Here is a 63,372-nt window from a genome sequence, read left to right on the forward strand (position 1 = left end):
GCTTAAGGCACAGTTCATACCTCAAGGATACTAAGGATACGAGCTCTATTCATCCCCCTCTCCCCCCGGCCCCCGTACTGGGAATTGAACCCTGGGTCAATTAACACTGACCTACTTCCCCAGCCCTTTTTATTTTGAGACAAGATCTCATTAAGTTTTCCATACTGACCCCACACCTGGGATCTTCCTACCTCTGCTTCTTGAATTGCTGGAATTTACAGGAATGAGCCACCATTCCCAGCTACTTTTTCTACTTTCAAGAAAACAAGTCAATAGCATTTTATAGTACATGCTTCTAACAAGGTATTTTCTTTCTTAATGAGATGACTTATCATAATTATTCTGCTTGTGGTATGCCTTTATTTACCCCTATGAATCCATTCTTCACTCTCCACCCTTCTCCCCTACTCTGTATGGGAGGCTATATGAACAACATTAATGGATTCTTATGACCTCTGACTTCCAGTGTGGTTTGTCCAATGAGAAGGCACAACAGTATATCAAAGGAGTCATAAGATCAGGGCATTTATCTTAGGGCTACCCTCCTATAAAGTCACTTCCTGTATCCATCAACTGAGGGTCATAGCGTATCTCAAGTCAGATGACTGTATGTGAGACTCCCTTTTTTTTTTGGTAACTTCTGTCATAGGGGCAAGAGCTCAGGTGTTATAAAACCCTGGGTTCTTAAATTATAATTTGAAATAAATAACCCTCATTGAAATTTCCTATTCAGTTGTACCATCTTCTTATGACCCTGATTGATAGAGAAGTGAAACATATCATTTAACCCAGACTGTGGTACTTGAAAACTTCATATTAGAGTCTGACTCAGTTGCATTAAAGGAGATTGCACATCCTACAGAAATCTTGGAGAAGACCAACTGACCTCTTGACATTGTCTATGAAGGTTAATAGATATGCTTTTGTGTAATTTCCTGTTGGGTAGGAAGAGGGTGCTTATGGTTGCATGTAGATTATGATTGGTGGGCACATTTTTAGAATGTATGCATTTCACCGGATATATGTTAAGCAACTGAGGAGTAAATTGCACTGAATACCCACTGTGGTTCTATTTTATGCTAATAATTTTTCTTTTAATTTTCTATTCATAAAACAATTTGTATTAGGACCCTTACCAATTGGGCATCATTGTCTCATCATGACAAAGGAATATATAATGGAATATAAGTTCACCTGCTTTTGCATGAAATTTCAAACAATACGTGTATTTAAGATGTTGACAAAATATTCACCATAAGAACAGACAATAATTGGAAAAGTCATATAGTCACAGTCAAATTTTGTAGAACACTCATACTTGAAATATTTATGGAGCAATCATGTTCTTTTTATCATGACATGATATTTTATATGGTATTTACTGAGGTGACTTAACACATACAAACTATTGACCTTTTTCACATTTACTATAACCATATTGGAAGTTCTCAATAACAGGTAGAAATGCTATAGCTGAAAGAGAAATTAATGTCTATTCTCCTTAGACAAATCTAATCTTAATCTGGTCATACAATATTCTTTTTGATAAGATGGCAAAAAATCAAAGAATAATTAGTTAACAATTATCTTAAAAATCTGTAAGTGGATCTTTCTCAAAACCTGCCTTTTCCTACAACATCAATAGTTTCTTTTGGAATCATTAGTTTGTGACCATTCTGAGTGATACATGAATATGCCAGGAAAATAATCACAGAACAATCTCTTGCTACTGAGCTTGACCTTTGCTTGGAGCTTGGTGAAGAGGAAGTTTACATAGCATCCTACACGAGGTGGCAAAATTGTTATAGTTTTAGTTTATAATTAGGATTGAACAAGAAGAAAATACTATGTAAGACTTTCAATGGATTTGTAAGAATAAAGTGCTGTCTTGGTGTCAGATCCAGAACAAAGATAAAATAATTTTGAGCATGTAGTTTTTATCTTATAGTGATTATTCATTGAAGTGGCAGTTCTGCCTTCAGAAAGAGCATTCTTATGCAATGTGTGATGATTCAATCAATGATTGACCGCATATATGACAATGGTCACTACGACTATAATGGACTTGAAGGAGTTCTTGCATAGTGACTTGTACTATCATGATATCATAGCGATAGTAACATTATAGTGCAATGCCTTACTCATGTGTTTGTGGTGATGTTGGTATAATCAAATATATTGCACTGTTGAATAAAAGCAAGCTACATAAAAATTATGTACAAGATTGCACAGCAATAAACATAAGAGATGTTGGAAAATAGAGGTACACAACTAAATACTACATAAACAATGAAAATTAGGCTGTAAAATTTAACTTATGGACATGGAAAGATGTTCATGGTGTACTTTTTTTTTCTTTTTTTGTACTACTGGAGATCATACCTAGGGCCTCTCACATACTTGGTAAGTGCTGTACCACAGTGCTACATACTCAGTCCTTTGACACATCATTAAATAAAAGGAGTCAACTGTAATGTAAACTATAATGGTGTCAGGATAGTTTGGGCAATAATCAAAAGAGCATCCAGCTCAAAATAAATTAAAGAAAGAGACATTTACTTTTGTACTTATAATTATCAAGTTTCTAATCTAATTAATCTTACGTAGAGGTAAGGCAGGCATAGGATTGATTATTTCAATGACCCAAGAATGTTATCAAAAAATCAGGTTCTTTATCTCTTTGCTGTTATACCAAATATCTGCTTTATCCTTAAAGCTGGTTCCCAAAATAATTATAAGATTGATTCCCAGGGCAAATTGGTATAACTATTTGCTTTCTTATTTATGTGGAAAATGGAGATAATTCTAACTTGATAGTTGACAAAGGGACTGTTCTTATATTTAGATCCTTCAGGCTCCCCATTAAGCTAAGATCAATTTCCAAAATCAGGGTATTACCATTCCATGAAGAACAGGATGGGATGCATTTGGGGAATCAAATATAATTTAAAAAAATATCTCTGCCTAATCTTTATCACCAGATACTCTAGAAAATTGAATGTATCAAATTACATTTCTTATAGTTTTGAAAAAATCTCTATTTACCCATCCATTCATTCTCTATCCATCTCTTTACCTTTTTTATAGTCTAGAAAATTAATATAATATGGTAGCATCTAGACAATGAATTAAATTTCTTTTTACTTTTCTTTTGCTTACCTGTATTGAATATTATTCTGTACATAAGCATGAATTGTTTTTGACCTTTGGTATAGACATTTTAAAATAAATACAAAAATAAAGATAATAATATAACGAACTCTAACCCAGAATCAATAATTATCAACTTGTCGCAAACCTTATTTTATGAGTTGTTTTGTAATAGGGAAAAAAAACTTTATTTTAGCTCAAAGAAGTTAAGATCTAGTCTTATTCTTAAAGAAGTAGTTAACATTTTATCTTGTCTATAAAATATACCGTAAGCAAATCAGTAAAATTTAGTTAAAGAAAGCTAATATTCTTTCTCTCAGTTTCCAAGACCCTTCTTGAATTTTACCTGATATATATATTTCTTCAAGAGTTTGGTTTTGCTCAGTTTATTTCTCTTCCTACACTTCTCAAATATTTGTATTTGAGTACTCCTTACATGGGGGGGGGGTAGATGAAGGTGAAGCAGATCACCTTAGGAGCTTGTATATAAGAAATGAAGTGGCTTGCTGAAAACATAGACTTATTTTTTTTTTAATCTGTGAATTAAATTTTACTACATCCCCTTGCATTTAACAGAAATAGAATGTTTTGAATTACTCACCATTGAATAACTCTGACACAGTAGGAAGATGGTCCATGTTGGTCTTATGGCTTCCTGTCCTCTGAGGCACCCTGACAAATACCCCTGTGAACACAAGGTCCCCAGTTTAAGAGGCACAACCTAGACTTTTCTCCCCATGTAAACCCCTACTCATGCCCTTTGGCTTTGTTTTCTTGACTTTGAAACTCCATTCCCTTTGAGAACTGTGGCTAGAATTCAGTCCTCCTGTTTTTTCCACTCGACTTCCTCAGGTAGTATTCCCTACTGTAGAAATATTCATCATTTTTCACCCATATAGAAATTTGTCCTGGCTACTAAGCTTAGTGGCCAGCAAGAAGATCTTGGATCCCTACACTTTGAGTGTTAAGGTACTCATTCATTTAATATATTATTATTGGCTGTCAACAATGCTTCTGACACTCACCTAGATCTTAAGGACATTATGCTTAGAAAGAACACAATCCCCGGATTGTGTTTATAGTCTTTAAGGAGACTATATACTGTCATGATTGGCACAAATAAAATGTTAATGGAATTTCAAAATGGAGTAATAAATGCTACATTGGTTGAAAGTACTGTGTTCTTACTGAGGATTGAACCTAAAGACATTTTACCACTGAGTCCCATCCCCAACCACTTTTTAAAAATTTTGACATAGAGTCTCACTAAATTGCTGGGGTCCTTGCTAAGTTGCTGAGGCTGACATTGAACTTGGCAATCATCCTGCCTCAGCCTCTCAAATTCCTGGGATTACAGTTTTGTACCACCACAACTGGCCGAAAGTACTATGTTCTATGAACCATAAAGCAGAGTCCCTTAAGAGGATCAAGTAAGTCTTCCAAGAATATGATGTGCATAATGAGAGGAGAGAGAGAAGGAAAGGATGGCAATTTTACACATTTGAATATAAAAACTTTCTCTTGCTTAACCATGAAGTTTGGTTTCTTAGAAGTGAAGGGATTGCCAAAATAGCACTTTGTATGGAAATTCTTTACTTTGTTATATCTAAAAGAGACCAGCATGAAGAGTTTGAATCTTAGAAATATGGATTAGAAATAACTGTTTTTCCCTCACAGAATGTAGTGTCTGACAGGCAGAATGAATTGCTCCATTGTCTCAATTTCCTCAGCCCTTTCTATGCCTTCCTGTTGGAAGAAAAAATTAATCATTCCACCTTCTAATCTCAGACTCTGTATAGAATGTAAACATAGTAGATACTTTTGTAAATATTTGGATTAAATTTATTTTAACAGTTTTATTTTCAAATTTAACTGATTCTTTTCATTATCATTAAAAGACTACGCTATCTCAGTATTCAGAAAGTTTGGGTTTATTTTTTCTGCCCTATTTCTCAATACAAGCAGGGATAGTGGTGGTGGTACCATTTGTTCTGAAAGATGAAATGTGATATGAGACTCATTTCTCATTGAGTAATTCAGAAACAGACACACCCAAACATTGGTGAACTCCTCTAAGGTGGAGATAGAAGGCACATGGTTAATGACTGCTGAGTAATGCAGAGGAACGGGACAACAGACCAGGAAAGGCTAGTGCCACCTTCACCATGCTCTCTCTGAATGGATAGTCCTGCACTTTAGATCAAATAAAAACAAAACAAAACAAACAAAAAACTGTTTTTTTGGTCTATATTTTTTCTTTTCCAACTTTCAAATATATATATATATATATTAGGTACAAAAATGGTAAGGTAGTCCCTCATTTGGAGCATTCTCCTTTAAATCTTTTCAGAGGATAAATAAATAGTATACCCATTCAATAACCTTTTTTTAATACTGCAAATTGAAATCACGGGTGTTTTACCACTTAGATTCCCCCCAAGTTGTTGTTGTTATTATTATTATTATTATTATTATTATTATTATTATTATATTTTGAGATAGGATCTCACTAAATTACTCAGGCTGGCCTGACTGTGTGATCCTTTTGCCTTAACCTGAGATTATACGTGTACACACCTGCCCCTGGATAGGGCTCTATTTTTGATAATTTATATCTTATACATTCTGTTCACAGGACAGGTCTCATTATCACTTTTTTATTTCATTACAGCCTTGTTTGGCCTAAACAAAACAAGAGGCACTAATAGGTACAGAATCGTTATTATAGTAAAGTGGGTTTGGAGTATTGACGGGAAGTTATGACTCTCAGAAGTCAAAATAGCCTTGTTTGTGATCTTAGAGGAAAACCCAAAAGGCATTCACTTAGGTCCTGTTTTAAACCAGCACAACAACATACTTTACAGAAATATTTCTGGTAACCCTATGAATACTTTTGAGTGCCTCTGTGATAGTAGACATTGTACTAGATGCTATGAGGAAAAAAAAAAGATAAATAAAAGCAAAGTTATTTTCTTAATCACTATTAATCTTCCACTTTATTGCAATCAAAATCTTTTTATAACATCCAAACAGAGAGTCATATGTGTCACATACAACTTGTTAGAACTTGTTTAAATAACCATTACTAGGTTCTACACTTCAAGTTCAGTGAATTTAATGCCATACAGATTTAATTTGGACATATCTACAGTTAGAAAATAGCTTTAATGCTATATCATCTATTAAATCATTAACATTTTAAAAAATCTACTATTGATTTTAAGGATGAGGTATTACAGAAAACTTTGGGTACAAAAATTTTCAAAAGAAAGCACGGGAGACATCTTTGAATTTTAGGTGACAATTTACATGTATTCTACTGCTGGTTAGTCTTATTCATTAGAAAAGGAGTGGTCTTTTAGGTCTTGAGTTGAGTGACTTACTAGAAATATCTCAAGACTGGAAGACTCCCAGCCTAAAACTAGAAATGCTATGCTAAGATATAATTGTTAACACCTAACCTATACTCTAGAGTTTGACTTGGCTCAAGTCCCAGCTTGTCTACCTACCAGTGTGTGACCTAGGTGAAGTTATATCAGTTCTTGTATCTCAGTTCCTTTATCTGAAAAATGGAGATAATAAAAGTGATTATGCCTACTCAATTCAATCAATCAATATATATGAAGTGCTTGGAAGAGGATGTGATAAAGGTAAATATTCCATAAGTGTTACTTATTTCCATTTTTACTTGAATGTGGGGACTTACTTTCCAGTTACACCATTAATCTTGTACTGCAACCCAAAGAGATTATGTACAAAGAAATGATAAATAAATAATTCACTTATTTGTGGTGATGGGGATTGAACCCAGGACGTTGCACATGCCAGGCAAATGTTCCTCCATTGAGCTATACCTCCAGCTCTCAACAAGTATTTTCAAGTGCCTTTGTGTCAGAGGCTATCAAGATCATGGGGATAAAATCAAGGAAGAGAAGATATAGTTTTATGTTTGAGAGCATTTAAGTACAATGAAATAAACTGACAGTAGAAAAAAAGAAAGAAGTACATAAATAAATAATTTTAAATATCAATAAATATCTCAAAGAGAAATAAAGCAGGCTAAATCATGGAGAGTAATGATGGATCCAGATCCTCCTTGACTTAGGACGGGGTTACATTTCTATAAAACCATTTTAAGTTGGAAGTATCATAGTTTGAAAATGCATCTAGTACAACCAACCCATTCAACATCACAGTTTAGTAATTCAATATGCCCCAGAGTATAGGTTGTTTATCCTTGTGATTGCCTGTTTGATTGGGAGTTGTGACTTGTCACAACTGCTCAGCATGTCAAGAGAATATTGTACCACAAATCATTAAGCCTAAGAAAAGATCAAAATTTAAAAGTCCAAGTATGGTTACTATTCAATGCATTTAACTTTCACACCATTCTAAAGTAGACAAACCAGTAAGTCAATCCATTGTAAATAGAGAATTGTCTGAAATATTAGAACCGGTGGTTTTAAGACTGTCTTGAGGAAATACTATTTGAGTGTAGGCATAAATGAAGTGAGATAATGAATACCAGGAAAGAGTTCTAGGAGGTGAATAAAAGCTATGAGACTGAACTAGGTTCAGGGGTTCAGGAACAAATAGAAGAGCCATGGGGTACAATGAAGTGAGATCTATTATTTAGAGATGAGGTAGAAGTAGTCAAATAATTTGGGGTTAATAATAGATATAGGAAAGGACCATAGTCTAGAGTTTGTTTCTGAGAAAGAATAAATTCCCCTTTTTATTGGATCCTGATGCTTTGTGACTCCTAGAGGGCTCAGAAAATTATCTCAGTGCTTGCAAATTTGGCTGCATCAAAGCATCTTGGAGGTAAAGAAAGGGGGCATGAGAGTTGTAAGTGAGGGGATGCTCCAGTGGGAGAGGGAATTAAGGACATGGACTGGTATCAGGGCTCAAAGTAGGTATGGTTGCTTTTTCCAGAATTGATCCTCTGTGAGTGAGGTGGCTAGTGTAATGATGAACACTGTCCATAGTACTCTCAGTGGCTTCAGAGGCTAAGGCAGGAGGATCACAAATTCGAGGCCAGCCTCAGTAACTTAGTGAGACCTTAAGCAACTTAGTGAGACCCTGTCTCAAAATAAACAATAAAAAGGACTGGGGATGTAGCTAAATGGTAAAGCACCTCTTTGTTCAATCTACAGTACCCACCCCTCCAAAAAAGGAAACCAAGCATATCATTAGCAAGAGGTCTCAATAGCAGAGTCTGTTAGTTGACAAAACTGGACAGGGCAAGAGAAAGACCCAGTTTACACACCCACATAGATATATATCTAATTATGTTAAGATCTCTGTCACCCTTGTCTCTCCTCTCTGAGCCCAAAGCTCAAGGAGTTAAGCAGTGGGGAAGGAGGAGGAATGTCTCAGAGACAGAACTCATATCAACTTCTCTACCCTACACAGCCAGCATCACAATCTATTAGAGGAAAACAAGTTGATTGTATTAATGTCCAGCTTTGTATTCAAAGTTTTAAATTGGACAAGTGAATTTTCAATAACCAAAAAAAGTAGAAAGTTATGACATGTTCCAAGTTCCATTAAATACAAGAATGAGCTTTAACATGTCATGGTTGGAAGCCTTATTTAAAATGAAAAATAAACTATTTCCTGCACATGCTCCTGTTGAGATGTTGTGAACAAGAAACCAAGCGATGAAATACGAATTACATGCCATACCACATATACTAAGGAGTCAGACAGCACTAACCTAAAAGCAAAACTTCATGGGCTTTTACTTTATTTAAATGTAAAATTTCACCTAGGTCCTCTGTTTAGAGAAACTGCATTCTTTCATCTTCCTCTTTGCTTTAACAAAGTAATGTTGTCTTCTCTCAGTTTGCAATCTACAATATGAACTTACCTAGCCCTTGGAAGAATATAAATTCAGGTTATCTCCTATTATGTTTCTGGAAAGTTCTTCTGAGAAAAGCAATATTTTAAAAAATTTCATCGAAGAAACATTATGCCCTGTGAATTCTATCTTTGAGCCAAGTTAGATGCTTGGAAATATACATATTTGATAATATAAATATGTCTTCTTTAAAAATCTGTATCAACTTCTTAGTTGTATTCTCAGGTCTCTTTGAATTTGTTATAAAAATTATTATATTAAATTTTTATACATTTATTGGTAAAAATATCACTGACATATTGGAATGTATTGATCACTGTGACCCTCATATAAGAAATGTCTTCTTCAACTTAGTGACAGGAAAAATTTTCCTGTGTTCCTTTCTTCTCAATAATGAGAATTGTATAACTATCTTTGTTTCTTTTGTAATCCTTGCTGCCTGCAAGCTCAAAGCCAAATTTGTAGCTGTATCAGTGTCTCAAGATGTAGAACATATTTGCATTTATACTATTTATTGAATTTCATTTCTACTTTATCAATTTATTGTATACTTTGGAGGAGTTTGTAAAGAGAGACGCAATGCCCAGAAAAATTATCCCCAGGGTTATGAAGACAGTTATAGCAGTTGCAGAAATATCTTTTGGAAGAACTTAGAAAACAAATCCCATTTTATTTTGTCTATCTATCTATTTATTTTTGTGTGCTGGTGATTGAACCCAGAGCCTTGTTCTTGAGAGGTAAGCACTCTACTAACTGAGCTATATTCCCAGCCCCTACAAATCCCATTTAAACTATGAATACCCAAAAAAAGGTGGGGGGAGTCAATGACAGAGTAGTGACAAGCTGGCTCTCCAGCAGCAGGTTTTTTGTTTTTTTTTTTGTTTTTTTTCCTATTAGTACTGAGGTTTGAATAGGACCTCACATATTCTAGATAACATTTTACCCCTGAGCTACATCCATGGCCCTTTTTATTTTTAATTTTTTGACAGGATCTTGCTAACTTTTCCAGGCAGGCCTCAAATTTGCTATCATCCTGCCTCAGCCTCCTGAGTAGCAGGGATATGGGCCTGTGCCACCACATATGATTGTCCAGCAAGTTTTACACGATCTCTTCCTGCTGAGATAGAGGTTAACTAATGGTATTTATACTCTTTGTTTTCTCAGCTTAAGGAAATGAAGGTGGATGGGTACCATCAGAACTATACACAGTAGGAAAGGATGGATCCAAAAATGACAACAGCTGTATTTACCCAGGCATCTGGTTCATTTTCTAGTTTAAAAATGTTGGCCAATCTACATTGTACCTTAGTATTATGAAGACATAACCTAGGTATAACTTTAAGGGCTTCCATTAAATTAATCAGATTATTGTAGACATCTACGTATTACCAAGCATAAGAGAACTTGGTACAGGCTAGGGGATATTTAAACAATGATAAATATCATCCATGAGTAGCCACATTGGCACTATACTTCTGTAGCTTATAGCCATCAGATGTTCATTGCTATAAATTGCTAAGTGTAGGCAGAACTATGTAATAATTTGTTGGCAGATAAAAATGCTTGTGGTCAGTGGTTATTTTAATTGTTATGAAATATAACATATCTATTGTGGGTTTCCAAGAGACATATCTACAAATATATTCTCAACTCTTTTTTCATTGTTGACGGAATGGCACAATCACAACTGAGTCATGCTCAGAGAGAAGGACAACTTTTGGAAACATTTCCTTCATTCCATGGTTTAAGACAAAAGGATTGTGGAATGATTTCATAAAAATGAAAAAAAAATTAATGAAAGACAAAATTTTACTCTAAGGTCTTTTTTCCCCTTTTAGACACCAATTATTTTGAAATGACTCACTTTGCTTTTGTATCTTATAACTCCAAGAATAACTATCAAGGACTACCTAAATATGTAAAATGTTCCACACAGTGAATAATTCAGAATCTAATGTTATATTCCTTCTTCTTTCCCTGACATTTTTCAATTTTCTACTAAAATGTAAGCTACCATGAAATCTGATGATGTACACTGTAATGTCTACTTGAGTGGCCTGAACAGAGGCCATTAGACTAGGAAGGACAGATATACTATCGATTATCTTTTTGTATCTTTAAATGGATATCCACTTACCCTCTGTTTACATACTTTTTATCTCTGGTTTTCTGAATTTCTTGAAGTTGTGACTTATACTCACAGGATATTAAAAAAATACAAACAAAAACCCTCTCATTTTCTGTATTTACATTACTAGGTATACATAAACTTATACATAAAATAAAAGACCTTGGGAACATACAGAGAATTTATTTGAATTGAGAATTTGCATTTTGTGAAATGAGAAAAAGTAATGGGCTAGGATTGAAAGGGATAGAAGATCTTGTCCTAGAAGAAGGATACCACAAGTCTATGTTCAAAGTTATACTGAAGAAGAATCTGTTTTCCTTTGAAAGCAAGAACTTAATCAATATTTTAATACCATATGAATATAAAATAAAAGATAGTATTATTAATCCATATTAACATTTTATTGGAAGAAATTTAATTTTTAAAGGCTGTGTAAGAACAACTTAATCTCAAAATCTAGAAGTTTTCACTGTTATTATATTTTTATTTTTGACTAAGTTGTATTGTCCAAGTGAATAAAACAAGAATCTGATACTACTTTATTGAATAACTTCAAGTAAATAAATATGCATGCTGTTTACCAGTGTTAAGGGATCTATTGTCCTGAACATAAAGGGTCTATCTCTCCATCCCAAATTCAGTATGTCTAACATAGAAGTTTCTTGGGTTATACTGGTAAAGAGTGATTCCAGTTCTTGGCAGCATGCTTCCACACTTTATCAGGAATCCCAACTTGCACCTGTCCAGGTGAGCCATTTGTTAAATGGATGTAGAGTGGAATTAAAACAGTATTTATTTGTTTCTTTATGTTGATTTTTAGACCTCACCAAACACACACATGCTTCCCTCTTTCCTTTCTACACAAATATTTGAGAGTCCATATATACTAGTAACAGGGTTCTTATCTGTTAACAATTCACTATCTTTTTGAATTGAGAAACAAATAAAAATTATAGTACAATGAGTAAATATTAGTATACCATGAGAACATAAAGCAGAAGAACCTAATATGGTTTTGGGGGATTAAAGAAGACAATTTAAAGATCATACTTAACATAAACACATAGACAGTTGTATACATGTATACACATGTATATAATATATATAAAATTTATATATATGCATACATACATATGTATAATTTCCAAAAATAAGATAGTAGTGAGTTAGCTGATATGCCTGTCTGCAGTATGATGAAAGAAAAACACTAACTTAGGGGTTAATATTTGTGAATAACTGAGGCTGTGTTGGTCTAGGGAAGTTGAGAATAAATTATTTTTTCATGTCTAAAAAAAAAAAAAAAAAAAAAGAAGAAGGATACCACATAATTTAAAGCTGTTAATGTGTTTCTAACCTCTAATGTGCTTTCAACAGCTGACTTATAGTTAATACCAAAGGAAAACTTTCATTACCTGCATGACAGAGTGGAGAACATGTCAGATTAGTTTAAAAGTTATTGGCATTAGTTCTAGTTTGGCAGTTCATTAACTATGTGGTTTTGACTAAGACATTTGATATAATTAAGCCTCAGTTTCTTTCCTGGAAACATGAGGATGCTGAGTAAAATTGTTTAAAAATTTTTTATCATCTGACTTTTCTAAATATTTAGGTCTATGCTAAAATTTAAACTATCTTAAGACAATAGTCTTTAAATTCTTGCTCCTAGAAAGTGTTTATAAATTATTCTTGTTCTTACTTCCTACAAAAATTTTTTGTGTTACTCATCACACAAACCATCTCTGCCACACTGGCCAAGACTTGTCAGACTGGTTCTGTTTGGATCATCAGTGACTTCTTTCTTCACCTCAATCTAGCTTACAAAGTCACTGATAGAAGCTGGATGCACACATTTGTTTGTAGACTAGTCTCCGTGGGAGTCTCCTTGCTGGTCAGCAATGTATAGGTAAGTTCCCTTTTCTTCTTGTCTTAAGGTAGGAAAAATGGTATAAACCATATCAAGGAAGGTATAGATCTCTAATTTATTATCTGTAACGTATATAAAATGTAAAATATTTTTGAGATTTTACATAAGTCAAGAAATAGATGTCAATTCTCTCTTGATTAGTGTACCTGATCCTCTCATATCCTATCACAGTGTTTTCTGTTTACTCTCAGAAGGACTCTACAAAATGTAAAGGTATATGGTATTTGACAGTTGTCTTTCACTTTGTTCTAAGAAGAGTAGCATGTGCTTTAATTTGAACTTTATTTATCATACTGAGAAAATACTCTTATTTCAGAAGGAATGCATTAGAAAAATATAAATGTAAAGACATGAAAACCAAAATTATGCTAATTTCTCTAAGTAGTTCAAAATATAAAAATTATAAATTTTTGAAATTTATAAGATGATTGCATGACTAAATTATTATAGTCAGATTTTATAAATAAATCCAACAATGTGTTTGACTATAATTAACTTCTCTATTGTTTTCTCTCAGAGTTAGCAACAAGGTTTGCGTATACCAATTTGGGCTAAAAATATCTCATATTCAGATTCAATTAAATTTTTTCTGACATACAACTTTTGATTTACTTTGAGAAGAAAACCATTTGAAAAATATAAAACCTCCATTTGGAATCTGTTATCTTCATTAAATGGGGAAAATAGGGCCTGACATTGGGAGAGAGAATTTCAACATACTTTGTATGAGATGTTTAATTCTCTTTCATACCTGTCAATGAAGCAACTAAGAGCTATAGATATTACAAAAGTACTCAGATTTCTCAAGGCTTCCTGCTTTTTGCAATTATTTCTCCATATTCTATAATACTTTTGTATCCTACCTTCTTTCCTTCATTATCTTTAAAATTTTTATCATAGAAAACAGGAAAGCCTCTACCAAGCTCAACATACTAAACAGATCTAGGTCTTGTCTAAGTCAGCTTTGAGTAAGTCTGGATTTGATTCTAAATATTTAGAGAAGCCATAAGAAAGGGGTATGGGAGTGAATTTTTCTAAGAGTAGTCTCTAATTTGAAATAAAGCATATGCTTACTTTTTAAAGTCCCTCTTCACAGTAGATAGAAGTTATCTCTCAAGGAAAAAAGACCAAAAACAGCTAACAAAACAAAAACCAAAAATGTCTTCCTGATCTGATGTTTTTGTAAGAAAAATAAAGCATGTCTGTTTGAGTGTGCCTACAAGAGATGAAGCATCTAGGGAATGAGCTAGAGTGAAAAGGGATCAAGTTTATTATACACATTTGTTGGACTAAATGTGCCAACAGGAATTCTCTGAAGAAAGAGGTATAATTGAAATGCAATTAGACATTTTCTATTTAAGGACTTTGGTTCATATCTGGAAAGCACATCAGAAAAAGGCAGGGAATTGTATTAAATAGCACAATCTTTCCTCTTAAGTAAAATTTTGATAGCCTCTTCCCCTATTTCACCTAAATGAGAATCATATTTTTAAGAATTTAAGGGTAAGAAAAAAAAACATTAGAGCAGGTAAGCATTCATCTTATGTTGCTACTTTCCCCAAACACTTATTTTATGCTATTGTTTGGGCATGAAGCAATCAACACATGAACTTTATAAACATATATGCATATGTGTATGTGCACACACACACACACACACACACACACAATCACACACACACACCAGAAGGCTAAAGAAAACTTTACTGGGAATAAGCTTATAGTGAAGAGGTTTATGAGAAAAAGAACATATTTACTGAAATATATTTCTTAAATATATTTACTTATAATGGATGTGTATGCTAAGTATGTTCACCTATAACCCCAAAACAAGATGAAGATAAGCAGATCAAATGTACAGGGATAACATCTATTTAAGTAGATGAAGGTGAAATGAGGACTATTCAAATGAAACAAAATAGACTTTCATTTTTCTTAAGAATTAGCAAAGGCTGGCTTAAGTACCCCCCACGTTCAACACAACGAGTGCTTATTAAAAATAGTGATGCCCAGCTCCCATTCCAAAAATTCTAATTACTCTCTAGTTGTGGCATGGGAATCATATTTTAATAATTTGCACTAGGTAATTCCTAGTTGACCTAAAGTTTGAGAAGAACAGGGATGGTGTAGATATCAAAAGGAAGAAACTTGTAAGGTTGAAAGAAATTTAAAAAGAAATGAAATAGCTCAGTGGTTAAATGAGGCATCCCTTTGTTTTATTTCAATTGCCATAATTATATCTTAATGGGAGAAGCTCTCTCCCAGCTTTCCCTCTGAGGGAGAAGAGCATTCATTTATGCAACATAGTGATGATTAAGGAGGTGAGGGTTATTGCAGAAGGCACAGAAACTGAAGGGAGGACACGGATATTATTTGAGTAGTTGAGTCAAAAAGGGAGGCTGATCTTATTTGTATTTTAAAATCTATATGTTTACAGGAAAAACTTCAGTGTAAAACGAATGTGTCAGTATTACCCCCTGAACTAATCAGGGTGGTGCTGAAGGGACTCTCTGTTAACAGACGGACCCAGAGTTGCTTCCTGGTTTAGTTTCAAATATTGAACCCAAACTCATTTATCTTTCAACTAAGATCAGTGCTGATTCAGATAACAACTTTTAGTGAGTTCTCATGCGTGGACTTCCATTGTGGATTTCGTGAAGTACTATTTCAGGCATGGTTATTGTTATCACTCTTTATTAAAAGATGAAGCGACTGTGGCTCCAATTGTACAGGCTGAGTAAGTGTTGGATTCAGAATGTGACCCGATCTTTGTGGTTTTAAAGTCTAGGCTCTTGTCCCTGTAGCACATTGTCTACCATGTGCGGGAAACCAAAAGTAGGGCCTTTTGAAAATTTATACCAGAAGAGAGAAATGGACCATGTAAACACACACACATGTGCATGGAGAAAATGTGACTGCACAAGCAAAGAAGTAGACATAAAGACTAATATGTGATTGTTCACATATATGCTGGGGGGCAGGAGGGTGGGATATAAATTTGCTTCCTTTTATAGGTTTTTAAGAATGCTTTGACTGCCTTAGTTAATTTTCTTAAAATTGTCTTTGTTTTATTTATTAAATAAGATGGGACCTAATTCTTCCATTCTGTCTAAAAGATGACTGAGAGTAAGCACTTTGATTAGTGTTTTCTAAAAAAGGATTGCAACATTGGCTATATTGTGAAAATTGAGTTCATCTTAGTGTAGCATTTCTTAGAATGAATTCATTGGTAAGTAGTGACTGTGATAACAGACCTTTGTTATTCTTTCATTGTTATTTTCCTATAAAAATGTATTATTGCTTCAATGTACAGAGGAGATAAATAGACATTCTCAAGAAAAATAGCACAGTATATGCCTAAAAATCAGCTCTGAGATTTTTTTCCTCAGTAATTTTTGAAATTTTATTTGTTGGAGAGATGGAGGAGGTGAGTGATAAATAGGCAGTTATAAATAATAGTTCTAGACATTAGTATGATTGGTTTAAAATGTAAAATAAGGTACTAGTATAACAAATAACAAAAAGGGATGATCAACATACAATATTAAAGAACCCACCCTTAGAAGGTAAAGTTTGAGCTCAGACTCAAACCTGAATGTCAAATGTTAAAAATAGATTATGTTAGGTCAAGAAATAAAAGCAGAAGTTTCCTGTCAGAGTAACGAAAGTCCTAAGGCAAGAATAAGCTAGACATATCCTAAGTACAGAACAAGGCTAGTGAAGCAGGAGCTCAGTAAGCACTCTTGATGACAACAGGTTCGAGAAGGAGGTGGGTTGAGAAGTTGTGGGGCTGGTCATCTGAGACAGTTTGTGGAAAACTGAGTCCCTGACTTCATGACTCTATCAGGGTTAGAGTCTGGAGGAATTGTGTTAAGAAGTTATTGAAGCACACTCCCTTGGACCTACTCTTATTGAAGATACTAGATGAGAACTGTAAAGAAAGTTCTCACAGATTCTGGCATGATTTAATAGATTTGAGATTTGTGGGTGAGAGAATGAGAGGGATTTAAGAGGTGAAGAAGGAGGAACAGGCTGCAGAGAGAGCCAGTACCTTATGTCAGAACCTGCAAGCCCAACCTTCTTACAGGTACATATGTGGATGGATGAGTGAGTGATTTCTGAGATTTTTTTTTTAGAGTGGTAATTCTAAAATTAAAGCTAGTCTTAGAAGAATTCAAAGTACCATACAGGCATCATTAAATTCTATCTTGCAACCTTTCATCTGAAACTGTCAGATGATATCTCTTTTTTGAAGCTTCAAATACTAACACAGAAGGATTTAGCACTTTAAGTTGAAATGTGAGTCAGTGCAGGACCATGTAATAATAATAATTGCTATCTTTTGTTTCAAACGTACTATGGGTCAACTACTGTCCTAGATCATCATGTGTGTTTAATCTTTATAACAACCTATGGGTATATTATTATACCTATTCAACAGATTAGGAAACTGAGGCTCAGCCAAATACCATTTTTGCTCGGGGATAATAAATGGCAGAACTAAGAATTAACCCAGGCCTATCTGACACATATATTCTTAATCACAATGCTGTACCAATCTCACAATCTCTCCTTTGTTTACATAGGTGGTTCTTATACTACTCTGGGTTAACTGTCTTATAGTGTTAAAAGATATCAAATTTATACTTTTTTTTTGGTACTCAGGATTGAACCAAGGTGTGCTTTACCACTGAACTACATACCCAGTCCCTTTTACTTTTTATTTTGAGACAAGGTCTCATTAATTTCCTTAGGCCTTGCCGAGTTGCTGAGGCTGACCTCAAACTTGTGATCCTCTTTCTTGAGCACTGCCACACCCAGCTCAAATTTATGTTTTCAAAGTACAATGTTATTTTTCAAAAAATAATCTTCGAAATTGACCTCTGAGGCTATTGGACAGGAAGAATTGCTATCTGTATTCTACAAGGAATGAAACACTCCAAGATCAGATAACTGACGTGTGACCACAGGAATGTGTTAGTCAATACTAGAGATAAAATATGTCCTCTTGGTGCACCTGTACACTGAGTTCTATATAGTCATGTAGAAGAATTAATCAGTAAAGATGACTATATGATACAAAAGGTTTACTACCTGATCCAAAAAGTATTGTTATTATTATTACTTATACCATTTGTATTTGTATAAAACATAGTCCTTTTTAATTGACAAAAATTAATTAATCATATAGAGTATGTTGCTTTGAAATAGTTACACATTGTAGAATGGCTAAATTGAGTTAATTAAAATACGTATGCCTCACCTCACATAGATTTTTATGATGAGAACACTTAAAATTCACCCTTACAGCATTTAAAAAACACCATATATTCTAATTAATTTCATCACCATGTTGCACAATAGATCTCTTGAATTTATTCCTTGGAGCTAACTGAAATTTTGCCTTTCAAAAATAGATTTGGCACCTTAAAAGCTTGTCAAGTCACATATGAAAAAATTAAGAGTACATATAGTAGGAATAAAAATATTCCTTGATATATATACAATTCTAACATGTATTTTCTCATTTGGTAGTTGTCAACAACCCCACCAGGCCAATAATTTTACTATTACTATGACAATAATATTACTATTTCCATACAAAGAAGGGAAGCAATTGTTTAGGAAGACTGAGTCTTCCCCAGGAGAGTGGTTGCTGGAGCTGGGGTTTGAGCACACATCTTCCAACTTCACCTCTTTGCTTTCTAGCTCTCTTTTCTGTCTCTATCATGTTATTAACCCTGGAATCACAGATACTCCCTTGATTAAGCCAAGCCAGTTGTCTTTGCCCTTCAATTCACTTAATCTTAACATTTCAATGTCTCTAGTCAAGAAAATATCAAAAACAATAATGAATATATGTAAGATACTTCAAACCAGTCTTTCAAATTATATAATACATTCAAGCCATTGTCAAGCACTTGAGCATGTTACTGGCTTGATAACAAAGCAAGGTTTGGGCTTCATAGAGTTCTAGATCCTTGACTTGAGTTGTCTACACCATGGCTGACAAGAGGCAGCTCCTGACTTAACACTCCATGTGTCCAAAGATTAGTGCTTTTCTATAGTTTCCTTTCCAGTCAAATTTGTCTTTGCACAGAGGACTAAAGAAGATTCCTGATGTCTGGAGCAGAATTGCTGTAGTGGAGCAGGACTGAGGCTGGGAGCCTGTTTTGCTCTGCCTTCTTATCTGCTCATATACATAAGATGCTTCTTGAGGATTTATTTTGTTGTTTTCCCCAGTACACTTTAAAGGCAAATTAATTTCTAATTAGGAAGAAGGAAATAATGAAAACAGCTAATACTTAAGTATTTGCTCTGTGCCTGGCAAGGTGCCAATAATTATGCATTTAAATCTTGGAAGAATCTTCTGAATTGGGTTCTCTTATAATTTCCTGATGTAGGGGGCGAAAATGTAGACTTGGGGAGGGTGAGTAACTTTCATAGAATCACCTAGCTAATGAGAGGCAGAGTCAGGACTAAGGCTAAGATGTTTGTCACTGAAGCCTAGGTCTTTATGTACTAAGTAAGAAAATGCAATTCATTTGCTTAAAGTCATAAAACTTGTTGCAGTGAAATTCTCAAATGGAACCTTGGTCTCCTCGTATGTTACTATAAGATTTATTATTTGTATTTTTAAGTCACACTGTTATCGGAAGAAATTAAATACAAATATTTTATTATCTTCTTATACAGAAAATTTGCAAGAAAATTAGTAATCATGTATCTTGATGTCCTCTTTTTCCAAAGATAATTACATGAAAATGGGAATTTACCCTGATTGCAACTAATCTGTTTTGCATATTGTAATAGTGTCAGATTTATTCTTGAGTGACAGGAAACCCAGAACAATAGTAGATTACACAAGATGGAATTTCATTCTGTTTAATGTATAACAAGCCTGGAGGTAATCAGGTATGAGCTAGCAGGCAAGTTCACAAAGAAATTAGGAATGTAGGCTCCCAGTGTCATGTTGTCCTACCAAAATTGCATGTGTCTTCCAAATTGTGACCTAATAAGGATGTCTGATCTCAACTAATGTATATGTGTTCTAGTTATAAAATATACTAGAAGATTCTAGCCATTTGAATAGAAACTCCATTGATCAGAACCTATTAATATGATGACCCCTATGAACAAGGAATACTGTTCTGTTTTCCACGTAGTCATGTCCTTAACCAAATATCAAAGGTTTAATTATTTAAAAAAATAAATATTTGAGATGAGCACATAAGACAGGTGAATGTATGGGTCTGAAGTTTAAACAAGTTAGCTGAGCTGTAGTTATAGATTTAGAAGTTGTGAGTTTATCAATTATGGACACTGGTAACAAAGTATTTGGTTCTTTTGAATAAAATAATACTTATCATTTTTATGGCATTATTTCCATAATTTTTTACCTTATTCTAACATGAATCCTAGCATATTTTACTATATATGTTATTGTTAAAATGCCAATATATTATAGTATGATTAATTTGGGGTGAGTATATAATGATCAACTTCACAAATTGGAGGGGAGAGAATGCTGGAACCTGTGTGATGTTGAACATTATCTAAGATTTCTCATCTGTTACAACTAAGGAAAGACACAGGTCACTGGACTTTCAGTTCAGAGCTACTCAACTCTCATAGGACATAGGATTTGGTAGGAAGACCCCTAATATTACAAAAGGGCTCTGAAAGCTGAAGCTCTCTGTGAGCAGCCAAGAGTGTCCCTAGCTCACTCAACCATTTTCTTCTGATATTCCTCCATGACACATCTGCACACTGCCTGTTAATTCTTGGGCTTCTTCCCCATCTTCAGTTCTCTGCAGCCAGCTGCAGGGTCATCCTTTGTTTAGTTTGCTGTGGGAAACTCTTTCTTTTAAAGTTGCTTACTTAGATCATGCCAACTTATAATTGGAAAGAGTTTGACGAAAAAAAAGCAAATATGCTAGTGGAATTAAAACTTTATATTTTTGCACCCATCTATCTATAATTATAAATTTCTGGGGGTCAGGCAAAGTGTCAACCTAAATACTAGTTTGGAGTAAACTATACTATACAATATCTGGCTGGGAACTTTAATAAAGACCCTGATGATAATAGCAAAGATCAAAGGCATTCCTTAGTGCTGAGTTACCACCACTCTTCATATAATACACCTATCTAAGAAAATCTATCATATGCAGTCTTCACAACCTTCTTTTAAAGTGGTTGGAGGAAGGATAACATTGCTTGAGTTTTTTGGTTGGTTAAATAGAGGAATGGCTAAATTATGAATTTTGCACAACTTAACACTTATTATGCAATATGATTTTCTCTTACAATATTTAATAATAATTTAACTGCTATACTAAACAATTCTATATTTATGTTTTTTTTGTGTGTGTGTGTTACTAGGGAGAGGGGGTTGAACTCAGGGAAACTCTACTACTGAGCTACATATCCAGTTCTTTTTATTTTATTTTGAGACAGGATCTTGCTAAGTAGCTCAGTTGGCCTCACACTTGCAAGCCTCCTGCCTTAGCCTCCCCAGTCACTGGGATTTCTGTGCTGGGCTAAAAATACTTTATTTTCAAACATCCAGCTTTATGCTCACCATTTTAATAACCTTTAGATATTTTATAATGTGTTAATATCTTCTAGAATCATTTCCATAATAATTATGGAAATGTTAGATATTTTTAAAAATTATCATAGTACTTGGTATCTGAGTGATTTCACACAGACACCTTTCTTCACCCTGACATCAAATTGCTTTTACTGAATACTAATTAATGCCATTTATTGGAATTGAGGGACATTATAAAGCTAATTTTTATGTCTATATTAAGAATAGTAGAGACTATAGTTCACCACATCACAATTTTTTTTTTAATGAGGACCCAAGAATTGTATTGTTGCTGAACAATTGCTCTGTTTTGTCTTATGGGGTCCATAAAGAATGTCCTCCATCAGGATTTGCTTGCTTTTAGTTTATTTAGTTTTTGAACTGACTACTAGAAAGCTACAAATTTTTTGGCCTGATTTAAGAAATAACTACATGCAAATTATGTTACCTACATAGTCTTAGTACTATTTCTATTTTATGTTTCACATATCTTCTTATATTCCCAATTTAATTAAGGAACACCCCCACTAAACACATATGTACATATACCCATATGTATGTATATATAGATATAGATGTGTGGTATGCATATCTTTATAAGCCACCTTAAATCAGTCTGGTACAAGGATAGGTATAAAAAAGAGCATCTATGATAAAACAATGAATTTTCCTCCAATTGTATTAGCGTCGTAAAATAAAAATGGAAGTAATTGTTTGGAAATTAATCTACTACCTTATTATAACTTCCTTAAAAGAATTATTCATAGTTATCATTACAGGGACTGCACATATTATAATTTAATACAAGGACTTGATGGAGACTATTAGATACTTAATAGATGTGTTCTATTTAATAGTGGCAGAACAGAAATATGTTACTTCAATTTTATAAGGAGTAAATTTATTGTATTTCTTCTTTTAAGAAACAGAAATAAAAACATATGATCCATAAACACATTCACAAAATCTTATTTTTTATTTTATCTTTTTGTTTGTTTTTTTGCTATTCCCTAGTGCCAAGAGAACCCAAGATTTGTACACATGCTAGGCAAAGCTGTACCACTGAGCTACACCCTTGGCCCCTCTACCTTGAATATTTTTATAGCTTTGTTATAGAAACATAAGAAAGAGTAAAGATCTCTTCAAGACATGCTAGTAGGAGTTCTCCCTAATATAAAATGCAGCTGAAGCATTTCTACAGAGAGGCTAAGCCTGCACAATTGTATGAACTAAGCTAGTACATAATAAATACTGAATAAATACTTATTAATTGGCATTTTATATCTTAAGCACTTATTAGGGAATTCACAGTGTCATAAGGCACTATGCTGTTACTATTTGTGGTATCTTGCTTTTGCTTTTGTTTTGATGCTGTAACACAGACATTCAATGACCACAAATAATATGTCTCCTGAAATTAATGTCTCCTTATTTGCATTTGCCACTTTCTAGATTATGATAACTGTTTTACAGTAGATAGAATAAACAGTTGGGAAATCATGTATTTTAAATACAGGTTAAATGCAAATATTAACCACAAATCTTGATCAGGGCATGGAGTGTCTTATTGCAATTAGGCTTTACTTAAAGAACAATTATTCTTTATAATGTCTGTCTTATCTTCTCTTATGTGTAATCTTCCAAGTTCTTTTCTAGAACTAGGGCAGACTCCAAGTACTTTGAAAGAGATCAAATGCATGTTGTAGTATTGATTCTATTTGTGAGGCAACTTCAATTCAGTTCCTCTGTGAGCAATTTCTTGGGTATGTAGTGAGAGAACATACAAAGAAATAAGGCTCAGGCCCTGTCCCCAAGTAGCTTGAAATGCATATTTCAAAGTAATACTCAGGAGTGAATACATTGACCAGAGAAGAGGGGACTTTTCAGTTGGCCCTTAACTATGCATAAGACTTTTATGATGCAGGCAAAGAATAGACTCAGAGTGACTCCACATAGAAGACAGCAGGAGCAAAGACTAAGAGCTTACTGGAAAGGGGAAATGCTAGGCCAAGGGAGGCAACTTGGGTTTTAAATAGTCTATCTATTTAAAATAGTCTAACTATTTAGTTTTAAATAGTATCACTTCTAGAAAGACAGCTTACTATAATGGGGAATCAGTGACTGGGGAACCAGAAGAGAAGCTGGTCATCATCTAGCTATATGACAAGTTTTAGAACTGCCAGAGCAAGTTCAGCATCAAAAAGAGACTGCAGAAAGACTATATTATATTTAGGTATGAGTAAGACTAGAACATGAAAGATCATGATAGCTTCCCAACACAATTAGCATTGACTTGCAATCTATCACTTAAGCTAGCCTTCGAGAAACCGCAGCCTTGGTACTTCTAAAGAAGAACAGTAATTTATGACAGGTGAAAATGATAAGAAATTTCAGTTTCAGTCTACAGAAATGAAACTTTATTAGCACATATGAGGTTTATTTGCAATAGTACCCTTTCCTCCCTCTCTTGCCTTTTTGTTCTTGCTGCTTTTCTTTTTTAGCAGTATTTTTAAAATTTGACACAGTAAGAAATGTCAGTGTAGTGGTGGACGGATTGGCTTCTGGCAATATGAAGCTGACAAAATGTACCTCTCCTCTAATTGCTACATTCACCAGTCTTGCACTAACTACAACTTCTTTTTCTCCAAACTAAAAAATAAAATCATCATAAGAAAGCAACTTAATACCACCGAAAGTATTAGAATTCAACAATTTTATCTGAAGGTGAATTTAGGTGAGGAAGCGCAGTTGTTTCAGCAAGCACAAATAATGAAGGGACAAGTGTCTTGTTTATGTGCCGTGGGAGACTAATTACACAAGTGCTTGTTGATATGTTCAACAGCTATTTTTTTCATTTTTCTAATTTTTGAGCACACTTTGTAATCATATCTAATTTGGAGCAATTTAGTACTGAATTGCTTTCTGAGGGGAAAAAAAGTGATTAAGACACAGGATAAATTATGCCTCAATAATGGTAAATAGGAAAAAAAGAAGTAGGGTGAATCTGTTTGAAAAGCAATGCCATAAGATTCAGAAAGAAAATGATAATATTTCTAATGACAAACATCTTGGTAATATGTTAATTGTCATTATTACTAACAAAGTAATTATAATCATTCTTGATATTTGTACAATAATTTTTTAAAACTTGGAAGCTTGAAGTACTAAAATACTTTATCATTTTTTACCTTCACATAGCTTGTCAGGTTAAGAGGAGTTTGGAATTATAATCCTCAAATAATATAACAGAATTGAGTCTGTTATTACAAGACTACATGATAAATAAGTTGGTAGAAGGGCTCAGAAATACACTCTTTTAATTGTTTACTCAAAGTATTTTTTCTGGTTTCTCTGTTGTTTTTGTTCCATAATGTTCCTCTTGGCTCCTTCTAAACCTCTAAAGACAGCATGTCACTTAAATCATTATGGGAGGTGAGGGTCAGGAAAGGACATAACAGTGGTATCTTAGACTCAATAATGATGTGAACTTCATCAAAAAGCATGTATAATTGTCCTTGGTCATTTTTTTCTTTTAAAGATATCTCTGTCTCTCTGTCTCTGTCTCTCTCTCTCTCTCTCTCATTTAATTCAAAAGTCATAATGTTTATTGTTAAAAAAAACTACTAAAATGGGGGCTGGGGATGTGGCTCAAGCGGTAGCTCACTCTCCTGGCATGCGGCCCGGGTTCGATCCTCAGCACCACATACAGACAAAGATGTTGTGTCTGCCAAATACTAAAAAATAAATATTAAAATTCTCTCTCTCTCACTCTTTCTCATTCTCTCTCACTTTCTTAAAAAAAATCTACTAAAATGGAAAAATACATAAATTAAAATCAAATTTTTTATTCCATATCTTACTGTTAATAATTTTATGTTTTCTTCTACATATTTTGCTGTATACACCTATATAGTTTTATTATTTATAAAGACTGGATGTAGAATAACATAAGTTCCTCCATATTTTTCATTAAATGTACCATTGTCCTTTTGTGTTAACACATGCAGATTTACCCTCATCAATTGACCACACTGTTTACCTTTCTGTCTTGATTAAAAGTTATTATGGAACAAATTAAACTTGCTTATACTATACAATTCTACATAACAATCATGTATTTTTAGTAATTTTGTCATATTCCCTACAAGCATAAATTCACACTCCTCATCTGGCATGCACTGACATTAGTGGAGAAGCACTTCCCTCCCTCTAATCCCTCCAAAGTTTTGCTTACGTCTGTTATATGCATCTCCTTTCTTCTGCAACAGATGAACAGCAAGCATTCAGAGAAGAAGAGACAGGAATTAGTTTGGGAGCTTCTTAAGCACAATTGTGCAGAAAAGAATAAACTCCTTATGGAGAAGTATTTTTATATTACAGTAATTGCCATTCTAGGAACAGGTGTTTGGAGCCCCACTCAAGGGAGAACTGGAGCTGGTAGAAGTAGAAGAGGGGAAGATAAAGTTTCCCTGGCTACAGCCCCATGGGACAATCACAGGAACAAGGGAGGTGATCAAGTAGAGTCCCTGGAGCCTACTGCTACCCCCCAGTGCCTTCAGCAGGGACAGAGTCCTACAGAGATGATGACACCATTAGCTTATGTGACAACGTTCACTATTCAATGTTCAGACACAGCCAGGATGTAATGACACCAGTATTATAATATCATCATTCCTGGTTTTATATCAGCAGATAAAGAATTTGATGATAAACCAACTATTATAACCCAAGAATCTTCTTGATATCGGTAAGCAAAAATTATCTCTTGTGAAATGCTTTGTAGTTTGCAAGAAGTTTACACATTCATGAGCTCATTTGAGGTCCCACTGTGTGTGTGTATTTCTTTGTTTTTAAAATATTTTTAGTTATAGATGGACACAATACCTTTACTTTATTCATTTATTTTATGTGGTGCTGAGGAATGAACCCAATGCCTCACATATGTGAGGCAAGCGCTCCACCACTGAGCCACAATCCCCAGCCCCACCATGTTTTAAACAGAACAGGTATCCTGCACCTTATAGGTGGAGAAACCTAGCTCAGAACTTAAATGATCTATCCAAGTCACAGAGTTGGTAATGGAAGGGCTGGACTTAACAGCCTTCTTTGTTCTGGTTCAACACCCAATACTCCTCCAGGAGAACAATATATTTCCCTTTAGTCCCCAGGAACCAGACAGGTAACAAACTTAAAAAAAAAAAAAAAAAGAAAAAAAAAGCACATGCAAAACACCTCAGGAAATTTTAAAATAACACTATTATAGCCAAACTCCTTAGTCAGCTCTGATTTATTATTTTTTCTCTGCTGTTGAGTTTGCTTACCAACTATTATAATCCAAGGTAACAGCAACTTCATCATTCACAAAAACAAATAAACCAGGTTACTCAACATGTTTCAATAACATGTTTCAGAGGCAGAATAAATGGGAGAGGTGAAAGAAATATCATGCAGGAAGTATTTCCTGTAGTATCACTGAGGCTTGGAGATAAATATTAACTCAAAAACTCAGGAGGTTTTGAAAAGGGCAATCTCTTATGTGTATCCTCAGAGTTTGGATTTGGAATAAAACAGAAAATTATAAGGAGAATGCAATTAGAAACTCTATCTAGAACTCGTGTGATTTGAACTACAATGTATCTCACAGGCTATTTGACATTCTAGAGTGCTAGAAATAGGCTTAAAAGATGTAGTTCCTATAGAATTTAGCTCCATAGCTTGTCCATAGCTAGTCCATAGATAGCTTTACAAGTATTAGCTATCACATAACACTTTCTACAGGCCAGAAACTATCACAGACACCTCATATATACAGTACCTTCATCTAATTCTTATCATAATCCTATGAAGTAGGTACTGTTACTATGGTCTTCATTTTTTGGAAGAAGAAACTGAGGCACAGAGAAATCAAATTACTTGCATAGGGCCAGGCTGTCAGAGCCAAGACTGGCTTCAGCATCTGGGACCAGGGTTTGTTCTAAACCCTACACTGCCACCTGAATGTCCTTTATTCCTCAGACATATCTGTTCTGCCTAAGGAGTGTATGTGGGCTTCCTTGTACCGTCTGTAATCCATCATTTACTTTCTTCCTCAGGCCACCCGTGACGAGGGCCAGGAAAGGACGGCGTGTGGAGCCCTGGGTTGTTGGCCTCATCACCTTTTTATCCTTGATTGTCCTAGCAGTGTGCATTGGACTCACTGTTCATTATGTGAGATACAGTAAGTATGAGCTGCCCTAGAATCATGTGATTTACCCCAAGCATTTCCTCATGTACCTTCCTGTTTTGTTTTGCCTGGGGCTTGTTCATTCATTGCTGTGACTCATTTGCATAACCCGGACACATCTTTACCTGTTTCTTTGTCTTTCACTTCAATCCACAAGCCAAGGAGGGGTTTTCTTTCTCTCTTTGATAGAGCAATACTTCCTGATGGGACTAGCATGCTAGTTTTCATATTAATTAATAAGTGATAATCAAGTCTTAAAGAGAAAAACCACAGGTTAGCTCGATTCACTGTCTTGTTTGAGGAAAGTAACTTAATTTAACTGAAGTCTTGACATCCCTAATTACACAATAAAGATTATAGAGAAGTAGGCTCTATTCTGTACTAACAAATTGGAAAGATCCCCATAGTTGTGTGCTGTTGAATAAGTGCCTATTTCTTTTATTTAAAATCTTATCCTCAGCTATAGTGTGATTAAAGAAGACAGGATATGCTGAGGTTAATTTTAAGAGGTTCACTCTGCGGTTATCAGATATCTCACTGCCAGATGAACTGCTAGTTGCTATGTTATTAGAAAGGTCTCCAGGGTACTGTAGAACAATTCTTCCAGGGTCTAACAACCCTTCTGAAGTTTCCTTCTATCCTGTCTTGGGTTTTAATTAGTTGACTCAACTATGACCTCTTAGTTTAATATCTCCCTCTGTGATTAGATTATTCTTTGATATTCAAGGCCTTGAAACCATGAAAGTTAATCACTTGATTCTAATTTAACTGGGAATTTGTTAAAGGTGGTTTCCTATAAAGAAATAGACTGATACGTAATCTGGTTATCTTCCTCCATTACCCACACATGTCCAACCTCATCTTCCAAAGCGAAGTAGACCAATTCTGGGCAGTTTAAAAAAAAATATTTAAAACTCTGTGTGTGTGTGTGTGTGTGTGTGTGTGTGTGTGTGTGTTAGAATTTGCCCACATGCAAGTCTTTAAATTAAGGGTATTTTCATTTGAGAACAGAGATTTCTCTGGTAAATGCTTTAAATAAAAATGTATTACTGATTACAATTCTTTAGTTCTGTTATGAATTTATCAAGTCCCATTATGTCGTGAGGATTGTGACTTCTTCCCATGGATGCCTAAGACTATGACTTATTCACTTTTATATTTCCAGAACTTCACAGAATTCCAGCACCTATTAGTTACTTTATAACTAATTTGAATATTGAGTGGTGAAAATTAATGAATCATATCTATGATTTTTTTTTTTGATTCTCTGACTTCACATGAAGTTCCTAGTAATGCCAGGGGCCTGATCACTTTCATGAGAGAAAATGTTATTTGCTACTTCTCCTTTGCCTGTCCCCAAGCCAAGTTTTATAATATTGTATGTCTTATTCATATACATACTGTGAAGCACTCGCACTGTTCTTCTAGTTACCAATTCCTGAATCCCATTGTTGAGATGAGCAGTTTGGAAATATGGAACACAGAGCTTCCACAGCCCACACGGTACACCTGAATAAACAATGATTATTATGAGGTGTGTAACTGCCGTTTTTGTGCCCTGCCCTCTTGGCAGATATAAACTAACAACAAAGTAAATATAAGTGACCAAATAAAAAACATCTGTTGCAGAAATAGATATTGATAAAGGTAATCAGATTAGGAAAAGTATCATTTGAACCTTACTTCACAAAGTTCAGGATATCTTAGATTTGTGTGTGCGGTCTGTGTCTAGGGCCTTAGGGTTTCCATTTCTGCACCTTTTTGATTCTTTTTTTTTTTTTTTTTGGTGTGTGTGTCTGTGTGTGGTGCTGGGGATTGAACCCACGACTTTTTGCTTGTGAGAGCTATATCCCCAGCCCTACCTTTGTAATTTGAATGTCAGATGGTGAATCTGTTAATGAGTGATATCCCTGAAAATTATTGAATCACAAACCTGTTAGAAAATTATCAACAAACTCAACAGTTGTCCAGATTTTTCTTACTTGTCTGTTAATATTCCAGATCATAGTTTTTAATATCTAGATATACCATATAATTCTGAAAACTGTAAATATGTTTTAAAACTTACTGGCTGTTTACAGAGCAAAGTAAACTATTGTGGCTGTGACTGAAGCATACAAAATTACTGATATTTGCTATGCAAATGACAATTTCAAAGGATTCAACCAAACAATTCAAAGAATCCAGGTCTAAGGATATAGATTAGGTCTAAGGATAAGGTCTATTAGCTTCTGCTCTGGAACCTTACTATTTAATGTGTAATTAAGTCCTAGCTGCATTGGCATCACCTGGGAGCATGCTAAAAAATATAAAATCTGTGTCCAATGTTAGACCTAATGTGCCAGAATCTTCATTTTTATCAGGATCCCCAGGTGGTCCTTTTTTATATTATAGTTTGAGAAGCAACATTCTAGAACAATGAATGTAGTTACACAGAAAGTTATAGCTAACCATGAGACAGATGTAAAAATATGCAAATATAATAAAACATATTATTTTCATTAAATTATAAACTTTACTTGAAATGTATATGTATATTGCCAGGGATGTGCCTGCATTTCATGTCACACTGGCCGTTCAAAGTTATTCAGGGAGAGAGAAGAGAGGAAGGATAAGGAAGGGCAAAAACTACCTCCTTCCTCATGTAGGTTGCTGGTGCTCAGGAGACCTTGAACTTGGATATCTCTAACCTCCCACCCTCATCCTTACATCTCCAGCTATTCCCCAGGCCTTGACAGAGTCTGACGAACAACTTCCTTCTCAGACCCCCCAAAACCTTTGGATGGGCAAGATCTGGGATTCTTTTGAAATTTACCAATAGTTTTTTGAATGAAATTTACAATTAAAAACCCATAGTTTCCATGAAAGACAATGTTTTGTTTTGTCCCCCCCCCCACTTCAAGAAGCAGTATTGCAAAAGAAGTCTGTGCTTTAGGAGCTAAGTCTCAGCTTGAAATTCAATTGTCTTCTCTGGCTATGTCACATCGGGGTTGGGCAAATTATTTATATTTCTCAGACTGGAACCCTCTAAGTGTTGATAATTCTGCTTCCTCATGTTAGGTGTTATTGTAAATTAAATGTGATATATGAAGATGCCTGAGCCACTGGTATTCATTTGTTTGTGTGCTCTTCCTCTGGGGTTTAAATAAAGAGGAAAAGAATGGGAAAGAACCTAGAAGAAGAGAGAGACTGAAAGTGGATGAGGCACAGTCTCTTATAATGAGCATATACAACTGTCTTGCTCATTACTGTATTCCTGATGTTTAGCACAGTGTCTCTCACAGAAAAGCAGTTGGCATATACATTCATCAAACAAGTGGATGAGTTACTGAAGGCTCTGTGCTTGCATCACATTTAGGAGGGTAGAGAAAAAGCTATACCGCATTAACCCTTCAGTAGGTCAAAAGTGTGGGCTGCTAAAATTGGATACAAAAATGGAGACAGTAGCTAAGATGACAAGACACCTGCAGGTGGTGGAGAAAATAAATGGAGGGACAAGGGTCCCAGGTGAAACTAAATATTGTCTTCGGAATGTTATGAAAGTTGGCAGTTCTAGCTCCCTAAAGTGAATCCCTAGCACTTTAATTCCTATCCTCATTTTGCTTTTTAGCTAAAAATAAATTTTCTCACACAGCGTCTAGAATTGATGTGTAGTTTACTGAATTGTTGGGGGGGTGGGGGGATAGTCTACTTTTGGAATATAGAAAGGCATTCAATCTTGGGAAGCTTCTGAATCTATGCTTGTTTGTGTGCTCAGGTGGCCTATTCAGGAATGGAGAATACATGAGTAATCAGTCCATAAGGCCAATGTGGTATTGCTACAATGCTCCAGGAACACCAGGTGTTCCTTACAGCTTTTGCACTCTAACTCATATGATGACAAATGTTCTCATCTTCTGAGATAAGCCCGGGGCACGATGATGAAGAGGATGACCTGGGTTAGAGCATTCCTCCCTGTATTAGTCTTTCTAGCAACCACCAAATGGGATAATAATGGTGTTTAACACACATCTGATAAAAATTATGATGGATTTCTGTCTCTTTCTTTGTAGATCAAAGGAAGACCTACAATTACTATAGCATATTGCCATTCACCAGTGACAAACTGTATAATGAGTTTGGAAGAGAAGCTTCTAAAAATTTCACAGAAATGAGTCAAAGAATTGAATCAATGGTAAGCAATTTTTTTCCTCTACTTTTAGGACCTTTGCTGTCACTCTTTATTGTACATTTTAGTATCCTACTTTCTAACATATCCATTCAATTGATTCTTGCATACCTTTCAAAATGGTAAGAGGCATATCTAAGGCATACGACAGAAAACCTCAGAAGAGTATGTCTTCAAAGGCTGAACCAAGTGAACATCAGCCATTCATGTGTCCTTCCTACTCACCATTCCTTAATCAGTGTAATATTCTCCTTCAGCAGAATCCAGAAACTCTGGGACAGTGAAGGTGATTCAAATGCTTTGTTGCACCCTAGATTTCCTAAAGAATCTTTCCAAAAGATTGCCAAGATTGAAACTATTTGGTTGCATACATGAATAGCATTTTAGCTTTTAAAACTACCTAACTTTGAACTTGCTTTTGGTATACAAATTTACAGGAAATCCACAAATCAGCCAAATCTCTGTCTGTAAGGTATCAACGTTATTTTGAGGGCTTAATCAAATATTTAAGAAACTAGAAAATTTTTGCAGAATGGGCTAAAAGAACAAGGGCTTGAGTAATGAATTCTCATCACTATCAGATAACTTAAAGAATAATTTGGATTTTTCTTGATAGTCTGTGAGGTATGATGTGATGGAAAAAAATCCTGAATTAGGAATTGGGACATCTAATTCTAATACCATCTGTGAAGTGTCATTTGGCATATCACTTTAGCTTTCTGGATAAACTTCCTTATATGAAAATTACAGTGTTAAATTACATAATTTCCAAATTGTCTTCTATTTCCAATATCCCGAATAAGAACAGAATGGAAGTGATCTTTATTAGTCTGTTTTCTTTGCTATAATGAAATACCCAAGACAAATTACTTCATAAAGAAAAGAGACTTATTTTGGTTCATAATTCTGGAGGTGTAAAGTCCAGCTTTCTTGCTGATGGAGTCCTAAGGTAGTCCAGGGTATCACATAGCAAGAGACAGGGAACATGCATGTGTATGTGAGTTTTCAGTGCCCCCCCCTTGAAGTACTGGGGATTGAAGCTGGGGGGGGGGTACTCTGCCACTGGACTATATTCCCAGCCCTTTTTATTTTTTATTTCAAGACAGCATCTTACTAAATTGCCCAGGCTGCTCTTGAACTTTTGATCCTCCTGTATCAGCCTTTCTGTGTATCTGGGATTACAGGCATACCTCACCTTTTCTCTCTTCTTCTGTAGTCACCAGGATTCCATCATGGGGCTCCACTAAAATGACTTTATCTAATCCTAATTGCCTCCCAAATGTCCACTGCTAAATATCAGAGTGAGCTTGAATTTCCACTCCTGTAATGCTTCACAATGGGGATTAAATTTCAAATCAGGAAGACACTCAAGTCATATCCAGATCATAGCTGGACCACACACTCTTCCTATCCCCAGAAATATAGCAGACTGGAAACCAGAGCATTTGGATACCTTGCTGAGAAGGGGGTCAATCCTGGTTACATTTGCAAACAGTCAATTAGAGGAATGTATAAAGTTCTTCTCTAAGGCCAATTACGGATATAAAGTAAAGTCAAGAAGTCAAGAAATGATGTAACTATTTCCCTGTTCTCTGTGCCATTTGCCAAAATCCAGATCCAAATTGATATATAAATCTAAAGGAATATAGGCAGGACTCTAATATCTTCAAAACTAATAATAGCTTTGAAATTACTTGATAAATATAAGTAAAGTAAATAAATATTCACAGAACTTATTTGTACTGATTTGTCTCACAACTGTAGAAACTGTCCTACTTAGGATTCTATGAAATATAAGAAAGAATAAAAAGGCTCATTGCTCTATCAATTAATCACCAGCTTGGAACATCTGTATGTAGTAAATATTCACACAATGGAAACAAGAAACACTTGAAGTATTTACCTACATATAGTCCAAATTTAAAAAATTAAAGTTAAGTGTGGTGACATGAGCCTGTAATCCCCAGTGCCTTGGAAGGTTGAGATGGGAACATCACAAATTCAAGGACACCTCAGTAAGTAAGCAAGAACCTGCCTCAAAATAAATATTTTTTTGGAAATGTAAAAAGGGCTAGGTATTTAGCTCAGTGGTAGAGTACCTGCTTAGCATGTGCAAGGCTCTGGGTTCAACCTCCAGAACTGCGATTGAAAAAAAAAAAAATCTCTAGAAATCTTATTTGTTTGTAGTTAGTAAGAAACATCGCCACAATAAATTCTTTCATCTTATTAGAATAAGCTTCTCAGACCACAGATGTGTGTGTGTTATGCATTCTAGTTCACATGGGCCTTTTTAAGAGCACTTCAAATGCTTGAGCTGGTCACACATTATGCCAGGATACTTGGCAACTTTTTCACTAGGTTGAAAAAGTTGACAGAATTATTTCATTTCCTTTGTAGACCTACAGCAGTTCTTATATCAGAGTATAAATACTTTTACTTTTCATGAAAAAAAAAATGTCCATTTTCTCTGATGTCTTTCTGAGTACTACAGCAGATGTCACTTGTGACCTCACTGGTTCCCCACCTCCTATCATTCTCAAAGCAGAGTTCAGTTGAAATCTCTGGGATGAATACCAAGAAAGGTTCCTCAAGTTCAGCTCATTGCGAAATGTCAGTCACTGTCTTTCATTTTACATTTTTTTTAATGTTCCCTAGAGCTTTGAATTAAGTTGTGGAATTTTAAAAAAATTATACTTGCTAACACATTTTAAATATTTTTTTGAACAGGTGAAAAATGCATTTTATCAATCTCCATTAAGGGGAGAACTTATCAAGTCTCACATTATCAAGTTCAGGTATGCTGACTTCTGAATTTAATTTAAAGCTGAAACTGTTAGCCGGGTCTGCAATAAATATGTTTTAAAGTATTAGTAGTAGGATGTAATTGCATTTAGCAAACACTTTTTGGCACCTATTCTGTGTGAATCATGGTTTATAATGCCCCTTACTCATTCTCTGTATCTAAAAGCTAGCATTTGCAAAATGTTTACAAAGGGACAGAGTTGTCATCCATGCCTCTGCTCCAAACTTATTTTTTTGGAAACTATCACTAGCACAATTGGGAACCTAACACACATGCTTTGGTTTAACAGTAGTGCTCTATGTGAATGGTGCGGTAAATAAGATTTGTCTTCAGCTCTTGATTCTCTTCCTTATCAATTTTATTTATTTTTGTGTGTTTTACCTCTGTATGCTTCAAGTAGTTAGCTAATCTACTATCAATAAAGTTCAGAACATAACATTTTAAACAATGTATTGCTATATGAGGATTTTAAATAATATATTCTCTCAATACAAATTATTTTTAATTTTCAAAAAATAGAATAAGAACTATTTGCAGGGCTGGGGTTGTGGCTCAGTGGTAAAACACTTGCCTAGCACGTGCAAGGACCTGGGTTTGATCCTCAGCACTACATGAAAATAAATAAATAAAATAAAGGTATTGTGTCCAACTACAACTAAACAATTAATATTAAAAAAAGAGAACTATTTGCAGTATTATGCCAACAACAAAACTCTAAGAGTTACTTCCTAGCTCACATCTCTCAGGTACTACTTGGACAACTTCTTCCTGAAAATCCTCTACTTTCTGGTGTTCAGACAAAATCTGTTGTTGGACCTGCCTCTACTTCTCTGATCCTTAAATTTTTATGGACTCAAAGAAACCTCATTCACCCACATGGCTTCATATACTGTTGGAATCCAAGTTTCTATCTCCATTCTGAACCACTTTCTCACTATCTATAACTACATGCCTGTGCATGCACATTCAGTTTTAGAGATGTTGAGTTAAGATTCAAAAGCAACATATGAGCCTGAAAAATAGTCTGACCTGGGGGAGGAAAGGAATCTAAGCCAAAAATATACATTTGCTTATTATAAACTCAAAATATTTGAAATCATATGTGTAAATTTGTTAAAGAAAATAGGAATGATAAAGAAAACTTGAAAGATACGATATTTATGGGAATGGAAGAAAAATAGGAACTTTGGAAATAGAAAAGGACCAGGAAAAAAGAAAAATTCTGAAAGAGGCTCCACTGGTACTAAAGATAAAAAGCTTCAAGACGAGAATGGTGGACTTCAACAAATACTCCTGAGACAAATTATACATGCTGAAAAGAATCTGCTGGAGGTGTCTATTAGGAAGACGTTAGTGTTCCAATAGAAAAACAGTTCAGTGGAAATGAGGGCAAGAAGCAGACTTTTAAAAGTGTGCTGTGATAAAACAGGTGAGAGATAAACTGAATAATAGGCAGGAAAGATTTTGTTTGTTTGTTTTTCTTATCACCCAGCCAGAACAGTATTCCTTTCAGAAAAAGAAACAATAGGGTTGGTGAGGCAGAAAGGGCTTATGAACCTTACGTTCTTTCAGACTACAAAAGTAATATGAAATTATATAAAATCCCAAACAGCACAGTATTTTAATAGAAAATGACAGGCTCCTGTCCAACTAGTCCACTCCCAGAAATAACACATGTTCAACAATTTATTGCCAACATCATTCCAATGACTGTATATAAATCTTTTTATTCTTTAACTGACCATATAATATTTCACTACAAGTGTAGGACAATGTTAATTTAGCCAATGCCCTATTTATGGACATTTGTTACTTATTTTTGTTTTAAAAACAAGATTATAATGAACATATTTATACTCATAGTCTTGCACATGTAATAGTATATTTGAATATTTAACTTCCAAATGCTGTCATTTTAATATATTCAAAAATATATTAAACAAAAATGACTTCTAGAATAGGATTCTCATTTATACTTATATTCCCTTTTGCAGTTTATGAAAGTAAGAGTTGATGCAGTGTGTAGTGAGGAGTAAGATTCTTTGGAAACTGTGAAAAGGACAGGTCAGGTGGCTGGCAGAATGATCAAGAGGTGGTCACTTGTACAAGCAGCGTCAAGGTGAATTAGTTAATACACTCTTAAAAATGCGGTCACATGAAGCCATACAGCATGGTGAAGCTTTCCAGAAGACTTAGGATTTAGAGTTTGTGTAGGAGAGCCTGAGTTTGCTTATGAGAGGTGGACAGATTTAAGTCACAGGAATCAAATTTGAAAGCCAACAATACAGCTGATTTCATATTTACCACACATTCTATTTGGTAATTTTGAATGGTTGATGAGAAACATGTCTTTTTATGTTAATAGATATATATTTAACCAGACCCTTTGGTTGTAAGGGATACCATGAGCATACTACCTTACCATCAGGGTGGCTGAAATGGGTTCTATACAAAATAAACAACAAGAATATAGAAAGAAATATTTATGGACTGCATTTGTGTGTGTGTGTGTGTGTGTGTGTTTCAACTGAATGATGAGAAAAGCAGGTTGTGATAGTATCATAAATCAATCACTCTCTCTTTCCCTCCCTCCCTGCGTCCCTCCCTTCCTTCTGTTATTTTCTTCCTTTCTTTATATTTTTGGTCCACAGTCAAGAATCAGATGGAGTTTTGGCCCATATGCTGCTGATTTTTAGATTTCCCTCTACTGAGGATCCTGAAACCATAAATAATATTATTGGAAATGTTCTACATGAAAAGCTACAAAATGTTGCAGGACCCCCTAATGTTGACCCTGAATCAGTTGAAATTAAAAGTAAGTTGATTTCTATTATTTTGTTTATTTGTTACATAGAACAATTCCATGTTAGACTTGAGCACTCATTTTTAGTTTTTTTTTTTTTAAGATGTCCTAAAAAACATGGTAGGGTCTTGCTACCAACAGGATTTTGATTTGAAACTAAATTAGAACTTAACATATTTTAATATTTTAAAAGCATGTTAAATGTATGTTTCCATGAAAGCTGGTCCTTAAATCTTATGCAGTTTCTTCTATATTGGGCCTTATACGTGGTTATAGAGTCTGATTAAAAATAGTGACTTTGTATATCCCTTTTCTTTTTTCCTCTTTTATCCATTGTATGTTCTGGAGTAGTGTTTGGAAAGGTTCATGCCATCCATATATTTTCTTTCAAATGTTATTAATATACCATCTTATAGCTTCTTTCCTTAGACACTAACAATGGAAAATTATAACTCCATGCTTAATTTTGTTATATCTTACAATTAAGACTTTGAAATCTACTGTGCATTTTATGTTGATCAAACATTTTAATTTAGACTTCATATTTCAGGAACTCACTGGTCACATGTGATTTGTGGATATAGTAATGAACATGGTAGCACTTGAGACTAGAGAATAGGGAACAAGTAGAGAGAATGAATATAGAGTGCTAACATAAAAGCTGATAGATTTAAGTCACTGTAGTAGCTTAAGAAGGAGGCACAGCTGTAGTAGGATGAGCTACATAATTTGTGTGTTCCAGTGCAAAATAAAAATGCCAGGCCTTTTTTCAAAAAGCAAAAAAAGTGCTGTTAATATAATAAAATATAAGATTTTTCTTATAGCTATGGCCTCTTTCTTTACTTTTTATAGTATTTTTTACTTACTAATAATTAATATTATTCTAAATGAAAAAAAATAAAATTTTAAATTGCAAGTATGAATTTTACCCTTCATCTTTATATAATGTAATGTCAATTTTATTTTTTGGTAGAGGGGATTGAACCCAGGGGTAACTTTACCACTGACCTACATCCCAAGTCCTTTTAAATTTTTATTTTGAGACAAAGTCTTGCTAAGTTGCTGAGGTTCTCAGTAAGTTTCCATGGCTGGCTTTGAACTTGCTTCATCAGCCTCTAGAGAGGCTGGAGTTACAGGTGTGCACCACTGAGCCCTGTGCAATGTTGATTTTAAATGTAATTATAAGCACATTTAACATGTATGTAGATTCATCAGAATTATGCAGCTTTATTTCATATCTGTAGAGCCAAAAACCACAATGTATTTATAAACATAATATTTGGAAAAAACTTGTGTCTATACTGAACAATTACTGACTGTTTTGTTATTATTCCCTGAATAGCACAGTATAACAATTATTTATGTAGTTTTTATATTAGGTATTATAAATACCCTAGAGAAGATTTAAAGTATATAAGAGGGTGTGTGTGTATTTTATAGAAGAGACTTGAGCATCAGTGAATTTTGATACCTGCAGGGGTGTCTTGGAACTAATTCCTTATAGATATAGAAGGAACTACATTTCATGATTCATTCATGCAAGTATAATCAGCCTTCCATATCTACAGATTCATATCCATAGATTTAAAAAACATTAATATGTTTGGAAATGCTTGGAATATCCTTTTAGGCTCCTGTTACTTTTGTGTGTGAGTCAATGGCTTTTGTGAAATTAATGATGTGGATAGAAAGGAAAATAAAATAAAATCTGGAGTTCCTCTTCTCTTCAGTCCTTCCTCATCCATTAGCGAGCTGAAGGCAGGTTCCCAAGACTGTCAGTGTCCCAATTCTTAGTGATATTCATGACACACTTAACTTGTATATAACTGCTTTGAGTCTTGCTGAACTCCCACCCATCATGGCCCCACCAGAGTTCTGATTTCATAGGGCATTGTGAATAATATATGCAAATGGAGTGGCAAGAATCCATGGACACACAAATTGTGTGTATCTCCTCTGCTCACAATATGCTCCGTTATCCTGTTTGACTTCACTTTCAATACACAGTTGCAGGAAAAATTATTAAGAATTCCAGGTCAGCAACAGCAAAGCATTAAACCAAGAACCAAGCTGAGGGCGAGATACAGTGCAGCAGCACAAGTCACGCATCTGTGAGACCTGCCTCGTCAGCAGTAGCAATATACAAAGCCAGACAGAGATTTCCCTCAGAGGAGCTTGGGATGGAGAAGAACAGGTTATCTGAATGAGATCAGAGACGGTTCCCTTAATAATAACTGAGGCTAAATGGTCAATCCTTTCTTATATTCATAATTTTCTCCACATATAACTAAATGGAGAAAGTCAGAAGGATTTCTAGAATACAAATTTCCAAAAAACCAATAATAACCAAGACTAAAAGAAAAATGAATAGGTTAATATATTTGCATTTAGAATATCCTATCCTGACATGTTTACAGAGAATAGTTTTGGTTATTGGAAATCTATTAAGTCAGGAAATGTGAAATTTAGAGTATCATGTATTTGTTGTGATGTAGGACAGATGAGGCAGGACACCAAGGGATAGAAGGAATCAGGTTCATTGGCTGCAGTCAGGCTCAAAAAGGGAGCTTTCTGCCTTCATCAAATTATCCCTCTGAACCCCAAGTTCAGAAAGTGTTAGAACTTTATACCCAGTGTTTAAGGGGAGGGACTCAGAGGCTCACAATCTGTACAAGTATACATAAAGGCAGCCTTTTCACTGTTCTGGGCATCCAATTCAGGCCAAAGACACTCTCTGTGAAAATCAGTGTCTGGGAAAGGGAGAGTCCTCCTCCCCCCTCTTCCCACCAGCTGGCTCTGCAGGACCTGACCATAGTCCTTTGAGAGACAAAAGCCTCTGTAAAGGCTCCAGACCCAGGCTGCAGGCCTTGAGTCCCTTATCGAACTCTGGCTCTACAAACACACCCTCCAACTGAAAACTCTGTTGTAGAAATTCTTGCTGATAGTCTAAGAACAATTATGCTAAACAGAATTTTTTGAGGGTTTCTGGAGAAGCTTAGTTACGGCAGGGTTCTTCTGGGTGGGGGACTCTGGCCTGCTTCAGTTGGTTGGGTTAGCATTTGCATAGGGTTAGGTCCTGACAGCTGAGAGGTCAACAAGGTATGAAGTCATTGGCTTGAATTGAATGACAATTTGAGGGCAGACTATCTTTGTAAAACTTCTGAAGAAAGAGACTTAGAAAAGAATAACATTCTTAAATGTGATTGTGGGTAATTCATGGAGATGCCACTTGAATGTATTATATAAGCGGACTATGCTTTTGAGTTTAGTAAAATGATTTGAAATAATGGTTAGTAAAACTGTTATTTCATTCAGGGACTCAATACTATGGTTTAGATTTGTATTTTCCAAACAGGGGCTGTGAACTACCTGGATCTTATCTTCTGGCACAAAAATTCATGTTTTTGGACTTCACCACAAAAATACTAAAACAGAATTACTGGGAAGAAAAACAGGAATCTATGTTATAAATATGCTCCCTATGTGATTATTATCCAAAATAAAGTTTAAAACACACTGCTTGTCTCTCTTCTAATATCCAAAGCAAAAAAAAAAAATACTAACTGTGCTGCTTTCATTATCACCCAGAGACACTATCTATAATGAAATTTATCAGCCTTTTAGTATTTGAAATGCTCAGAGGAACAGTGCAGTTCTGATGTGTTAACCTTTTTTTATTCACCATTTTTGTGTATTTCAGAAATCAACAAGACAGAAACAGACCACTATCTGAACAATTGTAAGTTTAATATAAAAATAGTACATATAAATTTAAATTATTTAATATATAAATAATATAAATACACATAGCTATATAACTAGTTCGGAATGTTTGATCACATCACTGAATGTCAAAAATTAACATTTTTTATCCTTTACTCTCACTTTGTGTTGCTATTATAGGGACAGAATAAAGTTTGACTGATTTGAGCACAGCCCAGACTGCTTTACCTTACCTCTCAGGGGCACAAAAGAATAGCAAAATTGGGATCACTCTGGAAAGGATTTACAAGTGCCTGTGGCCATGTATAGTGGAAGTGAGTTCTGCAACTATTAAGGAAGAGGCAAAAAATGTTCGCTTATCAATATTCTATTTGCAGAGATCTATAATTTCCTCTCACAAAAATTTTCTAAAGATTATATAAAAGTGATCTGTATATTGGCATTTTTCAGCTAGAAGCAGAGACTGATCACTACTCTACCCTGAATAAAATTTCTTTGATATTATTAATTTTATAATATGGAAATTGCAGGCAATTTACAGGGTTGAGGTTTATTTTGATTAAATTACAGACAGCCCAGACAATATCTTTACCCATATTTTAAAAATGCTGACTCTAATTCTAATCCTTCCCTTCCCTATAGAAGAGAACCCCACCATAATTCAGAGAATATATTTACTAGTTACAAAATTAGCATGTATTATGTTTTTCTTCAAAAAATGAAAGGAAATGTGCTACTCACTAGCTCAGAATGTTGTTTAATTTCTAAAGTTAAATAAACATGGAGCCAAAATATAATTTTCCCATCTAGGTGGAATATATATTCTTGCAATCAATATATATTAGTAGCCTACTATGTTCTGATACTGTTAAACATAGGGATACAAAATGGATAAGATAAAACGTCTGCCTAAAGCAGCTCATACTGTAGTTAGATGCCTGAGCCTGATGCACGAGTACATAATTCTAAAATGACAGTATTCAACAATTTTGTTGCCCTAGATATCATGCCTCATTGTGACATTTTTACCCATATTTTGAAAATGCTGACTCATTCTATACAAGTTCATCTTTACATATGTTCCTTGGAGTCACTGCTGCCCCCCCCACCTCCAAATATGCAGAGTGCTGATGACATCTATGATGTATAGGCCAGGGATCCTACTAAACATTCTGTGATGCACAGGACAGACACCCACAACAAAGAATTATATGGTTCAAAATGTCAATGGTTGAGAAACCCTGTAATAAACAATGTTGAGGAATAAAATATATAAAAACATAAGTACATGCATACACACATATAAACACATGATAAGCACACACATAGTGTGTCATTGTTGTTTTTGTTATTTTTAATTAAGGAAGCATCAAAGAAGTTATAACTAATCCAGTTTGGAGACATGGAAATTAATAATTATCTTAGGAGAGATTATGGCTAATTTAAATCTTACAAGATGAATAGGAGTTTATTAGAGTTTACAGAAAGATAAGAACATCAGAAAATATTTGATACCATCAGAACACTAAGTACAAGAATTTGGGATGTAGTAATACAATTTGATGCTTAGAACAACTCTAATTAGTTCATTATCTCCTTTTGGCAGGCTGTGGGACACGAAGGAATAAATCTTCAACAGAAAGTCTCAGGATTGTTGGTGGGACAGAGGTAGAGGAGGGAGAATGGCCGTGGCAAGCCAGCCTTCAGTGGGATGGGACCCATCGCTGTGGAGCGACTTTAATCAATAGCACATGGCTTGTGAGTGCTGCTCACTGCTTTCGAATGTAAGTCCTGAACATTGAAAATGATTGGGGTGAACAAAGGACATTGGGTTTTGCACTTTTTATCTGCGAAATAGCTCATGAATTTTGAGAGAGGTGAGTTTAGTATAAATTAAAAGAAAACATGTTCATCACAAAATGCTGTAAGAATATCACAAAATTTAGTTAAAGGTTTTATGGTCTGTAAATTATTGTAGGTAAATTATCCATCAATAAATATATGATAGTTGGTCAAGAAAGTAATAACTTTAAAATTATCTATGTACTTTGAACTTGAAGTTAAAGTATAAAAGCTGAGTATTCACTGAGTAACTTGGTTAGAGATGGAGCTGAGAAGATTGTAGATTTAACCCCAGTGGAAAAATTCCATGGAGAAAGAAAGATAATTAGGATTGTTCAATTTGAAAGTAGAAAACTAGACAATTGAAAACATTGAGTAGCTATATTACAAGGAATGGAAGACTTTTCAATACAGTGTCAAAATGTTTAAAGTATATATAATAGTAATGTTTCATTAAATTATAGTGTGGCCTTTATGGTTTTCAAAGAAACCTGTATGTTTGTGGGCAGGGGACAGGAGGCATAGGGATACATTTAGTTCTCCTATTCTGTACAAGATTTCTCTTCAGATATTCTTTGGAGTCATGAATGCCCCGAAACATCAAGAGGCCCAAGGATCTGAAGTGGGTAGTTTGTTATATAACCTAGGAAATGTGCCATGTTGTTTTCCACATTATCTGACCCCTCAGTCTTATTCTCAGATTGGAAAAAGTTTATTTCTGTAGACAGAAACTATTATTTTTAAAAAAACAAGACTCATATTAAAACTTGCTGGTTAAATTATTAGACTGGTAGTGTAGTAAACTGGAGTCTCTTATTTATTTCTTTCTCCCTAGGTATAAAGACCCATCCAGATGGACTGCTTCATTTGGAGTAACAATACAACCTCCAAAAATGAAAAAAGGCCTCCGGAGAATAATTGTCCATGAAAAATACAAATATCCGTCACATGAATATGATATTTCACTGGCAGAGCTTTCTAGCCCTGTTCCCTACACAAATGCAGTACATAGAATTTGTCTCCCTGATGCAACCCATGAGTTCCACCCAGGGGATGAGATGTTTGTGACAGGATTTGGAGTACTGCAAACTGATGGTGGGCATCTGAACTGAAGCTTAATTATGATTAACCTAATTTGGCTTTCAAAGGCATTTAAAGAGCAGCGTCTTTATGCCAAAAGTAGGTTCATCACTCATACAAACCTGGACTGAGCCAGACTCTGGCATTTCCAAGATGCATAAATACTTTCTGCCTTAGGTTACTATTAATTGCCTCACTACTGCTACAGTAATGATGCCAGTAAGGTGTCTGAAAGAGCAAGTATATCTCCTGGTCCCTGAGTGTTTTACTAGAGAATTAACCACTTAAGAGATTTAAGATCATAAATATACCCAATTGTGAAGATCAGAGAATCATAAAGATACAATATTCCCCAAATGAAATTTTTTTTCTAATAATAACAATGGAGTGGTACCTAAATTTTCATTTAAACTAGTTTGGAAAAAATTCTGTTCTCAAATATTAGTGCATATAAAACATATATATCCTAAGATTCCATATTACCATCTTATCTAATAATTATGAAAAACTTTCTTTAGGTTTATAAAATCATTTTATATCTACAAATATGTTTTTCCCTTTAGGGTACACTCAAAATCATCTTCGGCAAGTACAGGTCAATCTCATAGACTCAAAAATCTGCAATAAACCTCAGGTTTACAATGGTGTCATAACTTCTACAATGTTATGTGCGGGCTCCTTAAAAGGAAAAAGAGATGCATGTCAGGTAAGTAGTTTTACCTATTAGTATGCTGCATAATTATTTGTTCACCTTTTTTGGAATAGCCATGGATTTTCAGGAAGTTGCAAAGATATTGCAGAGGAGTCACATGCCTCCTTCACCCAGCTTTCCCCAATGGTTACGTCTCACCTAACTAGAGTACAGTATAAAACTAAGGAAATCGACATTAGAACAAAGGGTGTGTCTATGTCTGTGGCATCGTGGCACATGTAGAGATTTGTCTAACAGTTAAGACAGGATCTATTTTATCAGCATAAAGATCCACCTTAAGAATAACTCTGCCTCCCCTAACATCTGGCAATTTTTAATTTGTCCCGTATCTCTATAAATTTGTAATTTCCAAGAATGTTATGTAAATAAAATCATACAGTTACTTTTTCTGGATTTCCATTTTGATTTGTCTATTAATAATTTTGACTATCTGGAAAATTTTTAGTGGTTCTTCTAAATTATGTGTTTACATGTGCAGCTTATCACAGTGTACTACTATTGACATCTAATTAGTTTAGTGGAGTATAGAATAGAAAACATATTTTCTCCTTAAATCTCTTTACCTTTCTCTAATTATAACATTGAATATTATTATGTATAAACATTAAAATTTCCTCTCTGTGTTGAGAAACACATCAGAGAATATTTTGCTTCAATTGCTAAAATATGAAAAACTCAAGAGGAGAAGGAAAGTCTACTCATAGTTTTTGTTTTTTCCTCTTCCCTGACTTGCTAAGAGTCCTGGCTTTTTAATTTTGTATTTTTATTTGTTTGTTTATTTTTGGTACTGGGGATCAAACAAAAGGGCTCCTTACCACTGAGCTACATCCCAGACTTTTTTTAATTTTTGAGAAAAGGTCTCACTGAATTACCAAGGCTGACCTCAAACTTGTAATCCTCCTGTTTTTCAGCCTCTGGGGGGAAAAAAAAAAGCCTCTGAAAAAAAAATAGTCGCCCTTATTTTCTTTTTAATCACTCTGTTAGAAGCCCCCTTTAGCCATTATTTTAGTATAGGTCTGCTGTGACCAATTCTCTTAGATTTTCTTTCTTTCCAAGTCTTCATTTCCCCATCATTTCTTAAGCACAATTTTTCCAGATACAGAATTTGGGATCAAATAATGAAAGATTTATTTGAAAATGCACTCAGTCTTAATTACTTGTGGATTCCATATTTGCAAATGCACCTACTCACTAAAATGTTTTAACCCAAACTCAATACATAAGTCACTTTTATGATCATTCATGAGTATGAATAGAGTAGTAAATATTTGAATACCCAATACGTGTGCTTCCACCCAAGTCAACAAAGGTGAAACTGTGCCTTTTTGTTTCATCTTTCATTCTGTAAAGAAGTATCCTTTTCATGGTCTGTTCAGTGCTACATTTTTTATATTTGCGCTTTTTTCTGGTGATTTTGCTGTTTAAAGTTTAGTACTAAAATGTAGTATATGAAGGTTCTAATGTACCATGTACAGAAAATATAGATTTTTAGGTAAGTTCTGTGTAGTCATGACTTATAATACTATTGACTGTGCATTCAGTGTTAATGAATCAGCATTATATATAAATAAGGTATCTTAAAACAAAATGCATACAAAACATGGTTATGTATTGATCAGTGGACAAACATGTGACTATAAGTTCCTGGAAAACTAACTCTATATTTCCTCTATTAGCAATGATCAATAGTCAATAATCCATAGGCTGTGATGACTTGATAGAATACAACTACTATGAATAATGAGAACTACCTGTATTTTATTGTCTTTTTTATCTGTTATAGAATATTGTTTAGATATTATTCTACACCTGCTTTTCTCTTAATGATCTTTATCCTATTTGCTTCTAATTTCATTAGAACTACTACTGAAAATATCTTGTATTTCACAGTTATGATCATCATTTAATTTTCTCAGTCTCCATTTATAGTAACTTCCTAAAAATTATAGAATATATGCATATCCTTTCAGTTTTCTATAATTTTTATTATGAAAATTTTAAATGTACACACAAAAGTCAAAATAACAAGTTAATAAACCCTATGTACCCATCACTCATGGTCAAATTATTTCATCCATACCTACTCTAAAACAATCCTCTCACCTCCCAAAAATCCTAAATCTATTTTGAAGTAAATCACAGATATCACACAATTCCATCTAAAATGTCTTCTAGTCTAAAATGTCATTTTGATAATGTGTTAAAATTGAATGTCCTTTCCAAAATTTTGCTAAGTAAAAAAGAAGAACCAAAGTTAGCCTTGTGATTATAATATCTTACTTTCCTATGGCTGAAGAAAACAACATTCTATTTTTTTCTTTCATTTTTACATCTAGTATTCACAATTTTTCCCACTTGTCTGGTTCTGAATATTTATATAACTCAAAAATCATCAATATCTTTACTTGGGTCTGCTCTTCCTCATCTTAGTGGTGTTTGGCTACCCTTCTTTATTAAGGCATGATCCTTTAGGATCCATGATCCTGAAATATGCTGATTTCTTTCTTCTCCTGTAACTATTCGTCTTTGGTTCCCTCTTTTGGTCCATCTTTATTCCCTCTCTGTAAGCCTAACTATCCTTCAAGATTCAGGTCTCAGATTAAAATATATTTTTAAATGTTTTCCTTATTTGCACCCAAAGAAGTCATCTTTTCTTTGAACTCAGTGGCCCCGTTAGTGATTTCCAAATCCACATCGTCAGCATTTAACTGTTGTCCAAATTTAGTCTCACATTTCCACCTAGTTCGAAGCCATTTCCATTTACATGTTTTAAGTTGTTAGTATTAGGTGAAAATTTGTTTGTGTGCCAGCTCAAATTCAAGAGGCATCATACAACCAATTTTTCATTTTTAAGTTTCTCACTTTTTCATTATGGGTCACTAGTCTTAGTGTCTTCTTTTGCTCTTTCATGCTTAAGTTCTAGAATATTTTTCCACTTTATAATATAGTTTATTTCTTTCATCTCTCTTCCTTCTATTAACAATCTATTCTATTTCTTCATTATTTCACATCTCATCTCAATACTACAATTACCTCCTAGTTTAACTTTTTTTTTTTTTAAAGTATTGCAATAGTTTTATTGCAGGGTGAGACTGTATCTGGCTATCTTTAAAATCAATGTTAATGGGATTATAATGTTCTTACAATAAAAGTACCTATTTTAAGTGTACAATCAGATCAGTTTTGATAAATGTACACTTATGTAACCAACTTTACAAGTGAGATATAGAATATTCACAACATTCTCAAAAGTTCTTCAGTACAACACTGACCCTGACAGTGGTTGACTTCTTTATAAGTTTTTGTTATAATATGTACCTTCCTTAATATACTCCCTATTCTGTTTCTTACTTAACTTTTTACTAAAAAATGACAGAATTTATAGGACAGATAAAGTTTATGAGAAAAAAAGGACTAGAGATAGATCCTTCAAAGACTTTGCATTTTTGTAACTGGAGAATTAAAACAAAACTAATAATTGATACCTTGAAAAGTAACTTGGACATTGTTGACAGACAGAATGACTAGGGGCTGATGGTTGAGCAGAGATGTTAAAAATATACAGAAACAATTCAGTGGAAATACTGGCTCACTGATCCTGAGGCACTGAATATGGAACTGTAGCCCTGAGCACAGCAGGCTACTAGGACACAAGAACCACACTGATCTGGAGTGTATCTCTTTGGGTAAGGTACACTGGGTACACGTATTTTCTTAAAAGAGAGCTCCTAAGGCTTATGTCTGTGTCTTAGCCAAGCTGAGAACTTTTCCCTTTTCTTCTGAACATTTTACTATTACTTTGATTATTCTAGCTCCTCTGTCTAAGGAGAAAACATAAACAATCACAACTTTCATCTTATCTGAATATAACTCCTCTATTCCCTAGTCACATGTCAGCTAACTAGTGTTTATAGAACAGACTCTGTATTTCTGTGATACAAGCAGAACTCTACTGTATTCATCAGCTTTTAATATTTTTAAATACATAGCTCCCTTCTTTAAAATTACTCCATTTTCAGACCCCCTTATTCCTTTATTTAATTAATTAATTTATTTTTTGTTACCGGGGATTGAACTCAGGGGCACTTGACCACTGAGCCACATCCCCAGCCCTATTTTGTATTTTATTTAGAGACAGGGTCTCACCAAGTTGCTTAGCACCTCGCTTTTGCTGAGACTGGTTTTAAAATCATGATCTCTCTGCCTCAGCCTCCTGAGCCACAGGGATTACAGTCATGTGCCACCACACACAGCTTATTTCTATTTCTTAAATTGATTTTGTCTCTGGCGTATTATATTTCTTCCTCCCAATCTTTTCTGCCTGTATAAAGGTTTCAGTTTCAATTATTAAAATTATTTATGTATTTATTGAAACCAGGGACTGAACCCAGGGAGGCTTAACCACCGAGCCACATCCACAACCCTTTTTAAATTTTTTTTATTTTGAGAAAGAATCTCCCCAAATTGTTTAGGGCCTTGTTAAGTTGCTGAGGTTGATTTTGAGCTCAAGATCTTCCTGAGCCATTAGAATTACAGGCATGTGCCACTGGGCCTTGCTAAAATTATGTATTTTTAAGTGGCTTTATGTGGTACATCTTAATTTCCAGAAGCATATTTCAGGATCCTTGAAGGCAAAGACCATGTGTTTATACTCTTTATATTTCCTACCACATATGAGGGTATCAGAAAATACTTATTGGCTAATTGATTTAAAATTACAAACACACTAATTCAATTTTTAAAATTATTTTAGATATTATTATTGCTAGAATTTTTAAAGGATAAAAGGAAAGTCACAAGGAAATTAGTATAACGTAGCGTAGAAGCATGTTAGATGAGTTAGATCGCTGTGCTCCTGTTCAAGTTGAGTAATTTACATTTTTTACCTTTGATCTCAGCAAATACTTAATTTTTCTGTGCTTTATTTTCTTTATTGCTTAACTGAAGAAAATGGAAAGTCACTCTATGCTTTGTTGCAAGTATTACACAAAGTGATGAAATAATGATTAATTATTTAAGAGTTTCATACAGTCCTAACTTTATGAGTGGGCAATACCTGGAGGCCCAGGATCTTGAAAAATAATCAGCCAATACCTTGTTTTTATGACCTATGTAAAGAAGCAGACTTCCTGGGTTTGTAAGATAGAATCAATTGGTATTTGTGGTTTTATATATGTGTTTCCTAAGTTCTTCTTTGTGCTGGGGCTAAATATTTTACATTCACTGCCTTACTTAATTTTCATAAATAACAAATAATAACAATGTAGTATAAACAATATTTTAATAAATAAATAATAAGTAAATCAGAGGTCTAAGCCAGCTTGGAAAGCTCAAATTTGCAATTGAAATTCAAGTATCTGACTGATATCTGCTCTCCTAATCAGTAATTAACTCTCTTCACCCTTTTGTGGGGAGTTAAGCCACATGAATACATAGGCAACTTGTAGAGGGAGTTATTTTGTCAGATGTTAAAAGTACTATTCTTGAAAGATAGAAAATCTCAGTCTCAAGGTACTGAATCTCCAGGTTAAGTCAATTTCCCAGGTATTGGGATTCTTCCTCTGTGTGCATACCTGACATAGGGTGTCACCTCCGTTAGAACACACTGAAGACCTTTGCAAATCGGCACTTTTGTACATTCTAAACTTAGAAAGATAACAAATTCCTCTGTAATGAACTGGATTATGAAATGCTAATCTCTCTCTTTTCCTTTAGGGTGACTCTGGAGGACCATTGGTCAGTTCAGATGCTAGAGATATCTGGTACCTGGCTGGAATAGTAAGCTGGGGAGATGAATGTGGACAACCCAATAAACCTGGTGTTTATACTAGAGTCACTGCCTTCCGGGACTGGATCGCTTCCAAAACTGGTATCTAACAGAGAAAAGTCCAGTGGAATGAAATGTAGTTTTTGTGTATAGACCATTCTTATAGAAATAGAATTATGGAAGCCTTACAAATCATCAGGATCTGACCTGTCTCGCTGAACTGTTTGATGCATATATTTCCTTCCTACCTCTGCTCTACACCTGAGCATCTTGAATTCTACCAGATGGACTCTGCTCGACCTGCATTCATTTGTTTTCTAGGTTTCTGTCATCAAAATTTTGATTTATTACTATGAATCCCTTTTGCATATACACAATTTGAAATAATCCTGTTCGTTTCCTCAACTTTTCTCATTGCAAGAAATCCCAACTTTCATTGTATGTGACAAGGAATGGAAGGAAATGTGAAAAAGAAAAAAAATATGTATGCAAAAAAAGGTTTTTTTTTTCTTTGTGGAATGTGGTAAATGTTCATATTCATTAAGGAAGATCAATCTAACAGAAACAGCAGACTATTCAACATTTAAAGATGGAGAAAGAAAGGAAACTAAGTTAAAGAAATACAGAGAGAAACCAAAAGAGCTTTATTTTTATTTTTAAACAACCACAAAGATAAAAATGAAAATAATTATTTTTTTCTTGTGTCTACAGTAATTACATAAACTTTCTCTAATGTTCTGGACAAGTTAAAGTGAATCATAGTTATTTAATATTGCACTGTTGAAGGTTTCAAGACGATAATAGTGAAATAAGTGAATCACCTATTTGCTTGACAGTATAATATAATAATCCATGAAGAAATGGAAGATGGGGAACATATTATTAGTAAACTCACTGAAAATTCTTTAAAAATTTGAGACTAGAATGAAAATTTATTTGAGAACAACTGGCATACCTTATGTACTAAAATAATTAGGTAGTAACAGGAGGTAATGAAGAAAGAATCTGTCTAAACTATTGACTGAAATGGCCTTGACTGAATGGGATCAACAAGTGCCTGCTTGTGCATCTAAAGCTTTCTCAAACTGTAAAACCTTGAAGGGAATAAGGCTTGGGCATTACTGTGTATCTGTAGTCATGCACCTGAAGCTGGGGCTCAGGCCTCCACTTTGAGATGATTGCAAATATGCTTTCTCTGCTATTGTTTCCAGTCTTGGTTTGACTAGTGGCCCTGCTAAACTCATCTGCACTGAGATGGGAGGATATGATAGGGAATACGTTCTGAAGTTGCCTTCCTCCTGCATCTAATGCAGCACTGAATTCTAGTTGCCTAGATATAAGACTGAAGAGTAAAATCTTAATGTTGGCCACCTTCACAGTACTAATTTTGGTAATTGTTTACTGAGTCTTTAAAGACACAACATTCAAATGATCTAGACCATACTGAAATTAGGACATGTGATTTGTTAATGATGAGATGGTGCTGAGTCTTTGGTTACCCTTTTCTCTATGTATACAGAACATGCATGCCACTTTGAAAGAGAATAGCAGCAGAAAAAATTTGATTTTTATCAACCCAAATAATATTGTCATATAAAATTATAAAATTTGGGAACTTGTCTAAAATGAGATATGAAATAAGATATGAAAGCTGACATAAGTGTTAAATATTTTGCATAAACTATCTTGTTCCATATAATATTTGGGGAAAATTTGAGGGAAATGATGAATTTCATACAAAGATATAAGTATATTTCAAACTAAATTACTTGCAGTGGTCCCTTAAAAATTGATTCTCCAAGTATATTCTGAAGTTGGGCCACTAAGTGGCACACCCAAGCTATGAGAAGATTAGTGTAAAAGGATATCTGGATTTAATGATGTCTGTACCTTCAAATAATAATGAAAACCATAGTCAAAATTCCATATAAGGGCCTTGCAAAAACAAATAGTAGAACTCATCTTTGCAAGTGAATTTATGAATTTTTCATTTAAATTGACATAATTATTAGTATTTTCTATATTTCTAGGGGTTAGATTCCAAACTAAAGTAAAATATATGATACACGATTTGAAAAACTCCCTCTGCAAACAAACTTGAAGGGGTTTAAATTATAGAGAAAGTTTAGAAGTTTAATTTTATAAATGAATTACATTCCTCAGAAAAATATTTTTGGTATTTCCTTTTGCAAGAGATTTGAGAAATAGAATTTTGGAACTCAGTGAAAATATGAGCAATAGTTCAAACTTCATGTGCATAGAGAAATAGATAATGTAGTACCATATTTTTAGAATAGTAGATTTGACTTTTTGTCTAACATTGTGGTGAGGCTCCAGTAGCAGCCACTGCTCTCTGTACTTCACGATGCTTCCTAAGGACAAGAGAAAGAAGAAAGATGAGGGAAAATTGGCCCCAAAAGACAGACCCAGTGACCAAATCTGGGGCTAAGCCAAAAAGAAGTGGTTCAAAGGCAAAGTCGGAACAAGCTCATCAATCTAGTCTTTTTGACAAAGCTACTTCTGTCAAATTCTGTAAGGAAGGTCCCAAATGCCAGCTGTTGTCTCTGAGAGATTGAAGCCCTTCAAGAGCTCCTCATTAAAGGACTTCTCAAACTGGTCTCAAAGCACAGAGCTCAAGAAATTTATACTAGAAATACCAAGGGTGGAGATGCCCCAGCTGCTGGTGAAAATGCAATGAACAAGTCCAACCAACTGCACATTTGTATAAATAAAACTTTATTAAATCAATAAATAAAACAGTAGCTTTTTTTTTTTTCAAAAGTAACTGATAGTGAGTTTTGGTATTCTTGACTATGTATTAACCATGGCTTTAGAGGTTAAGAAGTTGTGATTGTAATGTTTATTAATTGTACAAGAGTGTAGGAGAACAGTAGAATGAATCGGGCTTAACTTTCCTATGTTCATGTATGAATACATGACCAGTGTAACTCCATATCACGTACAACTACAAGAATGGAAAGTTCTACTCCATGTGTGTACAATATGTCCAAATACATTCTACTGTCATGTATATCTAAAATGAGCAAATACAAAAATTTAAAAAGAGAGTCCAGGAGGTTTCTCTTCAGTATCTTTTATCTCTTCCCATAGTACACACTAAAGTTGTCTCTGTATGATAATCTTTCAATTAATGTTGTTGAATGGATCTTTTATTTTTGCATTATGCTTTATTATGTGCCACATAATGACATTTCAGTCAATGACAGATTACAATCTAAGATGATGCAGTCATAAGATTATAATATGGGGCTGGGGATGTGGCTCAAGCGGTAGCGCGCTCGCCTGGCATGCGTGCGGCCCGGGTTCGATCCTCAGCACCACATACAAACAAAGATGTTGTGTACGCTGAGAACTAAAAAATAAATATTAAAAAAATTCTCTCTTTAAAAAAAAGATTATAATAGAATTAAAAAATTCCTATCATCTTGTTTTATTGCACCCATCACAATGTTGTAGTGCAATGCATTTGTGGTGATGCTGGTTAAAAAAAAAAAAAAAAAAACTACTCCACTGCCAGTTATATAAAAGTATAGCACATGCAACTACATCAGTACATAATGATAATAAGCAACTAAATTAATGGTTAATATATTTACTATACTGTACTTTTAATTGCTATTTTAGAGTATAGTTCTTTTCCCTGTAAAAAAATATTGTAAAACATTATGAAATGTTTTGCCAGAGGTCACCTTATCCACTTTGGGTCAAGTGACTGATGTGTACCATCTAAGTTTGTGTAAGTATATGCTCTGCTGTTCACTTACAAAACAGCCTAATGATGCATTTTCCAGATTAAAATAAAATCTACAGCATACTTCCAATGTTGCCTCCTCCACGATCCTTTCTTGATTCCCCAAATATGTAACTTCCTCCTTTCTGAAATTCTTAACTACTATTTTTTAGGTGATTATTGAATAGATTTGCATTCAATTAGAAGATACAATACAGAAAAAATTCTTTTACTCGGTTTCTGGCAATGGTAGCAGCTTTCTTAACTATTGTACAATATGTCATAACCATAAAGTTGACATGAAGACCAACTATCAATGTTATTCAGATTTTACCAGTTTTTAAAATATAACAATTGTGTGTATGCATGAGAATGTGCTTAGTTCTGTGTAATTATATCACCTATGTAGATTTGTGTGATCATCCCTATAGTCAAGATGCTTGACTACAAGATTCTACCTATCTACTGCTACCTGGATCCCTCCCTGACCCTATCCCCTGACCAAGTCCTTGGCAAACAATCATCTGATTTCCATCTGTATAATTTTACCATCTCAAGTATATATAAATAGAACAATATAGTATTATAATCTTTTAAGGTTGGCTTTTTCATTCAGCACAATTCCTTTGAGATCTATGCAAGTTTCTGTGTATAAATAGCTTTTTATTTTTTATTGCTGAGTAGTATTCCATGGTATGAATATTTGAGAGTTTGTTTAACCATTCACCCATGGAAGGACATTTCAGTTGTTTTTAGTTTTGGTGCAATTACAAATAAAATTTCTGTGAACATTCATGCATAAGTTTTTGTATGAGCCTAAATTTCACTCCTCTGGGATTAATGGCCTAGAGTTCAATTGCTAAGTTATATTATTAAGTATATGCTTAGTTTTTGCAAGAAACTGTCATATATTTTTCAGATAGTTCTGTATCACTTTTTATCTCTCAGTACTTATGCTCTGTACATGTGAGAACAGAAGTGATTGTAATGACTGGACTATAAGCTCCATGTGGATAGGAACCATGTGTGATTCATTTTTATGTCCTCAATAGTACAAAAAAAATACATTATTTATGACTGGTGTGCAATAAAGATTTATTAAGGGCTGTCTGTGTAGCTCAGAGGTAAAGGACTTATCTAGTGTTCACAAGGCCCTGGGTGTGATCCCCAGCAACACACACATCTCCTGGTTTTCTGACACATGTATCATCTTCTGCACCGTGAAAGAAATTTCAATGTAGGTTTATATTCAATAAATATTTTGGTATTGTTACAGCCACAACCCTGTCATTTGTATTAACATATTTTTTTCTTATACAACTCTCAAGGTGGAGTGAAAAACATCCTGAGAAATGCAAGCAGAAGATCTCCTTTAGTTAATATAGATTCATCAATAGTTTCCACTTTGGCATAGCTTTCTGTCTTAAACTCCATAGTCAGTCTCTATACTCACTGCTTTCCATGTACCTTTATTCCTTTGCTTCTCCCTTGCTTTGTCACTCTGTGACACTCATTTTTTACCACTACCATGTTAAAATCCTGCTCTCCCTACTCTTTCCCTACACCTTGTACTCAAACATATTTGGAGAAGAGAAGAACTCACAATCCTCCTGACTGTTCTAGCTTCAGGTCCATGGTCACACCTCTAGCACACGCAGTGCTCCCCTGACTTGCATTTTGGCTCTCTCCTTCAATTACTGTCCAGCTCTCCTCAATGACTATTTTTGCACATTTTCATTTTCTCAATTCCTCGAACACCTTCCTCCCATCCTCATTTTTCAGTGATGCTTTTGTTTTGTTTTGTTTTATTTTTTAAAATTTTTTCTTTTTAATTATACAAGAAAGTAGAATGGATTTTGTCAAATTATACATACATAGACTGTAACTTATTCTATTTACAATCCCACTCTTGTGGTTGTACACGATGCAGTGTTACCCTGGTCATGTATTCAAATATGAAGCTAGGAAAGTTATGTCTGATTAATTCTATTATCTTCCCTAATACTCTCCCTCCTCACTTTCCTTCCTTTCCCTTTGTCTAATTCAATGGATTTCTATTATTCCCCTCCCCAACCACCCTTGTTTTGGGTTAGCATTCACAAATCAAAGAGAATATTCAACCTTTGGTTTTGGGGGATTTGCTTATTTCACTTAGCATGATATTCTCATTTACTGGCAAATGCCATTATTTCATTATTCTTTAAGACTAATATTCTATTATGTATATAAACCACATTTTCTTTATCCATTCATCCATTGAAGGACACTTGAGGTTGTTTCTATAGCTTAGCTACTGTGAGTTGAGCTGCTACAAATGCTGAGGTGGCTGCATTATCATAGTATGCTATTTTTAAGTCTATTGAGTATAGACTGAGGAGTGGCATAACTGGATCAAATGGGGTTTCCATTCCAATTTTTCTAAGGAATCTCCATACTGCTTTTCAGAGTAGTTGAATCAATTTTCAGTTCTACCAACCATGTATGAGAGTACCTTTCTCCCCACATCCTTGCCAACATTTATTGTTACTCATAGTCTTGATAATTGCCATTCTGACTGGAGTGAGATGGAATCTCAGTCTAGTTTTAATTTGCATTTCTCTAATTGCTAGATGTTGGCATAATTGCAGCCATCTTCCTTTCCCCCACCCCCGCTTTATGAATACTGTTCTTATTCCCAAGAAATAAAACTAGCCTGAGATAAACCTGGAGATGTGCCAGTCTCCCTGTTCTCTAATTGAGAGATAGGAGAGAACTTATGGGGCCCTGAGATGGGGACTTACTGGTTTCCCTGTTCTCTCCTTGAGAAGATAAGAGACATGCTCATTTCCCTGTTCCCTCTTCTGAGAGATAGGAAAACTGCCTGTCTTTGTTCCCAAGAAACACACTTGCCTTCCACAAGAACAGGGAATGCTTATTATGCCAGTCAAGACTAAACCCGCCCCTACCCTGCGGCCATGATTCTAGCCTATAAAAGGTAACATTCAAGGGAGAGTTGCTACTGCTCTCCCTCTCTCTATGCAGAGCAGCCTTGTCAGGCACATGACAATAAACATACTTCTTATCCTGGGTGTCAGTCCTGCACCACTTTTCTTTTACTAGAGATGTGGAACATTTTTCATACATTTCTTGACCATTCATATTTCTTATTTTGTCAAGTGTTTGTTCAGTTCCTTTGCCCATTTGTTGATTGAGTTATTTGCTTTCTTTTGGTGTTGAGTTTTTTGAGTTCTTTGTATATCCTTGAAATTAATGTCATATCTGAGGTGCAGGTGGTAAAGATTTTCTCCTATTCTCTGGGATCTGGTGATGATTTTGTTTCTTATCTCCTTCACCGAAAATTGAAGGGGACACAAGAAACTTTGAACAGACCCTTTGGACCATCTCTACACACTTACCAGAGCTGTACCTGCACACTCTGCCTGCCCACCTGTTACCAAGGATGTTATGATCCCCTTCATAAATATCAGAAGGACTTTCACCTGGAACATGTCTATAAATGAAGTCCCCAGGTTCTACTCCCTGCTTTCCCCAAGTGTCCCCCCTCATGACATCATCATGCATCCAGTTTCTCAGGCCCAAAATGTCCTCACCATGTTCAATTCATCCCTGCCAGGTCTACCTTCAAAACATACAAGACTTCAACCTTTTTAAACTATTTTCATAGTCTGAATAACCATCTTTTTTTTCTCACCTTGTACAACTGAAACATTCTCTTAATTCCCTGCCTTCTGCTCCTACTTAGCTTGCCACCCATTTCTCTCTTCTCAGAAAGGTCATAGAATACCTTTTGAAATGTGAGTCCAACAACAATGGCTTTTTACCCGACTTAGAATAAAACTGAAAGTCCTTGTTGCACTCTACAAGGTCCAATAAAAACAATTTTTCTTTGCTCATATCTTCAATAACATATTTTCTTTCCTCTCTTTCTCTGCCTCTCAGTACTCTGACTACTTTGGCAACTTTTTTATCCCTCAAGCATCTCATGACTTCCTCTGTACCCACATTTTTACTTTGACTGTGTTATCTTCCTGGAAAGCTAGTTCTATAAATATCATGTGATTTTTTCCCCCCTTCCTTTCTTTTCACTCAAGGCTCTGTCCAGTTGTCAACTCCTCAGAGAGGCTTGGTTTGACCACTTTATCTTGCATAGTAACCGCTGTGACTCATTTTCCTTTTTTTTCTTTTTAGTAATCATCTCTGATACTATACCATTCATGCACTCATTACTCTAATCTCTGCCTCTGTTGTCATGTGGTGGTATCACCTAAGTGTTTGTGTCTATTGCCTCTTCGGAGAATACGAGTCATTGGCTTAAAATCCACCTTAATCCAGTAAAACTCACCTAAACTAAATACATCTACAACGATATTGTCTCTAATCAAAATTACTTTCTGATGCTCCAGTTGGACATGAATGTTTTGGGGACACTATGTAACCCAGTAAAAGGTCCAAGACAGAAGTTATGCTCTTTTTGTAACCTTAGAAGTGACACTAACCTGATTTTGGGAGCAACATCCCATCATCTTAGCTACATTCTATTTGAGAAGTACGTGCTCTGGTAAGCAAGTAAATGCTGTAATTTTCTGAAGAAAACTTTGCCTTGTTTTTCCTTTTATAGATTTTACTTTTATTAATATCTTTATGTTTGAATTGTATTTTAATATTTTGAAGTACATCTTTCCCGATTTAAAATTCTTCTACTTTTTTTTTTCATGGAGAGGACTTGTCATGAAGGTAATTTTCATGTACTTGACATTCACCTAAAATTATAAATTTGAAGAAGAACCATCATGACCATCACTAAATCAGTCTAAACTCGGGGAACTGAAGTACACAAACTTGTAAATTTCAGGAGGTTGGAATCATAGAGGGCTATGTTAGAGGGTGCCTATCCCAAGCTTGTACTTGTAGGTCAATCAAACATTGTGACTCAATTTGACTTTTATTTCCCAGTCCATTCACTTAATAAATAAAATAGTAAATTTTAGTAAGGGGATAGAAAGTAAGTGAAATACAAGGTGAATGTGGCTCTCAACACTCCAGTGAAAGGGACAGTAACAGAGAGGCATGTAATGGGGTACTTTGGGTAGTCTGAAGAAGAGTATGGAGCTAAGATTAATTGTGTAGGGCAGAGCTTGTTGGAGGAGATGATTGTTCTGTGTTTCCTTATGTTTATGCCTATTTTGTGTTGTTATAATAGAATACCTGAGATTGAATAATTTATAATAATCAGAAATTTATTGGCTTTACAGTTCTGGAGACTGAAAAGTTTATGGTCGAGGGGATCAACATTTGCTAAAGATTTTCTTGCTGTGTCAATCCATGGTAGAAGGCAGAAGGGCAAGAGAAGAAGAAAAAAAAAGAGAGAGAGAGAGAGATGACATAAATATGTGCCAACCTCCCCTGAACTGCCTTTAATAATGGCTTTTAATAATGAAATCGGTCCTGAAGTAGTTTGGGGTTAACTAGATATCCATATGCAAAAATAAAAAAGAAGGAAGGAGGGAAGGAAAGAAGGAAGGAAGGAGGAGAAAGGAAGGAAGAAAGGAAGAGAGGGAGGGAGGGAGGACTCCTTTCTGATACCACATACTATAAGTAATTCCGAGGTAATTCAGGCAAGATCACAATGTAAAAGTCAAAATAATAAAGCATGAGATGAAAAACAAGAGAAAATGTCTTCATAATCTGTGTTAGGTTAATATTTTCTAAACAGGACACAAAAAGGCACTCACCATAAAGGAAAGTTTGACAATAGGATATCATCAAAATTAAGAACTTCTGTCCATAAGGATACCATTAAGAGAATGAAAAATAGTCTCTCACTGTGGTAAAATTTATGTACAATAAATATTGTGAACAAAGGAATCATAATCAGAATATATAAATTGGAATGGTAAGATTTCATAATGGTAGGGATGGATGTAATTTCATAACAGATCTAGTTTAATTCAATGTTTTAAGCCACAAGAAAAAAGGCTGATGTGTAATATAGTTAAAACTAGGACACAAGCCAAGTAACCCAAAATTCTAAGCTATTTTGTTATATCTGTGATAAAGTCTACTTCCATATTTTAAAAGATGTAAGTAGCATTAAACAGCTTTCATTATGAATAAATTTTAGATTTACAGCACAGTTGCAAAAACAGTAAAAGGAATTTCTTTACATCCCTCACACTTCTTCCTTTAATGCAAACATTTGCATAACCATAGAGTAGTTATTGAGAGAAGAAAATCAACCTTAGAAAAAATTAGAAATTAAGTAATTTTAGCCTAATTTTTAATAAAAATGAGAAATTTTTATTCCTTAAAAAATATGGCACATGAGTGATCTAGGAAATACTAATAATTTCTTTCATAATTTTCAATACATGCCAAAAACCATGATCTCATCCTTTGATGTTTAAGATCTTTTAAAATTTTAAAGGAAAAGTAGAAATATTTTAGATATTCTGGTTTATTATTATTAAAACTCATCTGAGTACAATGAGAGGAATGGTTTTCAAGCTGTGATGTATCACATTTAACAGAAGTATCTGACAAAAATACAATCTCTTGAACCCTATTCTTACATTTCAATACAGTCAGTCTGGAGGAGTCTAGGAATCTGTATTTTAAATGATCATTTGCTGGAGAACCTTCTTTGATAAACATAACCTTAGAGCAGATTTGGCATAAACCAGTTGGTACATTGGATGGGTTTTGAAAGAGTTGATTTTCATTAACCATCTTTCAACTGGTTAACTGGATATCCATATGCAAAAACCCTATTACCACAAACCCTTTAAAAATGTCTTCAGAGCAGGAAATCAATCCCACTGGCAATGCAGAATCAAAGGAAAGGGAAGAGAACCCCACTCCAAATGCTCTTAGGATCAGCTCTGAGGTGAAGGTAGAAAGTCATACATCTGAAAACTTGTCAGGAAAGGATTAGAGCATTCAATCCAAGAGCCATTTATGATCAATTGGTATTTGCCAGGTAAAAATTCCAAGCACACACACCTGCCTTCACTGAGGAAGAGTGAAAAGATGAGCTTTAGAAGGCTGAGTGTTGTGTGGCGAGAGTAGTACTTGTTAAGCACTTATATAGTAATAAATGCTTGTTGCTTTTGTATTTGACCTTAAGTTTAAAAAAATAATAAAGTCCTGACACTTTTAAGATGTTAGAAAAACTGTTTTCTTTGGTTACCAAATAAGATAACTGAGGAAATATGTGCAAACACTTAACATGTATAAAAATGAGAAGGCAGTGTTCCTAGGAATAATGAAGAGTCCATGATAATTCATTACCAATATTGTGCTAATAACCAGCTCTGTGCATATCACCTCCTAAAGCCAAGTTCATCAGTTTCATGTTGGTAGCTTGAAATGAGGCATGTCAGGATATTTACATAATGGAAATTGGCAAACAGAAATCAGGTCTTTCTCTGTGCCTCCAATCCACACCCTGCCCCTGGGGAAAGTTGGGTTTTGTTAAGCATTTACCAGTTCACTACTAATTTTATCCAATTGTCAGAAGCAAGTGCTGTGGCAAGTAAATGCTGTAATTTTCTCAAGAAATCTTGCGGGTTTTTTTTTCTTTTATAGATTTTACTTTTACTGATATCTTTAAGTATGAATTGCATTTTAATGTTTTGAGGCACACCTTTCCTTATATAAAATTCATCTCTTTTTTTTTAATGGGGAGAACTTCTCATGAAGGCAAATATCAGCAATATTGATTCTACCTCTGTTTAATGGAAACTGAATCCTGGTAGTTTTGGAGGTTAAAGTGACTGGGATCTGTATACTAATATGTCATAAATGAGGCTAAAATAAAATGAAGATATTGGGTGGAGATAGATTTACAAATTGGGAAACACAGGCTCAGTTGGGCCAAACTAGCATTCAGCTGAAAGTGGGCTTGGGCTCTAAATAAGTCCAGAGGTCGGAGACTAATGATAACATAGGTGGTTGTGAAGCTTACAAGCCTGGGGAATGTGCTGGTCAAAAGGAAGAACCGGTCATTCCAGTATTTCTCAAATTTTTGAAAGGCATTGTTACATTATGGAAAATTGTTCCCTCTGGCAGATTCAGTTCCCTGAGCAATGTCTGTTTGTCAATCTTCCACATGTCAGTACATCTCTAAGGCTCAGGAAAGGATTGTTCCTCCCCTTGCCCCCATTCTGTAGCCACTTTGGCTTTTATTCAGTCACAGCTGCCCCTTATATTTCTTATGTCACTTAAGGCAGACTCTGCCATCAAGGAGCCATGTCCCAGGAGGAAGTGAGTGTGTCTTCAAGGATGACATTCCTCTGTAGAAGCTGCTGCTAAACAAAAAACACAGCTATATTTTCTTCCCTCTCTCCCCACGAGGGTGATTTCAGTCATTTCTAGTGTGTCTTCCTTCTGCCTTCTCTTGGCTATTTTAATTCTCTGTTTGCCTTTTGACAGAAAAGAGATTTATGTTTCAAAGACTCAAAATTGAAAAGGAATATTAATAGGACAATGCCGTAAAGAAGAGGTTTTGATTAGAAACAAGGTCAAAAATATAAATTTGTTTTTAATATAGGTATCTTCAGTTGCTTTAGATTAATTAGTGTTAAAAGGAATAAAATCCAAATAAAATTCTCAGATTTTTACCCACACAACAACAACAACAAAAGAGTAAATCCTTTGCTTTTCATTTATTTCCTCAGTCTCTGCACACCATCTAGTGGAAATAAGGGGTAATGACTAAGATATTAAAAGTAAGCAGAAAGGCCTGCATCACCGGCAAACTAGTATTCATTATCAGAATAATTAGATTTAAACTGACTGAAGCTGTAAAACCAGAGAAAAACCTGATTAGACCCTGTGG

The 63,372-nt window shown here is 34.7% G+C and overlaps 1 protein-coding gene and 1 pseudogene across 1 annotated transcript; both read left to right on the top strand.

The window, feature by feature from the left end:
- Window positions 1–25,932: 25,932 nt before the first annotated feature.
- Window positions 25,933–50,895, top strand: LOC113196062 (transmembrane protease serine 11E-like). The gene is made up of 10 exons (XM_026407767.2): window positions 25,933–26,306; window positions 27,757–27,881; window positions 31,940–32,061; window positions 34,783–34,850; window positions 37,510–37,673; window positions 41,362–41,400; window positions 42,991–43,168; window positions 44,062–44,321; window positions 44,870–45,012; window positions 50,734–50,895. The coding sequence occupies exons 1-10, from the start codon at window positions 25,933–25,935 to the stop codon at window positions 50,893–50,895; spliced, it is 1,635 nt and encodes a 544-aa protein (XP_026263552.1).
- Window positions 50,896–53,150: 2,255 nt separating this feature from the next.
- Window positions 53,151–53,536, top strand: LOC113196064 (small ribosomal subunit protein eS25 pseudogene; annotated as a pseudogene).
- Window positions 53,537–63,372: the final 9,836 nt, after the last annotated feature.

This window comes from Urocitellus parryii, chromosome 10 (assembly GCF_045843805.1).
Source record: "Urocitellus parryii isolate mUroPar1 chromosome 10, mUroPar1.hap1, whole genome shotgun sequence".
Lineage (NCBI taxonomy): Eukaryota > Metazoa > Chordata > Mammalia > Rodentia > Sciuridae > Urocitellus > Urocitellus parryii.

Excerpts from the sequence above, each read along its gene's own strand:
- LOC113196062 (XM_026407767.2), top strand. The coding sequence starts at position 25,933 with ATGAACAGCAAGCATTCAGAGAAGAAGAGACAGGAATTAGTTTGGGAG. Across the intron at positions 27,882-31,939 it reads TGTTCATTATGTGAGATACA|ATCAAAGGAAGACCTACAAT; the intron begins GTAAGTATGAGC and ends CTTTCTTTGTAG. Across the intron at positions 43,169-44,061 it reads GCTGCTCACTGCTTTCGAAT|GTATAAAGACCCATCCAGAT; the intron begins GTAAGTCCTGAA and ends CTTTCTCCCTAG.